This window comes from Hibiscus syriacus, unplaced genomic scaffold, assembly GCF_006381635.1.
Source record: "Hibiscus syriacus cultivar Baekdansim isolate YM2019G1 unplaced genomic scaffold, ASM638163v2 tig00111706_pilon, whole genome shotgun sequence".
Taxonomy (NCBI): domain Eukaryota; kingdom Viridiplantae; phylum Streptophyta; class Magnoliopsida; order Malvales; family Malvaceae; genus Hibiscus; species Hibiscus syriacus.
This window is the reverse complement of record NW_024063158.1, coordinates 14618-84147: the sequence shown is the minus strand read 5'-3', so window position 1 is coordinate 84147 and position 69530 is coordinate 14618. Positions and strand designations below refer to the sequence as shown.

Sequence of the window (69530 nt, the reverse complement as noted above, 5' to 3'; positions counted from 1 at the left end):
CAGTAGATCATCTGTGATAACGTTGATGCTCAGGCTTCCCCATAAATCTTCAACAAATTCTGTATCTTCAATATCCCATGACTGTTTCAGCGTGTCATCACTAATCTCCATACACAAAAGATTTGGAGAGAGGCGGAATGACCATGAGTCCCCAAACAAGGTCTTCTCCCTTTACTCTTGCCTTCCTCTTTTCCTTAAGCTTTTGTGCATCCTTGACTTTATCATGGTACGTTGGTTTGTATCCGAGACCAAAATAATTTCTTTTAGGAACTGGAGCCGGCCCTTCAGTGATCCTTGCAGTTTCTTTCCCAAGCCTTTCCCTACCTTTGCTCCTCTAGCTAATGTCTCCTTTAATTGCATCTTTGTATTTTTTGAAAGATGAGGAATGGGAATTCTTTTGCCTTCAGAGATAAAAGTAGCATTAACAAATTCCAAGGACTGGAAAGAGGGCTCTAGTGCAGTTTCATCTACCCCTACATATGGTGCATCTGTAGTGTAGAGGCAATGATGTCTTCTTCCGCTTTGATGGTCACCAGAGTCCCATCAACAATGAATCAGAGCTTTTGGTGAAGGGAGGAAGGAACTTCCCCAGCCATGTGAATCCAGGGTCTCCCTAGCAAGCAACTATAACTCGGATGAATATCCATGACACAAATCTACCTCAAATGTTGTAGGGCCAATTCTGAGGGATAATCATCTTCCCCATTATCTTGCGTTCTGTCCCATCAAATGCCCTTACAGCATTGCCACAAACCCTCATTGTGATACATCCACAGGAAGTCTATTTAGAGTGGAGAATGGCATAACATTCAAGGCCGATCCGTTGTCAATTAACACCCCTGAGACAATGACTCCTTTGCAATGAGCCGTATGTGTAAAGCCTTGCCCCTGCCTTTTCCTTCTTCAGGTATTTCATCATCATAAAAATAAATGAAATTATCTGCATTAATATGGTTTACCATCCTGTCCCACGTTCCACTGGTATATCCTTCCCTACAAAAGTTTCATTCAACACTTTGATCAGAGTATTTCGATGTACTTCCGAATGCAACAGTAGAGATACATTGAAATCCGTGCTGGGGTCTTATGAAGCTGTTCCACAATGTTATACTCGCTGTGTTTCAGAAACTTTAAAAATTCCTGAGCCTCCTCAATCTTAACAGGCTCGTTCAATTTATCATCAGGATCTTTAATACCACATCTCTTGCTTTATCAGCCTTTCCAGGAGCATAGCATCTTCCACTCCTGGTGAAAATCCAACTTCAGCAACCTCTTCCTCCTTACTCTCAGGAGTATTAATTTGGCTGTATAGTCCCAGGGAACACTCTTGTTACTCTTGTAGGCAAAAGGCGCAGGGGTTTTGATCACCACTCTAGATGTTATACTTCCACTGCTGGCCTCGTAATTTGGTTTTGATATGACCAAGACAGGCTTTTTTAAATTCTTTTCAGCTTCCCTTGAATTTTCTTCAGAAGCGCAAATATATCTTTCATTCTCACTCATTCTTTCTTCATAGAACTGCAACTCATGCTTGTTCATTAATTCTTGGACTATTTGCCTGAATTCTTGACAGTCCTGAATCTGATGACCATTTTCACCATGGTATTCACAAAAGTTCTCTGTCTTTTCCGTTGAGCATTCATTTCTAGGGCTCAACAACCCTCTCTCCTTTATTGAGCATATACCCTTTCAGTGGTGTTCTTATTTCTTCAATTCTCCTTTTATTTTCTGATTTTTCTCAATAGCGTTCACTCCCTGATTCTGATGATTTGGAAGCGGTTTACAGCAACACAGGGTGCTTCAGAATCATTAAAGGACACCACTTTTCTCTTGATCAGATCTTCAACCACTCTTTTGAAAGCGAGACATTTTCAATGTTATGCCCTCTGAGATTTGCATGATATTCGCATGTCTCATTTTCGTTGAACCATTTGGATAAGGTGGTTTAATTGGATCAATATTTTGGTGACACTACGTGAGCTTGGACTAATCAATGGAAGAGCTCACTGTAAGTCATTGGTATGGGAGTGAACGTCATCCTTTCATTGTTATACTCGTGCTTAGTCTCTCCTTGGGATGAAGAAGAATTTCCCATCTTCGGCTTACTCACAGAGAAATTTACATTATTCACCTCTCCTTCTTTCCTTTTCACATAGGGTTTCTTTACAGGAGTTTGGCTACCGACAATCTGCCCCTTCTTTAATGCTCTCTCGATCATCTCTCCGCACATCACGATATCAGAGAGCTCTTAGTTGCCACTCCTAACATATGATCAATATAAGGAGATTTTAACGTATCTATAAACATGGTTATAAACTCCCTCTCAATAAGTGGTGGGTGCACTTGAGCAGCAATATCCCTCCAGCGCTGAGCGTATTGTCGGAAGGTCTCATTATGCTTCATCTCCATATTTTGGAGAGTAACACGATCAGGCATCATGTCGGTAACGTGTTGATATTGTTCTTTAAACGCATTGGCCAAATCCTTCCAAGACCCTATTTTAGCTCGGGTTTATTGGTTATACCATCTGACAGCTGACCCCGTCAAGCTGGCCTGGAAAACAGTGAATTAATAGCCCATCATCCTTCACAAATCCTGTCATTCTTCGACAAAACATGGTCAAGTGAGCAACAGGAGAAGTTTTCCCATCATACTTTTCAAATTCCGGCATTTTGAACTTTGGTGGTAATTCTAAGTCTGGCACAAGACTCAATTCCTCTGCATTCATTCCGTCTTGAGAGCCCTACTTTCCCATTTCTTTAAAAAACCCTTTGCACCAGTCCTTTAAATGCTCTGGTACTTCCGTTTTAGGTTTCTCCATTTCCTCAGGATCTACATCAATATACTCATAAGGACTGTTTTGAGGGTTAGTCGTGGCCATTTGAACCTTTACCGCTGAAGACCCTGCAGGATGCTCAACTAGCTTTTCAGGTGAGATAACTAGTCTCGGGGTAGACTCCTGCCTAGAAACTTCAACAGGGGCAGTGCTTGGTTCTTTAACTATTTCAGTACGTAACCCAGACATCTTGTCATCATCTCATTCATCATATTAGCCTGGCTTTGCAGGATTTGATCTATAATTGACTTTTGTGACTGATCCATCTTTGCCTGCCATTCTTGTTGTATTCTTAGTAAATCTTCTTGCATTTCTTTCTTTAATTGATCAAGCTTGGCATCCATGGCTCTACTTCACGTGTGATAAGGATTGGAGTTTTTACTTGCCAGAATCGTCTGTCACATAACCCTTCGGAAATTAATTTTATTGTTCTTTTAAATTCGAATGCATATTATTGGTAGTGTGCTATAAATGATACATTCTATTGGTGATGCATTATAAATGATGAATTTACTTATGCATAATGAATGATGCAGTATGAAATGCAAATAAAAGGCGTTGACCCAAGCAGTAACCATTCGGAAATACTTTCATTGGATAAAAAGTTCACTCATTACAAAGGAGTTCTATTACATATAAGGCCTAGCCCTCAGACTCAGCTCTACAATTTCATTCATAATGGCGATGATCTCCCTTGTATATTCAGAAACCGGATTTGTGCGCAGTTGGATGATCTCCGCTCTATTGGCTAATTCGTTCATGTACCGAGCCACTTCACCCATTTGAGCAATAGCTTCCCCCATCATGCGCTCGCGTTCTTCTACCAAGGATCGATAATGCTCATATGTATTTTCCCATCCTTTATTGATGCGCTTGATTTCTTTTTCTAGACTGGTACTATGAATTCGACATTTCTGGAGTTCACCTTTCAATTCTCTGATTTCCTTCTGGAAGGATTTGTTTTCTTCGAGAGCAGCTCTTAGGTCCACTGAAGCGGGAGGAACTTGCACTTGCAGAAGGGATTGCTCAAGGTTCGATACATGACTTTTGAGCTCATCATTCATAGCTCGAGATTGGTTCATCTCATGTTCGAATCTCATCTGTAATTCTCCCATTTCTCCCGTGAGCTCATCTACTTGCTGACTTTTTGTAGAGAATCTCTGCATCCACGATCCAATCTCTGCCTGCTTTCTATCTAGGATTCGATTCCATCCCTGTCTCTCAGACCGCATCTCTTCTTTCTTTTGCTTTCTTTCTTCTTCGAGCTTTAAAATTCTTCGATCTTTGTCCTCAAAGTCCTCAATTATATTGTTCATCTCAGTTTTTAACCCGTGGACTTGATTCTTTTCTTCTTCTAATTCTTTCAGGCTGACTTCTTTTTCTTCTTGGAGTTTTTGAGCTCTACGAGCCTCAGCTTTATACTGCTTGATTAATTCCTTTTTATCGGCCTCTAGCTCGCATACTTTTGCTTTTCCAGCTTCTATCTTCTTGATCTGACACTTGTTCTCAATTTCCAGACTTTTGATTCGCCGTCTTGCAGCTGCTAATTCTCTGGATCCAAGTCTCTTTCTCACTTGCTGCACCCTTTGATAATCTTTTTTTAAGTCTTCTAAATCGGCTTCCACCTCCTCCTTCTGTTCTCTCATCATTATAAACTGTCTGGCATGAAATTCAGCCTCGATAGTCAACATGAAGTTTTCTCTCTCCATCTCTTCTATTTTCTTGGAATCTTTAGCCTTTTCCATTTCAAACTCAATTCTTTGGATTTCCAGATTCGAAGGGATATTTCTGATTTGTTCTTCTATCGACCTTGATCCCTCTCCAGATATTAAAGGTATTTTATCATTTACCCTCCTGATTCTCCAGGCTTCATAATCAGGCGTTAAAATAACATCCGCTCCAATTACTTTAGTCCTAAAAGTCATCCTCCAAGAATCAGCCACATCTTTGATTTTCTTTCTATAATTGCCTTCTTTATAATCAAATTCAGCACCCGTCAACCCATGAGTCACGGGAACAAACTGTCGGGCACCGTACTGTCTCAATATCAACAAAGGAGCGTATCCCACTCCTCCCCACAGTCCCAGTAATGTAATCCAGTCCAAATCTCCACACTTGAACAAGATTTGTGTATGCATCAGCCACGGTGTTCGCCATGCTATGTTTTGACTTTGTAGATTCCGGAAGAAATCAATCCATTGATCTTTCTGAGATACTTCAGGCCACTCCTTCGTAAGGTACTCAGCAACAGGAGATAATCTTTCAAAAACGGTTATAGTTGACTTTTTCTTCCTTCCAGAAATGGCTTCTGATCCACACAGTAAGCAATTGAGTACAACCCATAAACGACCTCCCCCAACCTTCTACATATATTCAAAGATCGGAAAGTTTCAGCAAGAATTGCATGGACTGGATTCACCTCTCTTCCTAACTTCTCAACCAAATCGACTACTGCTAGCTCGATCAATCCCAAACATTTTGGAAAGATTACCAAACCATATATACCCAAAGCAAATACATCTCTACGCACGTTTTCATCTACGTGTGCTTCAGCTATCTTTTGTAAGTGAGACCATGGCACTCCCTCACTTTCTCCCTTGCGTTGCAAGCGATCATTTACCCATTTGTCGCTTGTGCCCGAGATCTTTGCAAGCTTTGAGTTAAAAGAAGGCCCTTTTATCGATCGGGAGTAAACTTTGTCTACTTTAACGCTTGGCAAATTCAACAGAAATTGGTATTCCTCGAGGGTTGGAGTCATGTCCTCTCGGTTGAATGTGAAACAACTATAGGCCGGATTCCAAAACTGTATTATGCTTCGTATGAGAACCGGATCTACCTTCACGTATATCAGATGAAATATATCCCCATAAGTCTCCTGAAAAGCTTGCCTCTCAATAAGATTCCAACTTTCCCAAATTATTTTCAATCCCTGAAGCTCATTCTGTTTTAAAGAAGCTGGTGTATAATCAGACAGATCCGACACGTAGTTCCCTGATAGACTATCTCCCTGCTCTTTCTGCTTGGCTTCGGACCAGTTCCTTACATCTGCTGGATTTACTTCTTTGTTTAGGAAACTCCTTTCCATCGTGAAAATCTTTCCACTTTATCGATACTCACAGATCAATCGCCTTTTCTAATGATATGTCTATGCAGTATGAAAAAAAACAAACAAAACAAACAATACAGTTAGTCAAAACAATTGTATAAATTTAACATAAAAATATATGTAAAACGGGAAATAACTCTACTCCATTTATGTATTATCTACCCGAATAATATTCCTCAAAAAGGGTCCTACCCAAACATGCTTTCTACCCTCCTAAATTTATTTAATTAAATTCTAACTGTACCTAAATTCTATTTCACCTGCTTTAAAAGAATAAATTTATTCTACACACTCAAAAATAAATAAAAATAAAAAGGTTAGAGTAGGTTTCTCCATTGTGTACGCCTATTTTGGGTACCTATTGACGGACATAGGTTCAGTATGACTCTACCTAGTGTGACCGTTCTATGGTTCATTATATGCATGGTTTCGGCTCTAACAGGAAAAAGGGACTCGAATTGTCCTTGATGTTAGTGCCCCCTTGGGCTGCTAAACCCTCAATCCTCACCCATTACAGGTTTCAAACGGAACGAGTTCAATTCGAGGGGATTCACTGCCTTATACCCATACGAGGAATAAATTCCTACGAAGGTATAAGGTATGTATCCCATGGGTTATTTGCTAAAACTCATACGAAGAATAAATTCTTACGAGAGTAAAGCAATTACCCTAACTAATTTGGATCGAGGCTCATGTCTAGAGCTCATGTTATGCTAATGAAAGTAATGTGTGTGAGGAGAAACAAACAAACCTTTGACTCAAAAACAGGGAAAATAAAAAAATAACACTCAACGAGAACTAAGAAATATCTGTAAAAAAATGAAAACAATTAAAATGTTAGTATATATAAAAAATAAAGAGATAAAGTAATAAATAAAAATTCAATACATAGATCATAGTTTTACTAAAGATTCGAACTTATAATTTCCACCCTAACGACCATATATAAGCGACCGACAGCCTGACTCTCTAGTGGGTCCCCAGCAGAGTCGCCAAGCTGTCATAACCATTTTTTTTTGGGTAAAACAATTAAATATTATTTTAAAAAATAGATTATGACTTTAATTTGGCGAAATCTTGGTGATTATGGATTAATTAAAATTAAATTGAAAATGAGTCGCCATCGACCTTTGGGTTAGGTAGGTCGAATACCTAAAAACGTCTTTTAAAAAACAATTTTAAGAAAAATAGTTTTATAAGACAAAAATTTGATCTACGTTACCAAAGATTCATTTAAAACAGGTTCGGGAGTCGGTTACGTGTGGGGAAGGATAAACACCCCTACAACGCCCAAAAACTGGTACTGTGTCGCTTACACATCGTCGTAAATGGTGGGAATTACAAATTGAATATAAAACTAAAATATGATTCGTTTATTGAGATTTAATTAATTTACTTCGAATTATTTTATCAGAAAAAATTCTTTAATTGGAAAAGAAATCTCGAGATTAACAATCCTCCGTCGGGAAAGTTAACCCGTCTATTTCTTATCTTTTAAAGAATATTCTCTCATGATTTATTTTTTTAAAAACGTGTCTCGAATATAAAATGAAAATTTAAAATTTACATTCACATAAAATAAAGTGAGCGTCACTTAAGGTACCACATATTACATAAATTAATTAGTAAAATATACTCGACTTGTTACAAGTCCCTATGTCGTTAAAATGCCGTATCGGATCGTACCACTTCGACCAAGTGGTACTTTCCACGCCCATTCTACGCATACGTGTTCTTGAAAATATAATCGAATATTTCTTACCTAGATAAAAATATAATGAAAATAAATGTAATTGGAAATATAAAATAAAATATTTACATTAAATGAAACTAAAACATTATTTTCATAATACAAATATCCATGTAATAAATAAAATATTTTCATACATAAATAACTAGCATAATAAGTAAACATTACAAACCTAAATGAAATCATTAAAATGCAATATTTGCAAGAATAAAATAACATAAATTTGAAGGACAAAAATAGCAAAATTTAAACATAAAGGATTAAAATAATAAAATAGAAATTAAAGGGATTAAAATAGTAAAAATAGAAACTCAAGAGTCTAAATAATAATTACAAATAAAATAGAACCCATGTCACAAATGTTTAATAATATAGGCATTGGAAATAAAATAAAACTATAACTACCATTAAGGACTAAAATAAAATAACCATATACACAGAGGACTAAACAATAACTAAACCAAATATCCAGCAGTGACTAAAATAAAGAAATTACAAATGTCATGGCCAAATCAGGATATCAATGAAAATGAACAATACACTAAAATAGTGACTAAAATGGAATAACTAAAAATATCATTACCGTATTCAAGTAATCACATAAATATGTAAGATAAGTGACTAAAATAAAATTATTACAAATATGGTGACCCAATTCGAATAACGTAAAGATCATAATATACATGGAAACAATGATCAAATTGAAATATTTGAAAATATTGAAGTCGGAATCAAATATAGATGAAAATGATATAAAACATGAATAGTGACCAATATATAACAGTGAAAAGATAAAAGCTCAAACTCAAATAAAATGAAACTTCATTTAATGACTAAATAATATGGTTACAAGCATAAAGGACCAAAAGTGACATTAGACCCTAAAATTTAAAACACGGGGGAGAACTATCAGAAGATGAGGGACTGAAACCAACAATATCCCTTTTTCCTCAAATACGTGGCCCCAACCCTGTTCAGAACGACGTCGCTCGACGTTTGTAACATAACCCACTTAAAGGGTTATTTGAAAACCCTAACCCATTTCAACCCTCAGCCGATCTCCCTTTCTCCTCCAGAAAACAGAGAACCAAAGAGGCCCTCCACCTCTCTCCTTTATCCTCCGCCTCTCTCCGCCGTGGAGAAAAAACAGAAGTCACAAACGCCGTAAATCGGCGGTGAAAACCCTAGAGAACCCTAAACCCTTCAGTCTTCCCTCTCCTTCCAGAGACAGAGAGCCAAAATGGTTCTCGACCCTCCTCTTCGCCTTCCTTCTCTCTCCCTCAACCGAGGATTTAAACCCTAAACTCCCGGCCACCGTAGATCGGTGGCCATGGGGAGTAACCTCATCTCTCTCTCACCTAAAAAAACCTAAGTGAATCAAAACCCCAAAACCCACTGCACTCCAACCCTAACTAACCTAGAAGAGGAGAAGGCTTTACCTTCAGATATGGGGCTAGCTGAGATCGGAGAAGGTCACAACGAGATTCCCGGTGGTGGTTCGAGAAGGTAAAACTTTTCTTTCTTCTCTCTCTTTTTTTGTTTCGTATCTCTCTTTTTTCTCTATTCTCTGTTTTTTTTATCACCGACCGTCCTCCATTTTCTCTTCTTTTCTCTTTTATGTTTGCTTGCCTCTGGATTTCTGGTGAGATGATGATGATATCTAGGAAAATAGGAGATGGGTCTCACTGACTTTGTATGATTACATCCCGATTTTTCGGGATTTCTTGTGTACTTGCTTGATTTTATTTGATTTTTTCTTTGAATCACTGACTGATGGATTATTTTTCATCCACTGTTGATGATGAACTTGACTTGAGAGATGCTTGGTGGCTTGGGTTGGCTCGATAGCAACTCACGCGGCTCAGGAATGACCGGTGAAGATCAACGTGCGGCTGGTTTGGAAGAGGCGGCGTGGCTGCTCTCTTGGTTTAGGGTTTTAGAAACCCTAAAGTTTTAGGGTTTAGATTATCTACTGGATTGGGCTTCGGGATTGGGCCAGTGATTTGGGTTCCAGTGGGCTTCTGGTTTGGGTTGTTGGGCTCCGGGATTGGGCCTTTGTAATCTGAATTGGGCTTCTAAGCCTGCAAAAGTGTAATATGTAAAATTAATAATAATAATAATAATTAATAATAAAAAAATAAATATAAAAGACCCGGACAAAAACGGGTGTCTACAAAAAGCATATCCATGGTGTTGTCGTCGTGTTCGGCTCTTGGAGCCACCACCTGAGAACTCTGCACAGTTCTGCATGCATGGTTGCACACAAGGATGCCGAGAAATGGCCCCTCAGTTACAACCCATTTATCTTTTAGTCTTGGTACAGCTTCCTTATTTCCACCCGATTCAACATCATCTGATGGCCCTGGTAACTCGATTGGATTTTCGACTTCCCAATTAACCTCGGCATCCCACTTTGGTTCAACATCCCAAATTGGACCTGGATCGGACAATGTAGAAGATATATCCTCTTTGTCATTTATTGCAGCATTACCCCGAGAACATCTAGAAGGATCTTTTGCTGCCGTTAACCCACTCCATCCTTTATCTGTCCTGGATTTTGTTCTGGTCCTAGGCCAGTTTAGAGTGGTTGAATGTGGTAACTGGGGATGAATAACCTCCGGCTCAGCTGCCACATTGCTTCGCCCAGATGATGGCCATTTGATCTTGGGATCAAAGCCTCGCACGTAATCAGATGGTTCGGTGCCAACATGGGTGGTACCAAATGTGTCCATCTCACCCCCAGACATTCGACTAGGATTCATTATTGAATCTATACTAGATAAACTAGAAGCTCTGGGAATGCCATCCGTGTTTGACCTCCTCATAACATCTGTGTACAGGTCTGACATGTCAACTACTTCCCTATCAGCAGAGTTTTTACTGCCTCGATCCTCTTTTGCGGCTGGAAGGTACTCGACTTCGTAGTTGTACTTCGGCAACCACAGAAATTTTTGGAACCCGGCAACAAAATATCGCAGAGGACCAAATCGTTTCTGATATTTCTCAGAAAGTTCTAACACTGCAACAGATGAGAAAAAGAGACAAACTCAATATCTGTAAGGAACTGAGGTTGAATACTCAAATCATTCCAAAAGGATTAAAAAGATCATAACTGCATCTCACAGTCAAGTTGGCCACATGTTCAGGTATGTTAGTCAGGAAGCATCCAAGCATAATCAGTCCACTTCATATATATATATATATATATATATATTTCTAGGAAGAACATATGACTGATTGATATTGTTCTAACTAGGATAGATCATCTCTTAACTAATACATACCATCACTGGCAAAACCATAATAGGAGCACGTCATCCCAAAGTGAATAATACCGATCTGAACCCACTCAACGGCAAAAACATCTGTCGCAGTAAGGCCTCCCTGAAACCAACGAGAACCTCAATTGTAAGCAACAAAAAGCACAGTAGGAAGTTAATGCGTCTATAAAAAGAAAATCTAGTATTACCACCATTCTTCATATTATGGTGGTCATTACAAAAAGACCATGCTTCCACTAATTGAGAAGCAACAGCAAAAGATACTGACCATTATGAATAGCATATTTCAGTTCACCAGCTAAGTAATTTGAATTGTTAGGGATTGTTAGAAATAGTTCAGTTTAATTATAATGACACATAATCTAATACATATCAATAGATGGTATCCACTACAAACATCAACATACAAACGTACTTAGGCTTGGTAAACCTGCAACTAGGCTTGTTAATTTTGCTAAGCATGCATATTTCTAGTTCTCATTGCACTAAGCTTTCCTCTCGTGTCTGTTTATTGAAAATAATTAGTGTCATATACTACTTAAAAGTGAATTAGTGACTTAAATAACAAGCTGGTGGCAACCAAAGACCGGTAAGTCAATCTCTGTAGTTCAGGTGCAAAATTTAAGAGATAACTGGCTGTTGAATCCTGGGAAACCAGAAGCCCCCGTATCTCTTCTTGAGACCAGGATATTACTGGAGAGGGTGGAATCAGTTTTAAGGACAGTGTTCCTACTACACCAGCTCGTCCTTGAAATACAGACTCCAATAATCTTTGGAGCAACAGAATTAGGATCATCAAAGCATTGCTAACCTATTTATGACCCATGGATCAAAAGGTTTTGAAGAGAAGACAGGTATCAATCTATAAAGGGACAACAGAATAACCAAAGCACAGACTCATGTTGAACTTGCTAAGAAGCATTACCTTAACAATAGAAATTGCAGCGGAGACCGGATCTCTAACTCCAAGAACAGTCCAAACCAGTGAATTATCAGAACCTGCTGGTATGATTCCAATGGGTATAGAAATTCCTTCTTTTTGATTGTCTCTATGAAGAAGACCATTTAGAACCTAATAAATTTTCCAAGATGAGATAACTACTTAATGGAAAAAACAGAAATACCAGCAGACTTCATAATAGTACGCAAGCCAATTTAACTAAATTTGAAATGCCTAACCTCATTGATAATACCATCACCCCCAACACATATAATTCCTGAAAGTAGAATGATTTAGATTCATATTAATGAATAAGACGCTGAAAATTATAAAAAAACATAAGCTAGAGTAAATACTTGAGTATTCAAGTACTACTACCATCAGGGCATGTGCTGATATCAACAGTAGATGCCAGCTTTTTTGCATGGCCGGCGGATGCTGTTTTGACTACCTCCAATTTAAACCCTGCAAGCTGTCACAGTTTGCATATAAAATTTGAAACTCAATAGAAGGTTGAACTATAAATTGTGTGTCTTAACATCTGTATTAGAATAAGCTGACACCTTCCATAAGATAAGAATTTACAGATAGTTACAAATAGTCACATGCGAAGCTAAGTATGCAAAAGGGTCCATGATATCCGGCAGGGAACAAAAGATGTACCCACTGAATTTATTCATTTTTATGCAGACCTATTTACATCCATTTAAGGACACTTGTAAACTTGGACATCCTAAAATTTAGCAACCTATCAATGATAAATGCTACACCCTAAACCTGTGGTTAGGGTCCAATTCCCACTGAAATTAAAGCAACCCCCATTTCAGAACATGATATAAGGTTGATAATATAAGGGTTTTTTTATTTATTATTATTATTTTTTTACTTCTTAATAGTTTTGCCATGACCTGTACGGTTGTTACAAGGAATCCTAACCCATCTTCATTTCTAAAATTCATTTGACCCTGAAAACACTTTTCCCATACAAGTAAAGCGCAAAAAGTTAAATCAGTGTAGGTTCATTGCTTGAAGCAATTATGGGGAAGTGCTCGCATATTTCTTAAAGAATGATTTGAAGAACGAACCTACAAGATCTAGATGCAACGAAGGGATGTTCAGACTAACTTTGGATCACAAAGCAGGAAATAATAGCTAAAATCGCACAACCATCAGATACAGAGAAACAATCCATGCAGGTCACCTAAGAGAATTAGCATGTACTTATTCATTTGAGGGGAACATAAATTGCTAAGATACAATATACACCAACATACCTTGAATATTGGTTCAGCAATGCCATGGAAAACTTTAATAGAACGACCATGGCCTGACCTTGGATTCAATATAACAAGCATTTTTGGTGGATTCTTGCACCTAACCAAGAGTTCAGGAGGAGTATCCACAGGAAAAGTTTCAGAACCTTGCTCCTCTGAAGAAACTAAAGTCTGAGACAAACAATTGATAAAACACTGCTGATCTGCAAACCCAACAACCCATCGAACTGCCTCTTCTACACTAGAAGCCACGAAACGATTATCCTTTCGCCTTCTCTTTGATTTAATAAAACACGAAAGGCCATAAGAACCCTTTTTCAGAGGATAAGAATGCACAATGAAATGTCTAACACCAACATTGTAAGATACCTGCCAAGATAAAGAACCTAAATAGACTGATTGCAAACTCACAAAATCCAAAATAAATACTTATTCATTCCAACAATTTATTCAGGGATGAAATGGTTACCGATACGACGTCTTCAAGAGACAAGACACGAGAACCCCAAACCAATGCCTTGCTAGTGAGTGTAGCAGCAACAGCTTCTTGGTTGGCAACATCAGTGGCAGAATTCTGCTCTACTTCAGCAGCATTAGTATTAGCGGGAACGTTCTTTCTCTTATCTAAAATGAGCCTACCTGAGTGAACCACATAACCAAGCAAATCAGATTTTTCATCCCCTTCTCGGATATCGATCCGGTGCTCGTCACACTTCGATTTATCCGGCTGATCATTCGCGACGGGGGCTTTGTCACATCGAAAGGAAGCCTGCAGCTTCTTAGTACGTTTCTCTGGGAACACAATTGGGGAATAGTGAGTTGCTAACTGCGAGCAAAAGCTCAGCCGACTCAACGGCTGCGGTGGCAGCGATGACGATGACACTCTATTACCACTCCTTGATAGACTTCCACTTTTTGACATATCCGTTCATGCCCGTAATTGTCGTTGCCAAAATCCACAACTAACGAGAAACAAACACAGACATACAAAAAAAAAAAGATAGTTCCTTCTCTCTTTTCTTATAATCTCACACCAGCTGTAGAGAAAACCAGGAGATTATGACAATGCGAGCTCAAGAATGATCATAGGTCTCCTCACAATGCGAATCGAATCGTAAGATAATTATGTTAGATCAACCTACGAATTATTAATCGAAATGTGAATAATTTGCTGACTTGGAACGCTTTGAAAACAAATGGAAACCGAATTTAAACGTAAATCGAGACTCACCGGCGAAGGCCGTCGGAATGGTATTAGTTGGTTGAGATTACGGGATTTGTTGATCGGAGCTACGGTGAATCGGTAATCCATACACCACTAATCGTAAAATTGAAATTAAAATTAAATTATAAGTCCAAGTAATAATTCTTTTTTTGTAAAAAAAAGTCTACTTATTTCTTATTATTAAATGGAACAATTATAAGAATAATAAAATATTACTAATAAAGATAAATATGAATAAGTTTTTCTTTTAAGATAAAATGATTTTTCTGTATTTTAAAAAAACTATTAATATTATTGGATAAGAAAATAATAATATATCATATTTATGTATTATCTAATTATATTAAATTTATCGTGTTTATATCATAATTTGATTTTTTTGGGGTAACCTACAATGTTAGTCATCATTTTATATATTATTTATTTTTTGATCATTAAATTAATTTTCCCCTATAAAAACATTGTTAATGAACGTTATTTTCATCATCTACGATTCAAATTGGGATAAACTAAGTATTTAGTACATAAATTTTCCCCTATAAAATCATGCCTAACGTTTAGTTTTCATTTCATTTTAGTACATTGTCGTTACAAACATAACACGTTTAGTATTTAAACTATCATTTTGGAGTTTGGTCCGTTTTAATATCTAAACTTTCATTTTATTTTCAAAACTTAACTTTTGAATGAGGTTAATAGAACGAAACAAAAACTAAAATTTATAAGGGCGGATACTAAAATGAAACAAAATTTGAACTTTAGGTACGGTTTTGAAAAAATTGAAAGTTTAGGTACTAAAGAGAACCAAAACTGATAGTTTAAATACTAAACACGGAATTTACCCTTAAAATTGATATGACATTTCTTTATTTTAAAAAAATTACACATCATTTTCTTTGGAGTAAAATACACAAATGGTTCTTCAATTATAGAGTTATGCTTCATTGAGTCCTTCGACTATTAAAAGTTATAAAATGATCCCTTAACTATAGGATATTACTTTATTAAGTCTATTGACTATTAAAATTTACAAAATTTTTACTCAACTGTTTACATGTTCCGAACTTGTCATTTTCTATTAAAAAAATTTATGACATTTTAAGTTAAACGTTAACCTGCTGACTTTGCTATGGTAAATTCTGATCTCATAATCTCAAAAGGTTATCATATCTCAATAAGTAGGTTAACATTCAACTTAGACTGTCATTAATTTTCCAACGAAAAAAATGAGTTTGAAACATATGAATAATCAGGTAACCATTTGAAACTTCTAATAGTCGAGGGAATTAACAAAGCAACATCCTATAATCAATGGACTATTTTGTAATTTTTAACAATCAAGTGACTCAATAAAATAACATCCTATAATCAAGGGACCATTTGTGTAATTTACCCTTTTTTCCTTTTGTCATCAACAACATGTTATTTTTGTAATATTCTTATTTGATTAATATAACGATAACACATGTTAGTATCGTCATTATATTTTCAATGACCGATGAACAAAGTAGAAAAAAATAAAGTCAGTGATACTTTTAACAAAAAGGTAATTTAGTGACCATAAAAAACAATAGATTGATAGCGAATGATATAATTTACAAAAGAAATATATCTAAATTATGTAACTTTACTGACCATTATATACTTTTTGAAAGTTTAATGACCAAAATAATTATTTAAACATAGTTTTTTTATTAAATAATGACCTCTAATGTACTTCAATGAAAAACTTTTAACCATCTACCTAAGTATCAAATGTACATGACAACTAGTTAAAATTCTGGTCGATTTTTGATTCGATTTGGAGATGACTATCTAATTCAGTTGATAGAACACAAGGTTCTTATTTTAAGGTCGTGGGATCGAGTCCCACGGAAGGCATTTCATAATTCGGAGGTCTTCTACGAAAGCTGCTCTCAACCTGGTGTTGGGGGCAGCCTACTATTTTACCTCTCTCTTACCCCATTACATATGGGAACAAGGGACACCCATTTCGATTCGATTTGGTTTCTTTTAGTTTGAATTACTTTTCTGTTTGGCTAAAATTTAGGTTGGTTTATGTTCGATTCGGTTTTTTGAGTTTCAGGTCAAATTTAGATCATCATGTTCGAGTCTATTTCGACTCTCAGTGTTAGGTCTATATGATACCAAACAACAAAAACTAGCACAAGGCATTTCAAAACGAGGATAGCGGCCATCAAAGCAAATACTCACACAAAAAACACTATCCCTGGAAGTGAATATTCACCGCCGATGGCGGCGTGAACAAAGAGGGCTGGATGAAGGAGAGAGCCGAGGGCAGAAAAGGATGGAACATGAAATGCGAATACCTTTTGCTCCGACCATCCGCGCCACCGAATTCCGAGCCTAAACCGGAAAAGTTTAAACCGTTAATTTTTCTCATACTACAAAGGGAAAGGTTGGAGAAAAACTCGAGTTTAAATAATCGGATAATACAAGGAAAGAGTATTGCCTGTCTTGATCTTAAAGTTGTGAATGTTCGGTTGCCTCCTAGAAATGAATCTGACGGGATGATCTGCTGCTTGTCTGGGCCGGTCGGTTGCAGTTATTAGCTGCAAGAACATGCCAGAAAATGGTTAGGCATCGATAAACCGGATTCGTGGGGTGCTAATAAACAAGAAGGATAGCGAAGGCATACACAGAACAAAGAGAAACTATGGCCTTAAACGTCTGATACGAAAAGAATGTCGACATAAAAATGAGGAAGAAAGCATGGGGTTTGACTAGCAGCCTGTGAATCACACCTTCTCATCGAAGCGGAAGAGAGACTGATCGAGGTAGGGAGAAGGACTCGTTGCTTGACAAGTTAAAGGCAACGAGGATAGCGTCTTCTTTACAAACTGCAGAAGAGTCGTGAGGCAATTAGACATGCAAAACCGAAGATTGAAGACTTAAGACACCATGCCGGAAAACTATCAGAAGAGAATTCCAGAGAAGATACAAGAGAACCGTAAAATAGTAGACTAGCAACAACTTCCGGTTACGAAACTCACACCTGCGAGGCACTGGGGGCTTTATTCTTCATCCACTTTAGGTGTTCAAGTGCATGAATATTATTTGAGTGAAAAGATACGAAATTCATACGCATCGAATGTATTGATATTGCATGGAAATGATCACAGAAACATTCAAAGAGAAGGTAAAGCTCGGCCGCTGCATTCTGAATGAAGTAATAGATCATGTGATTGTTCAAGAATTCAACAAGACAAAACAGACAAAATAATGAGAGAAAAACCTGGGTTTGATCTGTTTCTTCACTCCATATTTCTCGGAATATGAACGAAAGCAAGCGTTGTTTGATACCACTCAAAAAAGAATTGTTTGGATTAGGCTGGTCACGGTTTATACCATTATCTACAAGGTCTCCACGATTGCCCGACAACTGATGCAGTTAACTTTCGTCGGATGTTTTGAAGTTTTAGCATCAATAGTCAGATTGTTAGTGAAAAATAGTTAGGCTCTCAGGTTTAACAACTAAAATGATAAACACTATGGGCAGGGTCCAGAGATACATGTTAATGAGAAAGCCATTTGTGTCCAAAACATTTTCGAGAGAGAAAGTAACTCGACATTGAAGAGCTCTACACACTAACAGGAGGTACATGAATTGAAAAACCCAATAAGTACGTCAGTTTACTAGTAAGGCAGTAATAGCATTTGCAATAGAATCAGTGAAGCCTAAGTACATGATAAAACTAGAATAGAGAACATAAAAGCAAAAGCATCATGCCTGAGAACTGGAATTTATAAAAAGCTCATCATCTTCACGACAATACGCACCAATGGCTCGAACATCGACAAGGCTCCCGGAATCCCTGATTTGAATAATGTATATCGTTTGATAACGAAGCGATACAACCGAGAGCAGATCATCGTACAAGAAGGCACCCGCATTGTGGATGAAATTGAAACAATCATTGTGAAACACCTTCTCACCTACTTTAAACCCGTCATGCAACCTGATTGTATTGCAAAACAAAATTAAGAACAAAACGAAACAGAATTTAGTATTCCATAACTAATGGTGCAGCGTTTGATCTTGATTTATACAAACCCAACGAGGTGAATGGTGATTCTTTCAAACGATGGGATCCCCAGAATAGCTCCGTCACGAGCACCATGAACTGGAGCAGTGGAAGTAGCGAAAATCCCGAATTGATCACTCTCCATGTAGAGAAAGAAGCCTTTGCATATAAGCTCGTTGAAGGAAGCAAGTGATCGAACGTATTAGATCATAAATTTGATCCATTATGGGAGCCTAAACCCAAACACAAACTAAATTGATGTCATTGCTTACATCATTTAAGTAAAGATGTCATTTCTTACATCATTTAAGTAATGATGTCATTGCTTACATCAATTTAGTTAGGTGTGAGTTAAGTATTTGTTGAATTTGTAATGATTTAAATTAGTTTATTTGTGTGGTGTAGGATTGTTCTTGAGTAGTATAAATACCCCTTCCCATTTTAGTTTTAAGCATCAAGAAAAATTAAGAGCTTCTAAGTGAGTGAAGAAGCAAAGTCTTATAAGAGTGAGTTGTAGTTTTTGTTTTTGAGTGAGAGTGCTCTTGTAATATTTGTTTGAGTTTCAATAAAAGTTGTTTGTGTGAGTGTTTTATTTCCAACAAAGCGGTATCAGAGCGAGTTGGAAAGATCGAAGGTCTCGACGAGAGGAATCCGCCGCCGCCAGAATTTTCTCAATATCAGTTCTGACGCACCGCCACGCACCGCCGGAAGACCGCTGCCAGAAAATCGAGTTGACTCACCGAGTTGAGCCGAGTTGGAGCCCTTGACCGAGTTGTCCAAGTCCCTCCCAAGGTTTTTTCGGCATTCTGGATTCATTCTTGCAATCGGATTTTACAAAATCTCATTATATTGAGAGATATGGCAAATGGTATGGCACCATTCCAAGTTCCGACACTCAACAACAACAACTAAGACAATTAGAGTATAAAAATGAAGGTACTTCTTGGATCACAAGATGTGTGGGATATCATAGAGAAATGCTATAACGAGCCTGTGGATGATGATACTTTTGCTACTCTTACACCAGATCAAAAGACAACTTTGAAGGATTCAAGAAAGAGAGACAAGAAGGCTCTTTACCTCATCTATAAAGCATTAGATGATGATGGTTTTGAAAAGATTTCAAGTGCAAGCTCTAGCAAGGAAGCGTGGGAGAAGCTGCAAACCTCTTACAAAGGATCCGAGCAAGTGAAGAAAGTTTGTCTCCAAACATTAAGAGGTGAATTCGAATCCTTAAACATAAAAGCATCTGAGTCTATTTCAGATTATTTCTCAAGAGTAGTAGATGTTTCTAATCAATTAAAAAGAAATGGTGAAAAGTTAGACAATGTGAGGATAATAGAGAAGATACTCCATTCGTTGGATCCCAAATTTGAGCACATCGTCGTGACGATGGAAGAAACTAAAGACTTGGAAGAAATGACGATCGAGCAACTCCAAGGATCATTGCAAGCATACGAAGAGAAGCATAAGAAGAAGCATGAGTTTACTGAGCAACTCCTCAAGCTGCAACTCAAAGATATGCATGAAAGCGAACGCAATGATAGAAACCAACGTGGCCAAGGCAGAGGTAGAGGCCATGGACGAGGTGGAAGTCAAGGTCATGGACGAGGCTGGAATTACAACAACAATAATTCCAACAACAACTATGAGAAAGGAGAAAGCTCAACACGAGGCCGTGGAAGAATCAATCCGAACTCAAGGCGTGAAAAATCTCAAGTTCGATGTTATAATTGTCAAAAGTTTGGGCATTATGCTTAAGAATGTAGAGCTTCCAACAACAAAATTGAGGAGAAGGCTAACTACGTGGAGGAAAAGATAGATGGCAAAGAAACTCTTCTTCTAGCACGAAAGGAAACTGATGGTGGCCAAGCAAATTCCCGGTATCTTGACAGTGGTACAAGCAATCACATGTGTGGAAGGAAAGACATGTTCGTGGAGCTAGACGAGTCAGTAAGCGGAAATGTTTCGTTTGGAGATGATTCCACAATAGCAGTGAAAGGGAGAGGTAACATTCTTATCCGTTTGAAATATGGGAGACATTAATTTATTTCAAATGTCTACTATGTGCCCAATATGAAAAGTAACATCTTAAGTTTAGGGCAACTGGTAGAGAAAGGTTATGATATTCATATGAATAATTATAATCTTTCTATAAAAGATGATAATAATAACTTCATTGCTAAAGTGATGATGTCAAAGAATAGAATGTTCTTGATCAACATACAAAATGATGTTGCAAAGTGCCTGAAAGCTTGCTATAAAGATGCATAATGGCTTTGGCATTTTCGATTTGGGCATCTCAATTTTGGAGGTCTAGAGCTGCTATCTAAGAAGGAGATTATGAAGGGACTACCTCGCATCAACCATCCTGACCAGCTTTGTGAAGGGTGTCTAGCTGGGAAACAATTCAGGAAAAGCTTTCCAAAGGAGTCAGAGACAAGAGCCAAGAAGCCACTCGAGCTCATCCATACCGATGTGTGTGGATCGATCAAGCCGAGCTCTCTCGGTAACAGTAACTATTTTCTTCTCTTCATTGATGATTTTTTAAGAAAAACCTGGGTATATTTCTTGAAACAGAAGTCAGAAGTTTTTGAAGTCTTTAAGAAGTTCAAAGCAGCAGTGGAGAGAGAAAGTGGTAGAAAGATCAAAGCCATGAGATCTGATCGAGGTGGAGAATTTACTTCCAGGGAGTTTCAAGAGTTCTGTGAAGCAAATGGAATTCGTCGACCAATGACAGTTCCTAGATCCCCCCCAGCAAAATGGTATGGCAGAAAAAAAGAACAGAACAATCCTCGACATGGCACGAAGCATGCTCAAAAGTAAGAAACTACCTAAGGAATTTTGGCCAGAGGCAGTAGCGTGTGCAGTCTACTTGACAAACCGATCTCCAACAAGAAGTGTATGGGGAAAGACACCGCAAGAAGCATGGAGTGGAAGAAAGCCTGGCATTTCCCATTTGAGAACCTTTGGAAGTATAGCCCATGTTCACGTACCAGACGAGAGAAGAACGAAGCTTGATGATAAAAGCGAGAGTTTTATCTTCATCGGCTATGATGCTAATTCGAAGGGTTACAAGTTGTACAATCCAGACAATAAGAAGTTTGTGATTAGTCGAGATGTGGTCTTCAACGAAGAAGGAGAATGGGATTTTAACTCTCATACAGATGACTTCAATTTCTTTCCTCAGTTTGAAGAAGATGAGCAGACAATGAAGGAGCAACTAGATGAATCTCAACAATAGCTTGCAACTCCACCCACTTCACCAACATCAGCCACTCAAGGAGACTCATCACCTTCATCATCGTCAAGTGGGAGTCAAAGTGAAAGAGTTGTGCAACGCACAAGAAGCCTTAGAGATATCTATGAGGTAACTGAACGACAAGATAATCTTACATTATTTTGTCTATTTGCCGATTGTGAACTAGTGAGCTTTCAAGAAGCGGTACAAGAAAAGAAATGGAGAGATGCGATGGACGAAGAAATCAAGGCCATTGAGAAGAATGACACATGGGAACTTACCTCACTTCCCAAGGGACATAAGGCGATAGGTGTCAAATGGGTGTACAAAACAAAGCAAAACGCCAAAGGAGAGATTGAAAGGCACAAGGCGAGGCTAGTTGCTAAAGGCTATAGTCAAAAGGCTGGAATTGACTATGATGAGGTATTTGCTCCTGTTGCTCGATTGGAGACTATCAGACTAATCATTTCTTTGGCAGCTCAAAACAAGTGGAAGATACAACAGATGGATGTAAAGTCTACCTTCCTAAATGGAGTTCTTGAAGAGGAAGTTTACATTCAGCAACCATCAGGCTATGAAGTCAAAGGGCACGAAGACAAGGTGTTGGTGTTGAAGAAGGCTCTTTACGGGCTAAAACAAGCACCAAGGGCATGGAATAGCCGAATCGATAAGTACTTCCAAGAGAATGGCTTCAAAAAATGTCCCTACGAGCATGCTCTATATATCAAGATCAAAGATGGAGATATTTTGATTGTGTGCCTCTACGTGGACGATTTGATCTTCACTGGAAGTAACCCAAGCATGTTTAATGAATTCAAGGATGTGATGATGAAAGAATTTGAGATGACAGACATCGGGCTCATGGCGTACTACCTTGGCATTGAAGTTAAGCAACAAAATGATGGAATTTTCATTTAACAGGAAAGCTATGCAAAGGAGATACTGAAGAAGTTCAAGATGGAGAACTGTAAGCCAATAAGCACACCGGCAGAATACGGGATCAAGATGACCAAACATGAAGAAGGCGAAAGTGTAGATCCAACATTCTTCAAAAGTTTGGTAGGAAGTCTACGCTATCTAACTTGCATGAGACCCGATATTCTTCACGTAGTTGGATTGGTTAGTCGCTATATGGAATCTCCAACAACCACCCATTTTAAAAACACAAAGAGAATTCTTCGCTATCTGAAAGGTACAATTGACTTTGGCTTGTTCTATTCAGTTTCTAACGATTACAAGCTTGTTGGATATAACGACAGTGATTGGGGTGGAGACATAGATAATCGAAGGAGCACTACTGGATTCGTATTTTTCATGGGAGATATTGCGTTCACATGGATGTCAAAGAAACAACCGATTGTCACATTGTCCACTTGTGAAGCGGAATATGTTGCTGCTACCTCATGCGTTTGTCATGCAATTTAGTTTAGAAATCTATTGAAGGAGATAGGTTTGATACAAGAAGAGCCTACCAAGGTTTGTGTCGACAACAAGTCAGCCATTGCCTTAGCGAAGAATCCAGTATTCCATGATCGAAGCAAGCACATCGACATTCGCTACCACTATATAAGGGAGTGTGTTGCAAGAAACGATGTGGAAGTTGAATACGTGAAGTCACAAGATCAAGTTGCCGATATTTTTACCAAGCCACTGAAAAGTGAAGACTTCATAAGATTAAGGAACCTACTAGGGGTCACGAGATCAAGTTTAAGGGGGGGTATTGGATCATAAACTTGATCCATTATGGGAGCCTAAACCTAAACCCAAACTAAATTGATGTCATTGCTTACATCATTTAAGTAAAGATGTCATTGCTTACATCATTTAAGTAATGATGTCATTGCTTACATCAATTTAGTTAGGTGAGAGTTAGGTATTTGTTGAATTTGTAATGGTTTAAATTAGTTTATTTGTGTGGTGTAGGATTGTTCTTGAGTAGTATAAATACCCCTTACCATTTTAGTTTTAAGCATCAAGAAAAATTAAGAGCTTCTAAGTGAGTGAAGAAGCAAAGTCTTATAAGAGTGAGTTGTAGTTCTTGTTTTTGAGTGAGAGTGCTCTTGTAATATTTGTTTGAGTTTCAATAAAAGTTGTTTGTGTGAGTGTTTTATTTCCAACAATGCAACCTGATTGTATTGCAAAACAAAATTAAGAACAAAACGAAACAGAATTTAGTATTCCATAACTAATGGCGCAGTGTTTGATCTTGATTTATACAAACCTCACGAGGTGAATGGTGATTCTTTCAAACGATGGGATCCCCAGAATAGCTCCGTCACGAGCACCATGAACTGGAGCAGTGGAAGTAGCGAAAATCCCGAATTGAACACTCTCCATGTAGAGAAAGAAGCCTTTGCATATAAGCTTGTTGAAGGAAGCAAGTGATCGAACGTAAAACTGCGTGAAGAAACTCTCGAACCTCTTAGCTTGGGGTGGGAGTTAATGGGCACCATCACAATCCTCTACATTGCACGAGTAAGAAAGCCACTTCGGTCTATAAACAATCAAATCCATACGGTTCTTACTGAAACTCACCAAGTACTGACCGTCATCGGTGAACTTAAAAAATGAATGATCCGGACATTCCACATCGTACATCGTGAAATGGGGAACTAGATTCTCGTAAAATAACCCGGCGCGATGAACCTGTTGTCATTGACACAAATCATCGAACATGTCCTGCGCAATAAAAATCAGAACATAGAATCAAAAGTAGGAATGACAGAACCACCCGAAACCGGTTAAGTTCGGGTCGGGGATCGAGGTAAAATTCAGGGATTTTTTCAGGTTCGGGACAAGGTATCTGTAACATCCTCAATACTGGGTTAGTGACTAAATTGTAAGGTTTCAAAATTTGGTGATTTAAATTAGAATAATTGAGTGGTTTAAAGACTTATATAAGAAATGTGGTGTAAGATCAAATTGAAAAGAATGAGGAATGAAAGGATAGTATGGTCATTTGTAAAGAAAAGAAAAATATAATAATAATATATGGTATATATAGATACACGTGGAAGGAAGGAAACAAAGTTTAGAGGTTTCCAGAGTTCTCTTCTATTTTTTTTTCTTCTTCTTCTTCACGTGTGAAGCCAAGCAAAGGTGAGTTTTCTCTTGAGCTGATTATGTGCTGAAATTTAAGTTTAGTTTTGATTATTAGATGCTAAGTAAGATTAAGGAAAGATTAATTTGCTTTAAAACAACAAGATGAAGAGTTTATGAGGATTTAAAGATTTGGAGTTTTTGAATGAAATATCGAAATAAAGTTTATATTGAGAATTGGAAGTTGAATTTGACTTGTCATCAAGTTAATTAAGGGATATAAAGTGTTAGAATAGGAATTTGAACATGTTGCAAAACTAGTATAATTTTTGCAATTACATAGGAATGACTAGATTTGAAGTTAAAGAAGTGATTATGGAATAAAAATAAGTTTAAGTATGTGTATTAAAGTTAGGAGTATTAAAGGAAGTGAAATAAGAAGGTTTGAGCTGAAATAAGGTGATTTTCGAGCTCAAAATGGGATTTCTGGGCTAGGGGAATCGGTACCCATTCAAGGGGAATCGATCCCCCCTCAAACGAATATGAATTTCCAGAATGCTAGAGGGGAATCGATACCCCCAGGGGGGAACCGATTCCCCCATAATGAAAAAAAAGAAGAAGAAAGAAGAGAGACTAAACTATTAATCCCTTGAATTGGTAGGCTATTAGAGGTTAATTTCAAGGCTTAGGCATCTGATAATCATCTTGAAAATTATGCTTATGTAGATATTGAACGTGACTTTGCTTCAAAGTAATCGAAGGGTTAGAATTGATTCAATTCAAACAAGGCTAAGGTGAGTGCATATGCATAATATGATTATGTTAGTATATTCAGTTCTAGACTTGCGATAAGTCTAGATTTAATATCTTGATACATGATTCATTCAATATTATTAAATATGATATGAATTCATACCATATGCATTATGGGATATACTATGCAGATTGTGGTAAGTCTATTTCCAGATTAGAGCTTATATATGAATGTATGTGTCATATGGGATTGAATGAGTTACGAGATATCTATATTAGGTATATGAAGTGTGTGTGATGTGTTTGTTATGGTTTATAGGTATGAATGAGCATATTTATTGACATGTTACAGTATATATATATTATATGAGTTGTGTAAATAGGTAGATAAATGTGTTAAATATGTGAAATAGTTAAAATGATCAATATGATTTCATAAGAATATGAAATAAGAAGTATGGAAAGGACATAAGAAAGAATACGAAGTATATATAGCATATGAATATGAAATCATATGAGGGCTGACATGAATTATATGAAAAATAAACTACATGATTACAAATATATGAAAATATGCTAGTTTGATGGGACCTAGGAACTAGTATACGTGATATATATACATTTATATAAGTTATTGGATGAAAAATGAACAAGAGATGAAGGATAATACTATAGGAGTATGATAAAAACATAAATGATGACATGTATGTATGTATGTATGTATGTATGTATGTATGTATGTATGTATGTATGTATGTATGTATGTATGTATGTATGTATGTATGTATGTATGTATGTATGTATGTATGTATGTATGTATGTATGTATGTATGTATGTATGTATGTATGTATGTATGTATGTATGTATGTATGTATGTATGTGTATGTATGTATGTATGTGTATGTATGTATGTATGTATGTATGTATGTATGTATGTATGTATGTATGTATGTATGTATGTATGTATGTGTATGTATGTATGTATGTATGTATGTATGTATGTATGTATGTATGTATGTATGTATGTATGTATGTATGTATGTATGTATGTATGTATGTATGTATGTATGTATGTATGTATGTATGTATGTATGTATGTATGTATGTATGTATGTATGTATGTATGTATGTATGTATGTATGTATGTATGTATGTATGTATGTATGTATGTATGTATGTATGTATGTATGTATGTATGTATGTATGTATGTATGTATGTATGTATGTATGTATGTATGTATGTATGTATGTATGTATGTATGTATGTATGTATGTATGTATGTATATAAGGGTTATATGAAAAGGTATAGGTAATAAGATGATCATATGAACATGTGATAAAGAGCTATAGAAAAAGAAAAATGTGATATGATATGTGAATATGCAATAAGTTAAAAGACAATGCCCATGATATGAGTTATGAGAACTGTAAGTATAGTTGGCATACCAAGAGTCAAAGAACTACCTATGTCTTTCGAGACATATGGATAGTATACCTATGTTCTAAGGAACATATGGATAGTTTACCTAGGTTCTTCGGTACCTATGGACAGTTACCGAGGATCTTTATGACCTCTGGATAGTTACCGAGGATCTTTATGACCTCTGGATAGTTACCGAAGATCTTTATGACCTCTGGATAGTTACCGAGGATCTTTATGACCTTTGGATAGTTACCGAAGATCTTTATGACCTCTGGATAGGTCCTTCGGAATATTCATTGAGCTGTGGTGACAGCATACGTGTGCACAACCTCATAATACTCGTATACCTTGGGTTCTCAATAGTGTATATGGGCTTAAATAAGACATAACGAGGATGTATATAATTGTATCTTAATATGGTATTATTACGATTTATATTGGCTCATATGTGGTATAATAAATGATGGTATGATAGTATAATTGTGTTTGGATAGTAGACGACATGTTTATATTTTAGTAATTCTTTATTATGTAATTATGCCTCACTAAGTCTATGACTTAGCGTGTAAATGTTTTTACACGTAGGTTTTGAAGAGCAGGAGAATCAAGAATAGGAATTTGTAGATCAACATATCTCTACTCAGCGATCAGATCAGAAGTAAAGTCACAATATGTATTTTGTTGTATGTAGTGTGTTGGCATGTAAGAAAAGTGTTAGTTACAAATGCTCTGATTAGTTTTGTCTTGTTTTGGTTAACTCGTGTACAGTGGCAATGTTATTTTAATAAAAGTTTTAAATTTCATCGGTTTTCGTTAAAAGATTAAAGTTTGAAAAGTCAATGTGACACCTCAGACTTGTATCCGGGTCGGATACGGGTTGAGGGTGTTACAGTATCCCCACCTGGCCCCAATTATATATATATATATAATGTTTTATATTTTTTATATTAATTATATATATAATATTTTTTTTTATTTTTTATATTAATTATATATATAATATTTTATATTTTTATATTAATTATATAATACAAACCCTAAATCCTAGCTTTTATAATTATTAAAGTGAAATTTGGTTGATTTATTGATAAATTTCTCAATGTAGGGACCTACCAAAGAAAGTGACAAAAGTGGCACGACGATTTTGGATGGCTTTATTTGACTTAATATTACGTATGCATCTTCGTTGTATGATTTGAATATCGGAACAAATTTGTATTTAGTTATGTATGTGTTTTATTTTGGAGTTTAGACAATTATTTAGAATTGAGTTTGAATTTGTGATTGTAGTTTGAATTGTAAATCATGTAGACTAATTTTTCAGTTTTTTGTGAACACTTTTTCTATTTTTTATGAAAACTTGCTCGATTTTTCTCAGAATCGGGTTGGGGTCGGGTTCTCGGGATCAGAGCAAAAAAAATCCTCGACGAGGAGCCCCGATAAAAAACCCGACGGGGATGGGAATTCATTTCGGGGACAAGGACGGGGACGGGGGGAGCAAAACCCGCCCCGTTGACATTCCTAATCAAAAGACTGAAAAAGGGTTAATACCAAAATAAGTGCTCAAACTATACCGCTTTTCCCAAATAGGTACCTAAATTAATTTCGTTCCATCCAGGTGCCTAATGTTACAAACGTTAGCCGTTTAGGTGTTCGGACCGTCAACAGAATTAATTTCCCCATTAAATGACATGTGTCACAATATGATAATTTTGAAATTTATTTTTTGAAAAAATATTAAAAATATCATAAATTGTCTCTATTAGTGGAAATCTAAGAATTCAAATATGAATTTAATTTACGATCCTATTATTCCAGATTCAATCGAATAATTCTAAGGAAAAATATATTAAAATAATTTTTATAAAACTAATATATATATATATATATATTTAAGGTTTTATAAATAAGGTATTTATTTATTTAAAAATATCATAAAAGGACATCTAGTTACTTTAAGACAGCCCATTTCTTTAAAATTGAAAAATAAATAAATTTGAATAAAATTAAAATTATATATATATTTGTTTTTATAAGTAAGGTATTTATTTATTAAAAAAATATTAGAATATGACATCTAGTTAATTTAAGACAATCCTTTCTTAATATTTAGAAATAAATAAATATCAACGATCCTTTAAAAAAATGTAATGTAAATAAATACATAAACATGTAGGAAACAAAAATAATAATATAATGACTAAAATGAAAGAATAGGAAAATTTAAAATTGAATTCATAAAATAAGAAAAGATCAAGCCATACAAAACAAATAATCACATTTACAAACCAACAAAACATAATCAAAATTAATACTTTATTAACCTTCACGTGCTAACCTTCTATTGATATATGTAGGTATTCATTATCAAGAATCTACCTAATAAAGTTGTTACCATAAATAAAAAATAGGTTTAACATATTTATAATGAAAAAGTGAAATAAAAAATAAAGTAATAATTAAATACTATATTTAAAATATTGAAACAAATATTTGTAAACATTGTTTAAAATTACATAATTTTAAATTAAAGTATTTTATTACAATTAAATCTAATATGAAATTGACATTTTTCTAATCCAATAATAGTAATAAAATATTATTCAATTTTCAACTTTAACTTTTTAAAAAAACAAAAGTAGTTTGAATTAACATAACTTTAATAGTGAACCCAGTTGATTTTATTACCAAAATATATATAATATAATTATTATCACCTAATATCTATAATCAATAAACAAATTATTTAATATAAGTATTAATAGTATAATTTAATCATTATTAATTATAAGAGATTAAAATAAAAATTAGTAAAATTATAGGGGATAAAAATTAAAATACTAAATTAAAAATATTGAACAATAAAGATCAATAATAAAATAAAATTATAATTAATCAGTGATTAAAATAAAAGAAATTAAAAATATAACCTCATATTCATATATAAATTAATAGCCCTAATTAAAAATACCATGAAATATAAATACTATCATTGTAATTTAACCATAATTATTAATCGAGATTAAAATATAATTTCTTAAAATTAAAAGGACTAAATCTAGTATTTACCCTAAATATTTAATAAATATGGCAAGGACTATAACAATATAAAATAAAATAAGAGGACAAAATTAAAAGACCTACAAAATCAATTTAGTGACCAAATTGCAAAAGAATATAAATTCGGAGATATCACGAGCGTGATTTTCCCAAGAGTGAAATTACACAAACATCCCTTCCCAAAGCGACGTCGTTTGGGAAGGGGAATAAAAGGCCCAAAACCGGCCTAAACTCAACCATCTCTCTCATTTTCTTTTTCCCCCTCTCTCTCTAAAAGAGAGAGATGAAAATTCTCTCTGAACTCTCTCTAAAATTCTCCCATAAGAGATAACCCGGCCACCGCTAACCGCCGATCTTTGGCACCGATGACCACCGTCGGCCACCACCCATGGTGGTCGGATTTTACAAAACTTACCCAACTCGAAGATCTCAAAGCCCTAAAATCGATTCCAACCTTAGTTTTTCCTAAAAAACCCTCAGAATCGTGCAGATTTAAAGAAAATACCTTCGGTATTTTGAGTTTTCCGACAATGTTTGGTATCCTAACGATGGTAAGTTTTCTTTTCTGTTTTGTTTCTCGGTTGGTTATTGGTTGTTGTTTTCCTCGTGGTTGTTTTCTTGTTGTCTTCTCCTTGTCTTTGCAAGTTTGGTGGCCTTTTATAGGCCATCATGAAACTGCCTTCGGTTCGATGGTCCCTCGGTGAGTCACCAAAGGGATGTAACATGAGCGACTGGTGTAGATTTTCTGGAAGCATCGATGTCGTGGCAACAAACGACTGGGGAACATAACGATGTAGTGGTTGGCGTAGAAGCGGCGGAGCAGTTGGAGGGACATGGCAGCACCGAAATCTCCCTAGGGTTGGTGAACCCTAGGGTTTCTGCTGTGCTTAATCTGGACCGTTGGATCATGTCAGATCCAACGGCTGATAAAACTGGCAGCTGAAGAAGATGCTAGAAACCCTAATTAGGTTTGGATCCTGCTGAGTGGTATGGGTCGGGTGTGGATCTAGGTACCCATTTGTAATTGGGTTCTGGTTTGGGCTTGTAATAATAATAATATTTAATAATAATAATAATAATAATAATAATAATAATTATAATAATAATAATAATTTTAAAAATAAATGAAAAAATTAGTGTCTACAGTAAGTGTTTGAATTTTGTCTCGAAAAATGTTTTAGTGTCTAAATAATTTTCGTTAAAATTAGGTGTCTAACATTTTAATCGGAGCACTTTTAGGTGCTTTGACCGTTTAACGACCGTTAAATTTGACCGTTAAGTAACACGTGTCGAGCCCTAATAATTTTGAGAATTTATTTTAAAATTTTTAAAAATAAAAATATTTTTTATTAAAAAAAAAACTCAAATCCTTATCGCAACAGCCCCCTCCTTTCCCCCTTTCCCCTTTCTCCCTTTCATGGTCGTCAGTCAACCAGTCGTGACCACAACCGTCGACTCCTGATCAAACCCCCGTTGACCTTTCGTTGTAAACTGTCACCGTTTGTCGTGGAGAAACGTTTGAAGTTTCGTCGGATTTTAAGCCACTATCGTTGTTTTTCTTTGATTTTGATCGATCCCAAAGTCCATATGCTATGTTGTCACCACCGTCCAATTCCGCTCAAAACCCATCCTCACCGTTGCTCCATCGGTGCTCCTCCGACGTTCTACCATGGTAACGGGTTGAAATGATATATTTTGGTTTTTTTATAATTTCATCAAAAGTTTGGGGTACTTTTGTAAATAAATTAAGTTTTTTTAATTTTTCTTTATTATTAAAAAATGATATTTTTTATTATTAAAAAATTAAAAAAATATAATAGTAGGCACCAAGAAATATAACTAAGAAAATGTTACGCACTTATTTTTAACTTAAAAATTCTTTAAGTATCATATTGTTTCTCGAGATAAAATTTAAACACTCATGTCTATATGAAACCTAAATATATTTAGATTATTGATGATTCGTGCACGTTATAATAATTTAAAGTTACGTCAATAATATATATTATTTGCACGTAATTTCATGCAAAACAAGACAAAATGATTATTCCTTAAAAATTGCTTTATTGTTAGTAATGAAAGCAAACACGAATTAGAGTATTATTATTGGCTTGAAAGATGCATTATTAAAATGATAATCCAGACAATTAAAGAATACGACGCAAGCCACGTGTCAAACAATGGAGTATCCTTCTGCTGTATCCAGATTTTTCGGGTAATATTTCAATTAATTTAATGAAATTTATTATTTTTAAAAATTCTTGATGTGGATTTAGATAAAATTCTTTTTCCCCTCCATTGTTATAATTATATATTTTTTGTTATTGGTAAATTATAAAAATAGTCACTAAATTTTACTTTCTCTCCTATTTGCTCATTGAATTTTAAAAATTTTAAATTTCCTCATTGAATTTAACACATTGAGTTTTTTTTCATTGAATTTTATGCTCTCTTATATTTTGGTCACTCCGCCGTTAAATAGTTAATGGTGTTAAAAATGACACGATTTTATAAAAAAACAAAAATTTCACCAAAATGATGTCGTTTTGCATCTATATTATTACCCATTTCCATGTCATTAACTATTTAACAGCCGCGTGAACCAAGCAACCTAAATGGTAAAGGAATTATTGTTATTCCTTGATGTTCCAGGTTCGAGCATCAGGAATGCTTGGTGTAGTGCGTTCAATTTCAAGTGATTGATAATTATATTTGAACATATATTGTTTTGTACTTACCCCATATTAATCAAGAAAAACTATTTGACATCATAATAACAAAAAAAAACTCAATGTATTAAGTTCAATAAGAAAATTAAAAAAATACAATAAGTAAAATAAGAGAGAAAGTAAAATATAGTTACCAAATTTATAATCTAAATAATTCGGGTATCCACGAGTCGGGTACTTATAAAACTCGAATACCATTATTTTCGGATCACGGATGCTCATTTCATATTTATGTTTTCCCAAAATTATATTATTTAAAAAATCACATTAAAAGTATAAAATTTAAAAATATATGATATATAATCCAAACATATTATTTAAAATTAATATACTTGATTTATAATTTTTTATGCAAAACACCTAATTTTGGTTTTATTATCCAACCTTCTTTTAGTGCAAATAATACCTAACCAGTGCTTTTTTTTTGTAATTAGATACCTAATTTTTATTTTTAAAATGCTATTTAGAACTTGAACTTTCAAAATTACACGTGATCACATTTAGAATATTTTTTTTGAGTATTTAACACATTATCCATTTAACTAAACGATGTTAAAATTACAAATATAAACCAACCATAATTGAGCACATGTAACTAAAAATGTTATATACCGAATTGCACCGAAAAAAGAAATGAGTACCTAATTGCACCGAAGAAAAAAAGCTAGGTACCTAATTGAAAAAGTTTATTTGAAAAAATAGAAATTTAAAGTAAAACTTTTATTGTTTTTCGAGACTAAAAATTTTAGAACTTTAATTGGTACAATTAGATGTACAACTTTTACTTTTTTTAATACAACTAAAAGAAAACAATTGCACCAAAGGAAAAAGGTGGGTACCTAATTGTACATAAAAAGTTGGGTAGCATATTGCATCATTAAAAGAAAAGTTTAGTACCTAATTGCACCCAAAAAAGTTAGATACCACATTACACATAAATGCCAAAGTCAGGTACCAGAAGTTATATTTACCCTTAAAATTTCAATATATTAGTATATTTTAAAGTTATATCCAGATTCCAGCCCTGTCTAATACGCCACATAGAACGGCTACCTTGAAAAAAACTAGTGTGTTCATTAAGTTGCTCAAACCCAGAAACTGTTTACATACAATTCATTGTCAGCCAAGATAACAGAGCAATACTTGTGATACAAAGCAACCAACACAGATCATTACTCCTAAAACGGAATTCGGTTTTTCGATTCTTACATTATATAATGTCGTCCCGGACTCTTTCTCATACCCGCTTCGGTGGTACGTACTGAACATGCACTTCTTCACACATATTCTGTACGAAGAAACACGGGGATTAATGGCAGAAACGCAAAAGTAATATCATGTCGTCATTGTATCATCTTTTTAACGGAGAAACGAGATAGTATACTCGATTCTTGTAGTTTTAGAGCTTCTGGATTTGACATTAGAAATTTTTCTTTGTTATAATATGTACAATGTTGTATTTACATAATCAGAGTTGAAATACGACCCCGACGGGATAGGACGCTACAAAGATGACATGAGAATGGTTGAAAAGGGAAACCAAATATTATCATGGAAGGCCTAGATATTTGAAAAGATCCACAGTGTTTCATACATGATCATTCAATTTTAATTTTGTGAGCTAATCCGCATAAAATTTCTGAGGAAATAAAAGGGATAAGTGAATTTCACTCGGGATGAGACACTGTACCTGCAACTCCTCTGGAAGTGCCTCTGAAACTGCAAGAGTGTAACAACCGGGGACAAATCTCCCTGAGAAGGATTTACAGAAATATAAAGAAACCAGAATATCTAAGGATCATATATAATACAGTAAGTAAACATATAGTTTGATAAGGCATCAGAAGTCGTAAAGGATATAAAGAAACGATATAAATATAATAATAATTGGATAATCTATCATCAAGATGCTAAAAGTCCGGTGCTTCATAAAATTCAGAAGCCATGTTGCTCTGACTCTTCGTTTTTGTTAGAAATATCTAGTCCAACAGCATGTCCAACAAATTTTCGGAGGTATGACAAGGATTCTCCAAATGCATGGAAAAACTTGGGAAATTATTTTGAACATATGCTCATGTTTGAATCTAATACCTGAATTCGAGTAACGTAGAAGCATTCATAAAAACATGCATTATTCCAGCAGTCAACCTATAGAATAAATCTTAAAATCCAAGGTTCAGCCATTAATAACAATAAACATATAGTTTGAGAAGCCATCAGAAACTGAGAAGGATATAAACACGACATGATAATAATTGGATGATCTACTATTTGATGGTGGAAAACTATCATCAAGATTTCGAAAGTCCGGTGCTTCATGAAGTTCAGAAGCCATGTTGCTCCGATTCTTCATTTTTGTTAGAAATATCTAGTCCAACAGCATGCCCGACAAATTTGCAGACAAGAATACAGAGGTATGACACGGATCCTCCAAATGCATGGGAAAACTTGGAAAATTAACCATGCTCGTGTTGGACATATGCTCATATTTGAAACTAATACCTGAATTCGAGTAATATAGAAGCATTAATAGAGGCATTCTTTTTTTTCCATCAATCAGCCAAGAGATTAGAGAATAAATCTTAAAATCCAGGGTTCACTGACCCATTAGTAAAAACAGCAAACTAACCTCACACAATAAAGCAAATCATACATATTCTAAATCATACAAACCTCCATTATCCATGCAAATAAGGCTCTTAAACTTTGAAAAACTTACCAATTCGTAGCCAACGAGCAGCCCAACTTCTAGACGGATCCATCACAGAAATTATCCTAGAACATTCAGTAATCAAAATTTAAAACAACGCACAAAGGGATATGAAAATGCAAAATTTGAATCTATTCGTACCATAACATTATAAATATTTTAACTTAAATGTAAGAAACTCGAACAATTCGACTCTACAAAAAGTTTCAAATAAACCTTAAGTTATGAAACATAACTCAGAACTTTTTTGAGGATCGAATGCTCACCCCTACTCAAAGGATAAGAAAATGCAAATCTAAAACAATAGGTTTAGGGATAAAGAGACCCATTGAAATTAGGAGTGGTGCAATCGACAACGCGTTCATTATCCTCGTCCATCTTAAAGAATGGGCAGTTCTCACATCCTGATTCTCTAAACTGTTATTATTCAAATACCCACAAAAAGAAGTAATTAGTACAACGCCTCGAACACGAAATGCTTTAAAGCGAGAAGAACCCTAAACCGGAAACGGAACAAGCAACCTGATCGTAGGTTTTGACGAGGCGGAAACGAAGGCAAGCCCTGAGCTCGTGGCCGAAACTCGTCGGAATCTGTGCCGGCGCGCTTCTCATCGCTAATTTCCCCCCACTTTCCTTGCGATTTCTGGGTTTCAGTCTTTGGGATTCAAAGTCAGACGAGGTATAACAATGGAGAATAGTTCTTAAACGAGGAATTAGAAACATGAAACCAGAAGGAAATTACACATTTGTCCCAACAAACTAGAGAATACATTTTAAACATTATATAATATATTTTGCAATCTTATAACAACAAATCCGCTGTAGCACAACGGTTAAATTTCCTTTGATAATGAAATTCCGGGCTCGAACCCCGGCAGCGGAATTCATTTTTGGTTGCGAGCTTCTTTTTTAATACTTTTTAGCAAAGAGTAAATATAACTTTTGGTCACTAACTTTGGGATTTATGTACAATGTGGTACTAAACTTTTTTCTTCGTGAAATTATATATCTAAGTTTTTGCAATGGTGAAATTAGGTACCTGAGATTTTTATTTGGTGCAATTAGTCAGTTAATTTTTTAATTATTTATGTTCAATTTTGAATGGTTTATACTTACAATTTCAACACAATTCCGTTAAGATATAATATTATTGATTTAATAATTAAACATTGAAATTATAATTTTAAAAATGATAAGTGTCTAATTGCACTGAAAATAGTATCTAATTGGGTACAATAAAAATAAGCAGTCGATTAGTCCTTAAAAAGCTAAAATTTAAATACCTAATTTAAGTAGCTCAAATATTCATGTCGTTAAATAATACGAATACACAAATTAAATATGTATTGTAATATTCGATTGCATATCGAGTAATCGATCTGCTTACACACAATTTTTTTTGTTTTTTTGTTTGTTTGTTTGAGAATGGGTGAAAAATAATTTTTAAAAGTTCTTGGGCTAAAAGTATAATTTAACAAGTTTTAATGTGTCACGTCAATAATACAACAGAGGTTAACATCCGAGTGACCAAAATGTTATAACCCAAAAACATAAGTGACCAAAACTATTTTTTTTCAAAATCGAACGACTCAAAAATAGAATAGACCATCCATGTAATTTACCTAAGAAAAAAAGTAAAAACTTAGATAATTACAAGGTAATAACATTTTAAAATCTTTCTTAACCATTAATAACTCACACATATTTAATTACTCGAATTCAATATATTTACAAAGAATAAAAATCCTTTTTACCATTAAGATCGTCAAAAAGTAAAATCTCTTAAACATTGAATATTTTCCAATTTCAAATTTTAAATATTAAAACTTCTATAAACGATAATTTTTTAATATCTCGCGAACCTCATGTTTTAAGAAACGTGAGATACTAAATAATTATATTAAATTATATAATCTAAAAAATATACAGTACTTTACATCCTATAAAATGCGAGATACGTTCTCTTACTGAATAGGACGCGAAGTAGTCCAGTGTCCAGTTTGGAAGCATGTTTCTAACAAATCTACAATGGGAGTTACCGTTAAAAAATAATTATTAGGTTTTTTTTTAGAGAAAATACCCTCATTGACCAAAAATGCCTTATAATATACGATTTTAATCAATTTTTTTTTGAATTTGCCAAAATGACAAACTAAATCGCAATGCGATCGATAATTCGCAAAGCGATCTCCGGTATCGCAAATCAGTTTCCAGATTCGCAACGCGAACTTCGACTATCGCATTGCGATTTACATATTCGCATTGTGATAGTCTAAGTTCGCGTTGCGATTTATTCTAAATTCGTTGCGATTTATTTCAAATTCGTTGCGATTTATTCCAATTTCGTTGCGATAGTATTGCATTTGTTTCTTAAGAATTTTCTCTAAAAAGATAGTATTCGCGCGGACGTGTCGAAGACACGTATTACCACGACCACGACCACGACCACGACCCGACCCGACCCGAGACGGGACGGGCGGCGGCGCGCGAGAGTCCCCTTGTTCTCTATTACTCAACAAGGAAGTAGGAAAGCCAAGCCTTAAATACCATTCCCAATAGTGTTTCCAATACTATGTGGGATTGAGCATTACCAACACTTGTTTACAATACAATGTGATTTACATATTCACATTGCGATTGTCCAAGTTCGTGTTGCGATAGTCGAAGTTCGCGTTGCGAATCTGGAAACTGATTTGCGATACCGGAGATCGCGTTGCGAATTATCGATCGCATTGCGATTTAGTTGGTCAATTTTGCAAATCCAAAAAAATTTGGTTAAAATCGTATATTATAAGGTATTTTTGGTCAAAGTTATTTTTTCTTTTTTTTAATATAATATTGCCTAAAAAAATCACCTACCACAAAAATAAGTCAAAGTCAATGCAAGAGATGGTCAGAAAGCGAAGAAGACTTACAAATTTACACCCATTGCCATTGGGTAAAAAAGTGTGGGAAGAACTCACAAGGCGGAGATGGGCCAAGTTCAAAGCGATGTATCGGCGGCTGATGCCATTAACGGCCAAGCTCGACCCGACTCTCCCTCTTCCATGGATTCTATTCTTGCAGGTTTCTTAGTTTATGCCTTTACGTTGTTAATATTAGTTGCCGTCAATCTCATGTGCCATCTGTTTGTGAAAATGTCCGAAAGAAGATCTTAGCTTTACTTTAAATTCTGTTCGTTTTTTGCCTTACTCCATTTAAAAAATGGAAGTTCTTTTTCACTTCTTTTTTGGCTGGAGCTGTTGATGATTCCATTACTTTTGCTTTTTTTGCAGAAGCTGCGGCATATGGTAACGATGAGAATCAGGTTGTTCCACTATTTTAATTCCATTACTTGCTCCCTTTTTTGTAGTTGGGGCACTTAACAAGTTGTGAAATGAATTGGGTTTTTGTTTCTTTCTTCTTTTGTGCCAGTCCCTTGAAGCGCAGGCGCAGAAGGCATTAAACTGCCCTTGTGTTGCTGAGCTGCGGGATGGCGCTTGCGGTGCTCAGTTCACCGAGGCTTTCCTTTGTTTTCTCAAAAGCACAGCTGAGGAAAAAGGTAATTAATCTAGACGCTCCTAGTAGGTGATTTCTGCTTAGCTGGTTATGTCATTTCAACCTTTACAAAACAAAAGATTTAGAAAGCAAAGATTTAGCTTCAGTTTCATCTATATTGTGATTTAAGTTGAAGCTCTGAAGTCTAGATATTGTAAATGTCTTGTTTAGAAAGCAAAGATTTAATTTGTTAACCAGATTGTTAAGATTCAACCATTTTCTTACTTTGAATCTTAATCATTTGATCAACAGATTTTCCATCTTCCATACCAATCAAAGCCTTAGCTTTTCATCTATACTTTGATTTGTTGTTTCATTTCATTTAGACTTATTTCAGAAATAGGTACCTAAAGCATAGTCTTTTTTTATCTAAGCACTAAGTATTTTTTTGGTCAAAGTAAATAGCTAAAGTAATCAATTTTTTCATGTAGTACCTAAAGTATTTTTTTTGACTAAAGTAGGTACCTGAAATATACCAGCTTTTTCATCTAGGTACCTAAAAATTGACACTTGTCATTGATTAAAAAAAATTTAGTTACCTAGATGAAAAAGGTGAATACTTTAGTCACCGGACTTTGATCAAAATATAGTTTAGACGGTATACTTTAAATTCTTATTTTTAAATTAAACATTTTACATTGTTTCTATGTTACTCTGAAGTCGAGTGTGAGTGTGGGATACGTGAAAGTGTCCCTAGTGGGGACACTTATTTTTGGACATGCGTCAAATACGGGTATATGGCATATCTATTGTGAGGAGAATAAAGAATATGAACAATGCAACATTGGTCCATTTTTATGTTGTTTCCCGCTATTCTAAAAGGCTGGTATAGGGCTTCAAAAACTGCTTGAATATTTGAAACATTAATTTCTTTCTATTCATGTTGTTTCCCTCGATAACTCATATCTTGATTTTTTTTCTCGGTCATTTGATCATTGCTTAACCCGACCCGCAACATACAAATCTTAGTTTTCCCCGTCAAGCACCAACATTTTGAAACTTTCCTCTGTAACAGGGTTCAGACTGCGTGCATCCGTTTGTTGCCTTGCAAACCTGTATCAAAGGTAACCCCGATGCATTTCCTAAAACCGTCACGGATGATAAAGAAGTCGTGAAAGAAGAGGAACCTGTCCAAGAATATAGAATTTGTCCTCCTTTATGGTTCAGGAAATCTCAGAGCCCAAAACCAAAACTCTAGGACAAAGTTTCATTGTTTCTTCTTCTTTTGCCATACATTCTCATTGCATATGCTGTTTTGATCGCTTAATTTAGTATTTTATTTCTTTGCCTGTTAAAAGATTGGTGTCATCTGGTAATAAAGAGTTAAAGATGACAAAATCTGGGTGCTCACTTAGATCATTTGAACATGGTTGTATTCGAGTAAAAAAAAAAAACTTTTGTTGCACATATACTATTTTGTGAATCGGAATGGACAAAAAATAGGCGAACGATAGATTGTGAGCTAAAAAATCAGGGATCAAACCTGCGACCGGGGATAAGCCAACATTATCTTGTATCAACCACATGTTAGGTGACCAAAATAGAAAAAAAAGTAACGTTTGTGATCAAATTTGTAAAAGAAATAGTTTGGTGACCAAAGTAGAGAAAGAATAATAGTTGGGTGAGTAATTATTTTACTTTACCCAATTTTTTAATTTAAATGCAATATATGTAAAAGATTTAAAATTTGATACTTAATTCTTTTATCCAATTAAATATTTAAAAAAAAATTGTTCAAATTAGTACCTAAATTTAATTCTTTTAGTCCAGATTGATCTTATTATAGATGAATTGTTTGAACCATAAACCCGAATTCAAGTACCAATTTGAATAAAGAAAATAAAGCTAAGTATTTAACTGGACAAAAAACTTAGGTATAAAATTGAAGTTTAAGGCCAAGTTCAAGCACTTAAATGAAGAAAAAAAGAAACTTAACAGCAGAATTGAATCTTGACTTTAAGTATACGTACCAAAATGTATATTTACCGTTGATGAAATGTAGTACTAAAATTTTTGAAGGACGAAACTGCAAAATAGTGAGTTAAATTAACTAACTAACTGCCACGAGCGGAAGGGAGAATGAAGATGCTCTGAAGAAGAGCGAAATTTCTTCTTCATCTATCAATCTTTTGAACTTCAATGTTGTTTTTTGAAAGAAAATTCGTTAAAATCACCTGAAATACCCAATTCGAGTCTTCAAATTGACGTCGGAATCAAAGAGGAAACCAAAAAAATGGAGGGAGTTTGGGAAAATTTCATGCGGAACAATCAAGATACCTTAAAATCCCTTTTTCTGCGCAAGAAATTATCATCCATTGACGAAGATTCCCCAGCAAACACTCCTACGCCCATCCCTCAGCTCTCTTCTCTCGCGAATTCCGTCGTTTTTCGCTGTTGCAAGTATTCTCCCTCTCCTATTCTCTCTGTTCACGTATATGTATGTACATTTCACTGCACATTGTTCGTTTATGTTGAAATCCCATCTTGGAATCGGTACTCGGATCAAAATGTCGATTAAATACCGATTAAAATGTTATTGATGCAAGTGTAAAATGTATGCATTTTGTTCTTCAATGATAATTAGTACATTTTAACTTAATGTGCTTTTTGTTTACTCATTGTTGTAGGATTCTTAAAATTCCCAGTGAAGAATTACAACACCGTTTCAATATAGAGCTTCCGGAAAGTGTTAAACAGCTTTTCACATATGCTAGGAACTTTTTAGAGTTTTGTTCATACCAAGCATTGCATAAAGTGAGTAGGAATCCAGATTATTTGAGTGACGCGGAGTTCCATCGGTTAACCTATGATATGATGCTAGCATGGGAGGCACCCTGTGTTGAGTGCGAACGTCGAGCCAAAGTAAGAGATGCATTGGAGTTGTTTGCTACACATGATCTTCATCTGTTGATTAAAAATTGTGTAAGAGGTTTTTTCGAGGGCTGGGGTTCACAATGGTCTCTGAACTTCTCTTGTGTTGTAAGAAACTTTACCCAACAACGACGAAGTTGAGGATGACGAAGATGGGTCATTGTTTTATTCAAGTCCCATGAGTATGGCAGTTCAGGTTTGTTCTTCTATTTTTTCTAGTTTCATATATTTCATTTGCATAAGGAGGTTGTACGATTGTATGCTTGTACTGTCTGCTCTATGATAATGACATTCTTCCTTGGCTTGGTAATTATTGAGCCTTTAGTTTCCTGGGACTTGCTTGAAGTGATCACCTATATTTAGTGAGCCAGAGTTTGAAAGTCAAGGGGTGAATAATGCTACTTATTCATAAATTGCATTTGATGCCATAGTTTTATTTCTGTATTTTTCAATTTTTTTCTCTATTTTTTCTGTTTTATATATTTGTTATATTAAATATTATTATGATTCCTTTGATATGCTAAAGATTTGGAAAAAAAAAGTAGAAAGAAGGAATGTTAAAGATAAGAACTTATAAGTAAAGAAACCAAAAAGTAGGAGATCAAAACTGAAGGCAAGCATTTAAGCATAAGAGAAAGAACAAAATACTTATAAAAGATGAAAATAATTAAGAGAAGAGGAACAAACTAATTAAATTCAGTAGAAATTTCAAAACGAATAGGAATAACATAGAGTTTGGGATATTTAAAGGGTACAGAATTTATAGGGAAGGGGTGGGCAGGGAGTAATAATATTAGTAAAGGCTTATTAATTTTGTTGGCTTATGCCAGGGGAGGGGGAGAATATAGTCGAAATTCATTCTTTACTTTTCTCTCAGGTTGATGACAAGAAAACTGTTGGGCGAGAGGCTTTTGAACGAATAGCTCCTGCCTGTGCTGTTGTTGCAGATATAATAACGGTTCACAATCTTTTTGATGCATTGACAAGCTCTGCAGGCCCCCGACTTCACTTTATTATATACGACAAATACCTCCGAAGCCTTGACAAGTATGGATGCATTATTGTTTTCTATCATTTTTATGAACTCTAATGGCTTATGTGATTTAACATATGTGCCAAGTCACTTGAATTAAACAAAAGGGGGAATGTCTAGGTTGAGACTTGCAGATACTTGTCTTTTTATACTTTTCTTAACTTTACATCTTTCACTATTTGTTTTAAATATTTTAAACTTCTAAATAAATGGATCATTAAAGCTAAGGTGATCGGTAGTGCAAACTTTCATGAATCGAGGTGTAAAAAACATTTAATTAGTTAATCTCGGTTGTAATCAATTCTAACTAAGAATTTTTGGGTTTGACTTCTTAACATCTGTGATCAGATTGGATAAAATAGCAAACATATCTACCTGTTTTTTCTTTATAGTTTGATTTTTTGGGCTACTTTGATGTCTGAGTTTAAACTGTTGAGATAATTATTTATCATGGATCTTTACCCATCCTTAGGGTTATTAAGGCCGCAAAAAACACATTGGGACCCTCACTTACCAATCTTCCACTCTCTGATGTGGAGATAATTATAGATATTGAAGGTGGTGTTCCAACTCAACCCGTTCTGCAACATATTGGAATCTCGGCATGGCCAGGTATGTCAATGTTCTGAAATTGATCATTATGGAAGTAAACCTTTAAAAGTTCACCCCCCTTAAAGTATTATAAGTTCGCCTCCCGTAGCATAAAATCTTTCATCCGTCCCTGATTAAGACTTAACTAATTTCCCTTTACAAGGTTGTGCATGTACTAGATTTAGGTTGGCCATATTATATATGTATTCATAGAATATATTTTTATCTTCATATGAATGTATCAAATGGTACTGATTTTTATCAATTGATGTCTTTCACGTCTAATATATATAGTAGTACTGATGTTTGTGTCAATGACAACTTGTTATTGTTCAAACTTCTAAACCATTACATGTCTCCTTAATATGAAATCCATGTGTGGTAAAGGACTTATCCATTGAAATTGGTCACGCAATAGAAATAATTTTTAGACCAATAAATCTTGTCAGGTTAACTGATGCCATTGATTCATACACTTCAATCGAGAGGCTCTAAGATGTTTTAACTGCATTATCTTTCGGTTGTTTATGTGTTGAGTTTCTATTAATGCAGGACGGCTCACTCTAACCAGCTTTGCTCTGTACTTTGAGGCTTTGGGTGTTGGTGTATATGAAAAAGCCGTGAGGTATGATCTGGCAACAGACTTGGAGCAGGTCATAAAACCTGAGTTAACTGGGCCACTAGGTGCTCGTATCTTTGATAAAGCTGTTATGTACAAATCAACAACCGTGTAAGTTTTCTATCAGCATAATAACGTGGAACTATATAGTTTAATGTCTTCTTTAAATTAAATTATAGTTTCTGATATTTCTTTGGAACTTGTAAATCTATTTGCAGCACAGAGCCCGTTTATTTTGAGTTTCCCGAATTTAAAGGCAATTTTCGTCGGAACTTTTGGTTGGATATATCTCTGGAGATCCTGCATGCACACAGGTTTGCTAGAAAACACAACTTGAAAGAGACTCAGAAGTCGGAAGTAGTAGCAAGGGCTATATTAGGTATATTTCGTTATCGTGCACTGAGAGAAGCTTTTCAGTTCTTCTCATCCCAGTATAAAACCTTACTTGGTTTTAATCTAGCTGAGAGCCTTCCTGGAGGTGATATGATTTTGGAAACCCTTGCTAGTCATTTGGCACTTTTAAATGTTGATAATTCCCCACGCGCTGTGAAACACCCACCTGTTTCATCTCCTTTTTCACTTCTGGCGCTTAGTCAACTTGGATTCATCCCACAGAAGAATGCAATTCTGGAAGGAGAAGCATTAATGGTTGGAGATTTCTGTATTGGAGAAACACATCCCTTAGAGTTAGCAGTGAAGAAATCAATATCTGACACAGGTAGGGCTGAAGCTGCACGGGCAACTGTGAACCAAGTGAAGGTAGAAGGAATTGAAACAAATTTAGCTGTAATGAAGGTTGGTTATTTCGATCTCCCATCTATTAGATTTGGTTTCAGGCCATAAAAACTGTCATATGATTTCCTATTTTGATCAAGTTCTTAATTCATTTGTCAGACAGAAGTTGTCATCAGAAATATTTATTTCATTTTTATGTCTATGTTAATTTAGGGAAAATTTTGTTTTGTCATGTTCCTAGAAAACAGCTTGAGTGTTCATTTGAATAAGTGAACCGTTTGTTGTACTACGCCAACTGATCCTCAGAATCATTTTGAACATTTGAGTAGGTTGTTGAAAGATCTCTCTTTTTTCTAATTTGTAGGAACTGCTGTTTCCTTTCATTCAATTAGCTACTTGCCTTGTGCTTCTGTCTTCATGGAAAGAACCTTTTAAGTCGACCGTCTTTCTGATGTTTACCAGTTTGGCAATTATAAGGTAAAAGTTGTCTTTGACTGGTCTTTAATATACTTTTCTTCCAGATACATCAAGAACAATACATGATCTCCTTCCGTATGTCCTGAAAGTTGAAATTATGTATGGTATATGAATTGTGAACTGAACTTGGAAATATTTATATTAGTGGATCAATTAGCTGATCATTTCCTGAATTTTTTGCACGCAACAACATTTGATGTTTTATTTTTACATTGAGGGTGGTTACATGTTCTTGCCAAGCATGTTGTTAAAATGCATCCAAATGGCCCATTTGTGTGTATTCAGTTGTGTATTGGTGTTTTTATTCTATATTCCACTTTTTATTATAGCATATAGCAACCCAAATGATAATAATGAATCCATTAATTCTGATGTGCAGGGGGTGGTTTGCATATACGTTGGCATTGGTTTTTGTATGCTTTGCAGTTGTCATGCTATGGAATCGGTGTCTTAACAGTGAGAAGGCCTTAGTAGCCTTCACAATAATAGCTCCACGAAACTGAAATGCAGTCGAGCAGCTGTTGACGTTACATGAAGTTCTCTCCCAATATGAAGCACTAATCCAAACCGCGAATGTTTTTATCCTCAAAATCAGGGCTATTTTCTTTGCTGTCTTACCACAGGTGCATGTCCCAGCTATACTTGAATCAGATAAAAGAAAAATGAAATTTGCTAAATATAAAGCGTCGAAACACGATGCTCCCCACCCCATTGAACAGGAAAGAGTGAACAGAAAACAAGTTTCTTGTTTTACTAGCATCATCTTCTGCCGCTAATCGAGTCATTTATTGGCCTTTTTTTTTACTATGGGGTGAATGTTAATACTTTGGTGTGTATGAACCGAGCATATACTTATATCGAAGTCGAGTTAAATCATCCAGGTCTTCTTTCTTGAGTTGCATTCTGCTTGAAAATTGTGGAATGCCAGTATGTAGTTCACTGGTCCTAGAAACAAACTGAATGAAGTTGCATTCAAAATGATTAAGCGATGAATGATTCAAATGCTGAATGATTCAAATGCTGAATGATTCAGAGACTCTGTATGAATTAGCTCTGAATGTGACATGCTGTTTGATAATGACTCTGAATCATTCAGAATGTACTTCTGTGCTGAATCATTCAGCACTGTTTTGCTAAATCGGTCAGCACTGAATCATTCAGAGGTGCGAAACAAATGCGCTGAATGTTGAACGGTTCAACATTCGGTGCTGAATAGTTCCATTAAGAGGCAGTTAAGTTTTAATTGCGGAATTCGGCTAGCTTCTAACTATACTTTCTGTTTGCCAGGCCACTGACAGGGTTGCTATCTCATTGGTTTTCTTGGCTGTAGTGTTAGCTTTTGTGCCCTTCAGATTCTTGATATTGTTTGTATTCCTTGAAGCTTTTACAAGGGAACTACCGTATAGGCGAGAGAGCACAAACCGATGGCTACGGAGGCTTAGAGAATGGTGGTTTAGGATACCGGCAGCACCGGTTCAGCTCGTTAGAGCCGATGATAAGAAAAAGAAAATGTAAAAATGCTGTGAAACATCCCTCGGATTGCAATATTTTCCAGGTCTCTCCCTCTCTCTCTGTCTCATTTCTGTTTAATGGTTCTCCATCAATAGCCCGCATAATGCATACGGCATCGCGCGGCGGGTCTCCGCAGCAAATCGACCCCTGCCCTAATACCCCCTCTTTACTTTTCTAGCGTTGAACCTAAGACAAAAACATGCATATGGTACAAATTTAGCTTAAGCTAGAGGTTCATGGTTCTGGCAAATCTTCGATGGAGCTGCAAGTGTTAACATCCATATACATATACATATACATATACATATACATATACATATACATATACATATACATATACATATACATATACATATACATATACATATACATATACATATACATATACATATACATATACATATACATATACATATACATATACATATACATATACATATACATATACATATACATATACATATACATATACATATACATATACATATACATATACATATATCATGAGTTTTGAGGGTTTTTCTAAATACAATTTTTTTATATTATTTAAATAATATATATCTTATTTTATTCATAAATTGAAATATTTTGAACTTTTTAAACATATTTAATTCTACTGTCTTATATAACATACCAGCAACAATGTTAACGGGACTAAAATCAATTAACGAATAATGAGTACTTTTAAGTTTTAACCCATAAACGAACTAAAAATGTTATCAAATTGGTCTATTTATTTAATTTTTAAAAAATGCAATTAAAGAAATACGTGTTATTAATTTTACTTGTAGAGTCTAAAAGTTTTTTTTTTCAACGGCTATATGCACATTTTATTTATTGATGCAATTGTTTGAATTTAAAATCTTAAAAGAGAAGTACGAACCGAATGATCCCTGTGATAAATGAATTGGTGTTATTCATCGAGAACCCGGATTCAAACATCATAGATATCAGGCGTGTGAGCGTTCTATATCAAAAGGTTGAGAGTTATCTTTGAACAGTCTTGTATTTACTCCAAATTAATAAAAAAAATCTCAAAAGAGAATAATACTCTTTTTAATCACCGAGAAATAAAAAAGAAAGAATGGTTGTCTCTTTTTTCCATATATATGGGGTAAGTGGGAGGTAAGATAGTAGGCTACCCCCAACACCAGGTTGAGAGCAGCTTCCGTAAGAGACCTTCCCTTACCCTATTACATATGGGAACAAGGGACAACTAATCACCACCGAGAGTGGAGTCTAAAAGTTCTATTAAAAGTAAGGGTAAATTACTAGTATAGTATTTAAATTATTAGTTTTAGTATATTTTAGTATATAAACTTTTAATTTTTTCAAAATCATATCTAACGTTAATTTTTGTTTCGTTTTAATACCTAAACTTTTAATTTTTTTTCAAAATCATACCTAACGTTTAGATTTGTTAATTCTTCTCCCTTAAAAACTTAACAAGTGATTTTCATGTGACACTTTTTTAAGGATAAATTACATCATTCATCACTCAACTATCTTCTCACTCCTATTTTGGTCATTAAAGTTTAATTTTTTTAAATTTAATTACTTAACTTTCAAGTTATTCCTAATTTAATCACTCTAACTTTTAATTTTTCATCTTTAATTATATATTAATAAAATAATAAAAATGTCATGTCAAAAAAATTAATAAAATAGAATGATTAAAATATGAGCAATATGAAAGTTGAGTAGTTAAATGAATTTTTTGAAATTTTAGTACTAAAATAGGAGTGAGAGGATAGTTGAGTAATAAGTGATATAATTTACCCATAACAAATGCATTGTTGTTAAGTTTTTAATGGTGATGTACTAATGGTTCCAAAAAAAATAATAACGAAGTACTAAAATGAAACAAAAACTAAAAATTAGATATAGTTTTAAAAAAATAAAAATTTAAATATTAAAACGTACCAAAATTGATAATTTATGTACTAAACACGTAATTTATAATAATAGTAACTGATATAATTGCAATGGTTTTTATTCTTATTTCAAACACAAATTGTAATTGGTTTTGATTTTGATTTTGTTAATTAAATTTTAATTTAAAATTTCATCTAAAAACCCATTTTTCAAATCCATCTCTAAAATATTTATCTTGTTGTTTTAATGCCATATAAGCTTTACTTTAGCTTATATAACATCCAAACTTTCATTACCAAACCAAAAATCAAAGAAATAACCAAAGTTCAGATTCTCACCTTAAGATGCAACCCACGTTGAATAAGAAGAGAGCAATATGATTTTCCCAACTCATCTTTCTTTCTTTTTTTTCTTCATATATATCCCATCCAAAACCATTTAAAAATATATTTCCCTAAAATTTACCATTTTACCCTTGTTATAATTCCATATTTATTATAATACCCAACACACCAAATTCCTCCATAAATCACTAGACTTATCACTTTATTCTAAATCACCAACTGAATTTATAAGTTCTTACAATTTAGTCACTTACCCGATAATTGGGATGTTACATTACTTTCAAAATTTTCAATTTTGCTTACTCTGTCGTTAAACTTCTCATCGACAACGATCGTCCACCGTTGCCCTTATTGTCGAACTCATCTCCGACCAGTTGTGGCTCACACCGCCACCTTCAACAGCACCGGCGTCGCCTCTCAATCGAAGCCATGCCCTTCACTATTGATGAAAGCTCGTCGTTCATTGTAAAATCATAGGAAATTGTTTGATGACTCATTGTGGATCTCAATCGCCGTTGGACAGTGATCGTTACCACTAGTATTGATATGTGCGTCAGGCCATTGCGATCAAAACCATGGTGGTCGATCATCCCCACCGTTTGTCGTAGAGAAACATTTGAAGGTTCTTGGGGAAACCAAAGCTTCCCATTGGTTTTCATAGATTTTCAGACACCTCGGTATTTCGTTCGTCTCACTGTTGCCACCATTGAAGTCATCTCCTCTTTCCGATCAAAACCCAGTCAATTTGACCTTTTACCGTCGCTGCCTCCGCCAGCCGCCTGTTCGTCTAACCCCGACATAGTGACAAAAAAACTTAATCTATAAAGTTGAGTGAGCAAATTGAAAATTTTGAATGTACGATGAGTAAAATAGGAATTACATAAAAGTTTAATTATCAAATTTGTAATTTACTCTTATTTTTTTGTAGGATATAAAACTACGTCATTTTTGTAAAGATTGTCATGTCATAACATCTTTAATTATTTAACGGTTGAGTGACCAAAACTGTAGAAATTTAAAAGTTGAGAGAGCAAATTGAAAACTTTAAAAGTATAATGAATAAAATAAGAATCATATAAAAGTTTAATTGTCAAATTTGTAAGTTACCCTAAATTTATTATTGTAGAGAAAAAGTGCAAGAAAATTTCAAATCTATTTTGCAAAAACACAAGAAAAAAGAAGAATTCATATTCCTCAGCGAAAGAGAGCAATAGATTTGGATCAGTAGATAGCGAACGTTAAAGAAGGCCAGCATATTTGGGAAGACGAGCTTCAACTTATTTGCGAATACGTATTTCCTTGTTCTCTCTCTCTCTCTGGATTTTTTAGGGGAAAATTAGGGTTTGTGTGTTTTCTTTTGGTGATTCAGAAATTAGGAGAAATTAAAATAAAAAAATGAATGTTTGATATGCTGCAATTAAGAGGATTTTTAAATGAATCAAGAATCACAAGAAAATGCCAAACTCATGTTTGTTCTTTAAATTCATGGCATCTACGCATTTTTCTTCAAATTTAAAATTTATATTGCTCAATTTCTTTAGTATCATCTGTTCGCATTGCTTCTAAAGAATTTTCGCATAACTGATTTATTATTATAATTTTTTGTTATTGTTTTCTTTTATGAAAACAAAGCTTTTAGGACCTGAATAACTGACATTTCCGGGGAATCTGGGATTTTAATTGATTGAAGATTTGTTTGAGTTGACATCATTTAGTTTTTATGTCATTCATTGTAGTAATGTGATTTGATCATTGCTATAATCCCATACTTTCAACTTGCAACTTTAATTTGCTATGGAAGTTTATTATTTGTATGATTCTGGAATGCTGCTTTAATAAACAAAACATTACAGGTAAAAGAAATACTCATTGAGGAGTCGAATGTGCAACCTGTCAACGGTCCAGTAGCCGTCTCCGCTGATATCCATGGCCAGTTTCATGATCTGATGAAACTTTTTCAGACAGGAGGTTATGTGCCGGATACAAGTTACATTTTTATGATATATTTTATATCCCAGTTCATGCGGTGGAAATTATTGTCTGATGTATTATTGATTTCGACTAATGGGTGCTAAACTTTTATATTCCTTTGGACAGGGAGATTTTGTTGATCGAGGTTATAATAGTCTTGAAGTTTTCACTATTCTTCTGCTTCTTAAGGCAAGGTATGCCCTCAATAGTGGATACATACTTAGGCATTTCTATAATCTTTCTTGGTGTTTATCTACTGGTTTTCAATAATGTAGTTGCTGCATTATTTCTCTGATTCTGATTTGTTCTCATGCTCTTTGTATTCACTGGCTAAATTCTAAGACCTCCAATATATGATGTAACCCCTGGTTGAGGTGTATCTAATTATTGTGAATGCTAATTCCTATTTGCTTTGAAACTACTAACATTTTCCTACTTGTGGCCAAAAGGTCCTTGTGGAGCTACAATGGTGATTTGGCAGCAAGATAGTAGGATATATTGTATATATTATCCTATTTATATTTAGAAGATCCAAAATACAGTTTTCAATATTTATGAATTGATTCTGCTGTTGTTTTTTCTATGAATTTGGTAAGGAAATTGTTTTTCAGGTTCTATTTTTGTTGGTTAGGTTATCCAATGTTGTTTCTCATTTGAATTAAAGGTGACATTTTTTAATGTTTTCTGAATCATAGGTATCCAGCTAATATCACTCTCTTGCGGGGGAATCATGAGAGCAGACAGCCAACTCAGGTGTGTTTTCGGATTATACTGCAAAGGAACATGATTCTAAAGACCTTATAGAATGTATGCAAGTGCTTCTGTGTGATTACAAGTGTGTCACATCGGTATTTCTTTTCCTTTTTATCTTTTGTTCTTTGAGGTCTCTTTTCTTTAATCCCCCTTTTTATATAAATAAGGATTGGATGCCTTTCTAAAGACACATTAATGAAAATCTAAGGTTGGACTTGAGAGTAGCATAGTGAATCCAAGGATCACAGTTTTTGGAGATTTACGTGCAAATACCATATTACTTTGTTTTTTAGCACTGTTGAGTGGCACTCTAAAGCTATAAAATTTGGAAAGCATTCCAAACATGAGGGACTGACTTCTTTACTATGTGTTCTTAACTTTTCTAGGTTTATGGTTTCTACGATGAGTGCCAAAGGAAGTATGGAAATGCTAATGCATGGCGATATTGTACTGATGTTTTTGATTATCTTACACTTTCTGCAATTATAAATGGGACAGTAAGCATTCTCTCTGTAAATCATCTATAGCTAAGCAGTAAGCACCTTGCACATCTTTAATTGGTCTACTATTTTCTATTTTGCAGGTGCTATGTGTACATGGTGGCCTTTCTCCTGATATACGATCAGTTGATCAGGTATATTTTTTTAGTTTTTGGATGACGTGTTTTATTTGAGGTAGTACTAGAAGTTCACTCAAATTTTAATGTCGTTTATTTTTCTTATGTTCGCTTGTGCTTGGCATGTGTTGTATTTTTTAGAGCATTTTCCTGTAGCGGAGACGTTTCATTTGATCGCAACTTGTGTTTGTTGAAGTTTAGGATGGTTTTCTTGTAGCAAATCATGAACAGTTATGTAGTAAACTGGTCTTATACTTATTTTAGGAATCAAATATAAACATAGCATGTATGGTGCCTCATTTCCTCATTTTTTTTCTTTGAGGGGAAGGCAAAATTGTAGTCAATAGAAGATGAGTAATTTCTTAAGAAACAATAAGAAGGTTATAGTCTTTGGGATATTTTTGGGTTGTTTTTAACTTTGGCTTCATATGTTGATCAGGCAAACTTTCTGGCATTTGACTTTTATACGTTATTGTAAAAACTAAGTTTGGTCGTGTGTTGTATTTTATCTGGCTTCTTTCTGCTGAAGAAGTAACTGATTCTTTGCTCGATAACCATCCATTTCACTTTGGTTGTGTTTTATACAAGTACTAATTTCTCTTTATGTATTCACTTTTAGACTGGGGATAGGGGAAGGGTTGCAGTTGCCGCCGGAACTCAAAACCCTTATCTGCTAGATGTCACTTCTTAAGGATAATTACTTGAATCAACAGAGTTAAGCTCCGGGTTATGCTTTCTCTTTGTTGTATTCTATGGTGATCGATGCATTTTTCTTTTCTCTGCTTTCATGATAGATGAGGGTAATTGAGCGGAACTCTGGAATTCCTCATAAAGGCCCATTCTGTGATCTCATGTGGAGTGATCCTGAAGATATTGAAACATGGGCAGTCAGTCCACGCAGTGCAGGATGGCTATTTGGGTCCAGGGTCACATCGGAGGTAACCAATCTCATCTCGGTCTATACTTGTGCTGAAATAATAATTTTAATCTATTTAATCTGTTGCAGTTCAACCACATAAACAACCTCGATCTTGTTTGTCGAGCTCACCAACTCGTGCATGAAGGTCTTAAGTATATGTTTGAAGATAAAGGCCTAGTAACTGTGAGACATTAAACTTTCCCGATTACATCTTTTTAGCTTAATGGTAGTAAGAAGATAAGGAGTTTCTTGACTATTGAAATTTGCAGGTGTGGTCTGCACCAAAATTTTGTTACCGTTGTGGGAAAGTTGCTTCTATATTGAGTTTCAGCAAGAATATGGTGAGAATCTGTTTCTTTTTTACTCCGTCTATATATCGGATTAGTTTAACCGGAAACTGGAGGGCTGTTTGGTCCCGTGTATTAACCTATTGAGACGTTGAACCAGCATAGAACAGGTTTGACTAGTAAAAATACATGGATTTCATGATGCATCCCATTTTTCGCACCTGTTTAAGGAGAGAAAAGTAGAGTTCTTCACTGAAACGGAAGAGAATAATCAGATGAGAGGGCCAAGGACTGCAGTCTCGTTTTCTTGTAATGAAAGGAAGATACATACTGCAGTAGCTGTAGTATTATCCAAGCATTTGATTACTAAAAGAAGGTACCGGTGGAGGAAAGCGTCGAATACATGAAACGATATGCAGAGAGGGACCTGCCCTGGAAATTGCCCGGAACCTCCGAGCCCTGTATGTTGCAATGTGACTGCTTTAACCTTCGACTCCGCCCGTTGGCATCATCTTCGTCTTCATTTTCATTTTCTGTATATTGCTTCATATGATCCCGAGTTCTGAAAATTGGTCACTGCTGCCTTTCTATGTTTTTTTTCTTTTCATTTATTTACTTTGAATGAGATATTCGGGGTTAAAAGTGTCTTTTGTGTCGTTGTCAAAAGTGCAATTTAGTAAATAACTTAGTACTAATTTAATTCTGCGTTACAAGAATTATATAAAATTAGTACTCCAATTATAATATTAAAATAAACTTTATTTTTTTTGGATAAAGTAATGGTCACTGAACTTTTCTAAAGTTTTCGTTTAGGTCTCTTAACTTTTAAAACTTGCAATACAGTCTTTCAACATTTAATCCGTTTGCAATATGGTCTTCCAGTATTTAGTCTGTTTGCAATATGGACCCCGATCGTTTTACGCCGTTACACTATCAATAGTACGTTTGCAATATGGTCATTGAACTTTTCAGGCGCTTGCATTTAGGTCCCTAACTTTAAAAACTTGCAACACAGTCTTAAATTTTATTTTAAACCCTAAATTCCTTTTCGATCTTAAATTTCTTTTTTCGCTTCTCTCTTCTCATTTTCAACGTAACTTTTCAGTTGGGGATGCATGAGAGATTCTAATCTAACTTTGAATTATGTGGAGGTGTTAACTTGAATAACAATTCATTGACAGAAGACCCGACCAAGGGACTATCGGGACCATCAACGATTTAAGGTGTAATATTAGATACATGTCATCTTAGATGAAGCATAGATGTTTGATGAAATGCTTGTGAAAAAAAATTGGGTTAGAAATGTAAAGTTGACAAATATTACTAAGATGAACTATGTATCATTGTTGAAAGTCACCAACAAAGCTGAAATTTTTGTATAAATGACATATAATAATTTCTTCGTTTAATCCTTGTGCTTAAAGATTTTCCAACAGATGATCAAATATAATGAAATCTCAAACAACTCATTCACCTCTCAGTCTCTTTCGCAACTCGAAAGGCATCATGATATTTGATGCCTTTCGAGTTGCGTGCATGCATAATCGTCTTCTAAAGTTATAATTCAATACAATTCAACTGTAAAATTTCCAAAACATGTAAAAAATTAATTCGTTCACGATATATCAGTCCCATAATCAACATGAACTTATTAAAAATGAATACGAGCTCACAGGACGCCGAAAATCATAGGTCAGATCAATACAATTCCCAGTAAACTAGTACCAACAGTCTCTCAGATTGAGCATGTCGATATCACTATGTCGATACTCATAACCAATTCCCTAATTTAAAGAAAAACCAAACAAGAATATCAAAAAAAATAGCTTGGGACCCTATTTCACTTTTATTCTGATGGGTTGGATATCTTTCATAAGGAGTACTAAAAGTTTTGATTAAGAAGAAAGAAAGAAAATTAGATGGTTTTGGTTCAAAACTAACACTAAATATCCAGATCATTGACAAGCAGTTCCATAAACATAAAAATTTCAACAAAACACACACAATGCGAGCTGAAAATGGGAAAGTGTGAAAGAGTAAAAACTTACTTCCAGATAGCCCAAAAGAAAAAATATATATCTTTTTGCAAGTGAGGGGAGGGACAAAGAAATAAACGCAATCGATGTTGTGTTCCAGCAATTCTTCCTCCATTTTTCTTTGTAAATAAAAAGCTGAAAGACAGAGCACTGCTTGGGTTTTCAAATTTACATGGCGGAAAATTGAAGAACAAAAACCAAACGATAGGTGAATGTGTTGTTGGGATTTTATTATATTTGATCATCTGTTGGAAAATCTTTAAGCACAAGGATTAAACGAAGAAATTATTATATGTCATTTATACAAAATAATTCCAGCTTTGTTTGTGACTTTCAACAATGATACTTAGTCTATCTTAGTAGTATTTGTCAACTCTGCATTTCTAACCCCATTTTTTCTCACAAGCCTTTCATCGAACATCTATGTTTCACTTGAGATGACATGTATCTAACATTACACCTTGAATCGCTGAGATGACCTGAGATGGTTTTGGTTCAAAACTAACACTGAATATCCAGATCATTGACATGCAGTTCCAGAAACATAAAAATTTCAACAAAACACACACAATGCGAGCTGAAAATGGGAAAGTGCGAAAGAGTAAAAACTTACTTCCGGATAGCCCAAAAGAAAAAATAAATATCTTTTTGCAAGTGAGAGGAGGGACTAAGAAATAAACGCAATCGGTGTTGTGTTCCAGCAATTCTTCCTCCATTTTTCTTTGTAAATAAAAAGCTGAAAGACAGAGCACTGCTTGGGTTTACAAATTTACATGGCGGAAAATTGAAGAACAAAAACCAAACGATAGGTGAATGTGCTGTTGGGATTTCATTATATTTGATCATCTGTTGGAAAATCTTTAAGCACAAGGATTAAACGAAGAAATTATTATATGCCATTTATACAAAATAATTTCAGCTTTGTTTGTGACTTTCAACAATGATACTTAGTTCATCTTAGTAGTATTTGTCAACTCTGCATTTCTAACCCCATTTTTTCTCACAAGAATTTCATCGAACATCTATGCTTCACCTGAGATGACCTGTATCTAGCATTACACCTTGAATCGTTGATGGTCTCGATAGTCCTTTGGTCGGGTCTTCTCTCAATGAACCCTTATTCAAGTCAACACCTCCACATAATTCAAAGTTAGATTAGAATTTCCCATGCATCCCTGATTGAAAAGTTACGTTAGAAATGAGAAGAGAGAAACGAAAAGGAAAAATCAAGATCGAAAAGGAATTTGAGGTTTAGAATGAAATTTAGGATTGTGTTACAAGTTTTAAAAGTTGAGGGACCTAAATGCAAGCGCCTGAAAAGCTCAGTGACCATATTACAAACGTACTAACGATAGTGTAACGTCGTCAAACGGCGGGGACCATATTGTAAATAGACTAAATGTCGGGGAACATATTGCAAATAGACTAATGTTAGGGGACTGTATTGTAAGTTTTAAAAGTTGGGGACCTAAATGAAAACTTTAGAAAAGTTCAATGACCATTACTAAACTTTACCCTATTTTTTATTAGCCCTTTTAAGTTTCGTGAAATTCAAACTTTAATTATAATTCTAAAATGAAGTCAAAATTAGTTTGTTAATATAGAACGAGTGATTCATTGGAAAGATCCTTCATTATTTTATTTGAATTAAATATTTAATAAATAAAATATCGATGATTAATTAATTTAAATTAAAAATAAAATAGATGTTAAAATTTTCTTAAGAGAAAATAAATAATATTATTATTTAATAGGATAATATGACAAATATTATAATATTTTTAATATATTTTTTAAAGAAAATAGAACATATCGCAAAAATTAAGGAATTAGATAATTCCAATGCAAAATTCTGGAGACCATATATGAATTCCAATTTCATAGGTGGATCTACGCATCTCCGACAGCTATTATTTTCTACTTCTCATCGCATCCTAGACGCCCATCCAAAGATCTCGCCGTCGCGTCGCTTCCTGTCAATGGCCACCATGAGGTCTCTGTCTCAGCCTCGATCCCCGCCATTGGCCGAGAAAATCAAGCACGAGATGGAGTTGTTCGGGGACGTGAGAGTTGACAATTACTACTGGCTTCGCGATGACTCCCGCAAGGACCCTAAAGTTCTCTCTTATCTTCAACAAGAAAACGCCTATTGCGAGGCCATGATGTCCGGTATGTTTTATATATATTGATTTACTCAAATTTCTGTTGGTTTCTCAGAATTTTTAGAACCTACTTTGCCACTTTTTGAGTTGCATTTGTTATTCGGTTGTTAGATTACTCTTCCATTTTGTTCAGCGTTATTGAACGTAAAAATACTGCTGTTGAAACCACAAAACAAAAAGAAACAAAAGTTGAAGACGAAATTTATGCATAGATTTTGAGGTCGAATCAATGATATACGTATCCACTTCCTCGACATCCTGTTTGTTTCTCGGAAATGTTAAAAAAGATACTTTGCTACTGTTTTGATCTGAAACTATATTTGGTTGTATTCACTTCTGTGGTTAAATTACTCCTTTTATTTTTGCTTAACATTTTATTGTACATAAAAATAGTGGTTTTGGAACCAAAAAAGTTGAAGAGATGAAATTCATGCTGAGATTTAGAGGTGGAGTCGTATATATCCACTTCCTCGACTCTCTATTTCTTTCTCGGAATCGTAGACTATATATCTATCTATCCGATTCCTCAAATTTCTGTTTGTTTCTTGAAAATGTTGAAAAGCAACTCTGCTACTGTTTTGTTCTGATTTTTTTTAAGTTGCTTTCACTTCTTCTGTTATTACTGTTCCATGTTCGTAGTATTTTATTAAATGTAAGAATACTGCTGTAGGAACCAAAAAAACTGAAGATAAAATTTATGCTGAGATTAGAAGTCGAATCAAAGAGGACGATATATCTGCCCCTTTACGAAAAGGACCTTATTATTATTATTCAAGGACATTGGAAGGAAAGGAATATGTTCAATATTGCAGACGTCCCGTTCCTATCCCTGATGCTCCGCCATCTGTTCACGATACCATGCCTACAGGTCCCGACGCTCCACCAGAGCATGTAATTTTGGATGAGAATGTTAAGGCTCAAGAACATGGTTTTTACAGCATTGGTGCTTTTAAGGTCAGTTATGACCAGTGACCAGCATTATGTTGTTAACTTGGTTGAATGAGTTTGCTTTCCTTTTCTTATGGTTCAATTTGTTTATGTGTGGTCTCTATGCACTTTGTTGTTCAGGTCAGTCCAAATCATAAGATGGTTGCATATGCCGAAGACACTAAAGGAGATGAAATTTATACCGTATATGTGATTGATGCAGAGACTCGAGCTCCGATAGGGAAGCCGTTAGTGGGTGTAACATCGTATGTTCGATGGGCTGGTAATGATGCTTTAGTTTACATTACAATGGATGAGATCCTTCGGCCAGACAAGGTATGAGCTCTAGTTTCCAACTATTCAGTTCCTATTGAATACGTACTCCATTTTTTTTGTTTCACATGCTTCTTAATGTTATAACGCTAGCTTTCTATTTGTTACCTTGTTTTCCCTCCATTTTGTTTTCTTCCAGTAGTTACTAATATCAATACCATTTTCATCTCTTTTGTAGTGATTGTAGGGAGAACAATGACACCTATTTATTATGACCATATAAAAGCCAGTGATTATTTTTATTTTGTGATACGCGTCTAATTTAGAGCTCCTAGGAACTCTTTTATGTATTCTTTGATGTCAATAAACTGTTTTTAAATTACTTCCTTTCCATTGATCACTAATCAGAAACCTAAAGGTTGGCTATCTGATTTATTTTATGTAGTTATTATAGACGAATGGCTCAAGTGTTTTGATTTTCAAATGGATGTTCTCATCCCTACATGATTCAGAGAAAAATTCCAGATTGTTAGAAGTGTCACTGTATCAAGTACCTTAATACAGGATTGCACATTTTTTCCTTCGCATAAACCTTTATTTTTATTTTCTGGGTATTCATGTATAAATATAGTATTCATGAGATCTTTCCAGTTTCCCTCTTGTTATTTGTTCTCAGATAGAATCATGTGCCTTTTTCAATTCCAGGTAGAGTTATATTCTTGTTACCTTTAGCTTCTTGTTATACTTTGTTAGCAGGCAAAGGGTAAATTTAGTTTAACCTAATTATAAATCCTCTTCTTTTGTCATCTTCTGAAGTAGAACTAATTTAACCTCCGTTTGCTTTTATTTCTAATGATAGGCATGGTTACATAAGTTGGGGTCGGACCAATGCAATGACTTTTGCCTTTACCATGAGAAGGACGATATGTTTTCCCTTGATCTTCAAGCTTCTGAGAGTGAGAAATTTTTGTTTATTTCATCTGAAAGCAAAATGACAAGGTTTGTCTTCTATCTTGAGGTTTGCAAGCTGGAAGAAGTCCTTAAGGTTTTGACACCTCGTATAAATGGAATTGATACCTCTGTTAGTCATCGTGGAAACCACTTCTTTATCCAGAAGAGAAGTGATGAATTTTTCAATTCAGAACTACTAGCTTGTCCAGTGGATAATACATCTGCAACAACAGTTCTTATTCCTCACAGGGCAAGGTCGTAAGGAATTCTAAAGTTTTCCATCTTCAATGACCCTGCACTAATTCCTTGTTTTCATTTTTCATCTGTGTTCCTCATAAACATGAATTTGGTTTTTCTTTGGACATGTTGCCTTCTTTTTCAGTTCTAAGTATACCGAGTATTTAGATGTGTATATCATTATTTTTAATTCTCATAGTCAATCGCAATACATTTTGCTTATTATTTATTTTTCTGTTTTGGGTTATTATCAGTTCTATGATGGCTGCTTTGCAAGAAATTATGAGTTAATCATTTAATGATTCAAATGACGTATGTGCAAGGAGCTAGTGCATTAACCATTGATATTATCAGTCCACAACCGTGGTTATTTAAATCATAGCCTATGTAAGAACAGGTTAAAGTTTAGCTGGAAATTTTCTGTTTGGTTGGGTGTCGGATTGTATTATGTTTTTTTTTTTGCATTTTGCATTTTGCAATCGTGAATGATGCTACTTCTGCAAAGTGGAAATGTTGATTTCTTACTCCCATGTGGACGGATGTTATGTTTCATTGGTGATCATTTAGTTTACCGATCGTTTTCAAATTTTTATTTCATTTGTATGCATCTTTTTTGCTGATGGAGGTGGAAGTTTGTAATTGCCTTGTCATATGTTAGCTTTGGTTCTTTCCTGTCTGAAATTGTCTTCCTTGCAGTGTCTTATCTCTTACCATGTTATTTTTTCTTCTCCAGTATAAAGATTCAGGATATTCAACTTTTTAGTGATCATCTAGTTGTCTATGAGCGTGAACAAGGTTTGCCCAAAATTACCGCTTACCGTCTTCCAGCAGTTGAAGAGCCACTCATATGCCTTCAAGGGGGTCAGGCAGTTCAATTTATTGATCCTGTATATTCAGTTGATCCTTCGGAATCACAATTTTCCTCCACCATTTTGCGGTTTTCTTATAGCTCATTGAGGACACCTCCATCTGTGTATGAGTATGACATGAATACTGGGGAGTCTGTTTTGAAGAAGATTGAAACTGTAAGTAATACTGATCGTTAAAACCATGATAGGAAATGAGTTGATAAAGCCTAGTGCAAAATAAGAATCTAACATAGCCTAGTGCAAAATAAGAATCTAACATAGTAAAACTAGTGTTATGTGCAATATCTTACTTGGCAAGATATAATTTGATTACTAGGAAATTACAGGTGTGGTTGCCTTTACCTAGTTTTCTCCTTGTGTGCTTTGTTGTCAGTGATTTGCTTTTCCCACCTTCATGTTGGAATGTTTTTTCTTTATTAGATTCACTTTTTTCACGTGCTGGAGTACTTATATGGGATGTATTTCATTCGAGTAACATACTTTGTGATACTATTACATTTATTTTGTGTTTTTATTCCGGTTAACAAAAAAAGGATTGGAAGTTTTTTCTCTTTAAAAAGAAAGAGGAATGAAATGGAGCTTTCTATTATCAAAAGTGAAAAAACATTCTGTTGCACTTTGTGTTGTTCTCTCATAATTTGGGTCTCATATGTACCACACTGCATTTAATGCTCGTGGTTTTCTCAAATGACTTAAATGTCAAATTGGACCTTCCAAGATCAGTAGTAGTGTTCATGATTTTTCAATATAATAAAAGTTTCACTTTATTGTTGCCAAAATTTCGGAATAGTAGTACTTGCAATATGTGACTTCATGTTTCTGACATTTTTTTCTCGGGTCCTCGAATGTAATAAAAGTTTTCTGCTTTTTCTGACAATATCCTTCCTTTTTTTCCTGAAGATTTCACTTAAGAAAAATTTAGTTCTTGGGACTTGATCTGTTCGTAAATTGTTATTGATCAGTTTTGAATAACATAGTCTTCTTCCAGAAACCATTGTTCTTTTTTTACTGCTCAGGAATAAAAATAGGAAGTTTAAGAAAGTGTATTACATTTTACTTTTGGGTCCTGCGTGCGCAGATCATACTCGATTAATTTTGTACGTTGTCTCTTATTCAGGTTCTGGGAGGTTTTGATGCATCAAATTATGTCACTGAAAGGAAATGGGCTACGGCTTCAGATGGCACTCAAATTCCCATATCAATCGTGTACCAAAAGAATCTTGTCAAGCTTGATGGATCTGATCCAATGTTGCTTTATGGTTATGGTTCCTACGAGGTAACCGGTAACAATGCATTCGATCGGATAAATTCTTGTGAGATGTGCTAATTTCATGTCGTTTGGCAAACTGTTGCAGCTATGGCTAACAATAACACACATCTATGATTTATCCGCCGCATCAATTTGGTCTATCGTTTTAGTTGAACGTTCATGGAGTGTCTGTTTGTAATTACTAATTTCAGTTATGTAATATACTGTTTCTTGTCTGTAAGCAGGTATCGGTAGATCCTAACTTTAACAAAGCAAGGCTGTCTTTATTAGATCGTGGGTTTGTCTTCGCAATCGCTCATATTCGCGGAGGTGGTGAAATGGGGAGGCAGTGGTACGAGAACGGGAAGTTCTTAAAGAAGAAAAATACATTCACAGATTTTATCGCTTGTGCCGAGTTCTTAATTGAACAGAAGTATTGTTCAAAGGAAAACTTGTGCATTGAGGGAAGAAGTGCAGGTGGATTGCTTATGGGTACCGTTCTTAACATGAGGCCGGATTTGTGGAAGGCCGCTGTCGCTGGAGTGCCTTTCGTAGATGTCTTGACTACAATGCTTGATCCTACCATACCTCTTACAACATCAGAGTGGGAGGTATTATCTTTCTCCTTACAGATTTCGGTTTTCGTTCTTTTGAGTGTGACATTTTGTTTTCAGTTTGCGTAAGATCCACCATGTTATCCTTCGCTCCGTTTTCGTTATAACAGGAATGGGGTGACCCTCGGAAGGAAGAGTTTTACTACTACATGAAGTCGTATTCACCTGTAGATAATGTACGACACTAATACTGCTGTCTCCAGGCATTTGTGGCCAGTATTCGAAGTATAGCCAACTGTTTCTCACTCGGTTATGTTTAGGCTCTAATATATCTATGTTCTGCAGGTGAAGGCTCAAAATTATCCTCATATTCTCGTTACGGCCGGCTTACATGGTAAGTAAAACGATCACACGTGATTTTGATTATTCTCCTCGTCGTCGCCTATTACTCGTAGCCTGCGATCAGAAATATCTGGTATATATCCTCCATAGGCTGCTACTAATATTTCACCTATGTTGCGGCAGATCCGCGGGTTATGTACTCAGAACCTGCAAAGTTTGTGGCTAAACTAAGGGACATGAAAAAGGACGATAACATGCTGTTGTTCAAGTGTGAACTTGGTGCCGGCCATTTTTCGAAGTCCGGGAGGTAGTTTCTCTTTCCCAGCTCTTCTGTTAAAACCTCGAAGTCACATGAAACCGAACCATGAATCGTTCGATATTATCCGATACGAGAATGCTTAAATGCGAAACTGATTAATAAAAACTACAAATATATCGTTGGATGCAGATTCGAGAGGCTCCGAGAAACTGCCATGACATACTCTTTTCTACTGAAAGCACTGAACATGATTCCCACCTGCGGGTCTGCTAAAATCTGACAAGGCCGATGTGTGTCGGAGTTAATGCCGATTACATAGCCTAGTTTCTGCACTTCAGTTCTATAAGTTATGGTTTAGTCGCTGCACTTTAATTTATAAGTTATGCTATGGTTTTTGTCCCTGTATTATACTCGAGGATTTAGTCCCTATAACTTTTTTTTTTTGAAAATAGTCCCTATAACTTAAAACCCATGGGCTGAACCTGTATTACATTCAACTTGGGAATATACGATATGTTTGGATTAAATGCAGTAAAGAAAAGAAAGGAGGATCACTTTCCTTACTTTCCTTTCATTTCCACTCTCTCAATTCAATCTATATTGGGATGAATCGATGGAGCGGGTGGGGACAATTGTCTCCCTAAAAATTTCAAGTTCTTATATATTTAGATATTTTCTTTGTATTTTCAATTGAAAATATATTTTTGTTCTCTCTAAAATTTTACAAGTTTGTTTTCCCTCATAATTTTATTAATTTGTCATCCTAATATAAAACTACGTGTGTCCCTATACCCAAATATAGGGTTAGACCTTATACTTCAATTTAACTTGATTTGATCTACTTACTATTAGTAAGTTTATGGCTCTACTTCATTTCAATTTGACCTTGCCACGATTTGGAAGATAATAAGGGTTTAATGTAATATGATTGGTCATTTGAGATTCTATTATCTTAGCTAGCGTGTTAATGTTCAACTCAGATTGTCGTTCGTTTTTTAATGAAAAAGGATGATTATGGAACTTATGAATAGTTAGTAACCATTCTATAACTTTTAATAATCAAGGGATTCGACAAAACATCACTCTATAGTTGAGGGACTATTTTATAACTTTTAGTAGTCTTATGACTTAATAAATTAATGTACTATAGTCAGGGAATTATTTGTATACTTTGTTGGTAATACAAAGAATTTCACATTGGGTATGAACCGTCTGGTGTGGTCTGATTTTGTTCGTATGTGTTTTTTTAGACAAGATTTTCCCGATAGAATATTAGTTATTAGAGATTATTTTACCGTTTATAGCCGTTACAAAAAAATTAATATAGTTTATGATCATTAGAGTATGTTTATGACAATTAATTATTTTGTAATTGTTATTGGATCTTGTACTATTTTACTCCTATGTTGAGCCTATAAATTGATGTTTATTTTTCCGTTTCATACGACACTTCAATAGAAATATCCCTAAGCAAATGTTTGCTTTAAAACACTCTTTCGTACTTTTTCTTAAGTGTTATTTTGAGTTGAGGGAAGAGTAATACCATCAAGCTCGCTCCATGTTTTGAGTGTATGGAATTTGGGGAGTCATGTTAATCTTGGGGGATTCGTCCATTGTAGCGATTTCACATATTGGGACGAATTTGCTTCCAAGGCAATGGTTAATACCACGATACGATTATCGTTTTGATTGATTATTTTATTTATATTTTCCAGTCAATGCTAATATCTTTCTAATTTCCAACATACTTTCCCCTTAATTTTATTTATTAACTATGGTTTATGTACATAAGATAATAAAATTATAGATATCAGAATCTGAATCTAAAATTTATCTAATATCACATTTTAAATATAATTGTATAAATCATTTCAACTATATTTACAAAACTAATAAAAAATGCAGGCAACATAGGTGTCACTCGAGTCCCACCCCACGACAACGGCTATTGATGACCCAATATGGCTTAAAGATCAGAGAAACTATGCATTCCCAGTCTGCCTAACTTAATGGGACCATTAAATTTTATATATTACCTATGAGACTTTAGTTTAATGAGGAAATTTTAAAAAAATTCGGTTTAGATGTCAACAATATTTAGAACATATGGTTAATATTTTCCGGTTGATATATTTTTTTTCTTTTAGGTTGTGGGTTCAATACCCATCAGAAGTAAAATAGTATAACTAGGAGATTATTTTGTAACTTTTAATAGTTAAGAAGAATATTTTATAACATTTAATAATCAAGGGACTCAATAAAATATTATTCTATAGTCGGTACTATTTGTGTTTTTTATCCATTTTTATTTTGGATTCTTATTCGAGTGAATGGCCTACATTTAATATTTATAATTAATAATTTAAATCTATTCTTGGTATTTATGTTTATAATGATTGATTTAAAAATTTAGGAAATAAAACTTTGTTTTGCTTTGAGTTTATACATCATGAGATGAACAGTAGTAATAATAAATCATTACAAATTAAATTATGTTTACCCCACCTCCACATGGTGATGAGATAAGAAGCATATGGGGCACCCACCCACCTTCTTCGTATACGGTGATTAATATTTTTTTATTAATATAGAGTAAGCACAAAATAATATCTAATTAAATATAATTCTTTTTTTTAAGTTGTCCTTTAATTTCAAAGATTCGTCTTGATTAATTTGGATTGACTCGGATCGTACATTTAGTTTTGGTGGGCGAGTCTTCTAGCGGAGATTTTTTATATATAGAAGGACTCGAACAGGAGACCTTACTTAAGCGATATCAAGTTGCTTACTACCTGAACCAACCCCAGTTGGTAACATAACTTTCAACCATTTGACAATGAACGCTCACACCCCTAGTATTCATGGTGCTCGAACTTGGGACTTCAAGGAATAATAACAATTTTTTTACTATGAGATTATTTAATTCATGCAATGATTAATATTTTTTTAAGCAAATGTGATTATAAAGTAGTATATGTTTTAAATACTCTTAATCATTTGACAATGAAATCTTAATCACCCTGCTGCAGCTGCTGATGCTTGAACCTATGATATTTAGAAACAACAACGATTCTTTTAATGGTGATTAATAATTTTAAAATAACACGAAAAACAATTAATATATAGCATAAGATTTGATAATAAAAAAAATAATGATGAAAACATAAACACACTATAGAGATAATCATATTTAATGAAATCAAGTTAAGCATCTTTAGTAATGAACAAATCAATGTTAGGACCCACTTTGTCATGAGCTTCATAATATTTCCAAAATCTTAATGGCTTATACAGTTGAAATGATGTTTTGGATTAGGTGTGCCCAATTAGGTTTTGTTTAGTCTAATTGTGATTTGTGGTGAGATTTGTATTTTTTTTAATTCTCGTTATTTTGAATAAAAAAATTTCTATAATATTTTAGGTAAATGACACCATTCTTTATTGTAGTATACTCTCTCTCCTATTTTCTTCACTAAACTTTCAATTTTTCTATTTTGCTTACTAAACTTTACAAATTGAATCATTTTGCTCACTCCCCCGTTTTCTCTCTAACGACTGATGATATGGTATTTTTATTATTATTATTTAATATAAAATAATTAAAAAAATAAAAACAGAAGGTGACCAGATGCCACTGTCGGCCACTGTCGATTGATGTAAATGGTGGTCGTTTGGTCCCAAAATGGGATAGGTCACTTCGCCTCGACTTCGTGAGTTCGAATCAGACCTCCATTTTGTCGGAAGTTGCTCCGAAGTCTACGAGTTTGAGATTGAAAGTGATAAAACCAAAATGTTTCAGTCCAAATTCACGGGTTTTGAGACATTTTTCGGTGAAACAACCACCGGATTCGGACTCGGGGTTGAGATTAACAATCCCATCCCATTTTGAGACCAAACGACCACCATCTACGGTAGTCGACGGTGGCCGAAATGAAAATGACTTGGTAGCCGATGGAGAAGAGAAGGAAAAAAGGTAAATTACACCATGAGTCATTAAACCTTACTCTCTCATATTTCACTCGCCAAAATCACGTCGTTTTAGAGTATATTTGAGTTTTTCAAAACGGCGTCGTTTTGATTCCTATGCCACGTCATGACGCCGTTAAAAAGTTAACGGCATAGTGAGCTTGTAAAGTTCAGTTAGCAAAATAGAAAAATTGAAAGTTGGATGAAGAAAATAGGAGAGAGAGTATAGTACAATGATGAACGGTGTAATTTACCCTAATATTTTTAACTCTAGTAAGATTTTACTATTTTCTTTCTATTTAAAATTATTGTCGATAATTTTAACTTTTCTGTTGATTTAGATTTCTCCTTAAAAAAGTCAATTGTTGATTTGAATAGAATATAAAAATATAAATAGTTTTCTTAATAAATTCACTGAATTATCGATACTTAATTGCACCGGTTTAGAAATGACCATCCAGCTCAGTTAGTAGAGCACAAGGTTTTTAACCTTGAGGTCGTGGGATCGAGTCTCACGGAGGGCATTTCATAATTCGGAGGTCTCTTACGGAAGCTGCTATCAACCTGGTGTTGGGGGCAGTCTACTATCTTCCTCCCCCTTACCCCATACATATGGAAAAAAGGGACAGCCATTTTTTTTAATTGCACCGGTTTAAATTAAATTTTTTATTTACTGAATTATAAATCTATCATGACACAAATCTATATCTCTCAGGAAAAGTAAATGAATTTTGTGGGTAATTAGAAAAAAAAGTATTTTTGGGGTTTAAATTTTAATTTCAAATAAATAAGATTTAGAATTAAAAAAATAGACTGAAAAATATTTGATTTTTTACCAAAAAAATTATTTTTTTAACATTCTTATTATAAGTAATAGTAAAAAAATCTAATAAAATAAAATAAAATAGTCAATGGATTTCACTTTCAAAATTGAATAACAATGTTCACATATTTTGGATTTATTTCATCCCCTTTGCAATTGAGTTGGACAGGACATTTTGAGTACTATTATCAGCACCCAATTATTTGATTGTGCCAACTGCCCAACACCCAATTCTACCACTGATCACGGTAAATCAAGTCTTGCATATATATATATATTTGATTAATTCGAGGTGAATATTAGGTAATATATGTTCGAAAGATTTTTAGTTATTTAATAATGAATGTGAAAATACTCCTACAAATATAGATAAAAAAGCTAGCAACTTAATATTACATAAGGACCATACAAGGAAATATTAAAACCTAACCAAGAAACTCGAACAAAAATAGATACAAACAGATTTGATCGCATCAGCAAACAATCATAAAATGAGATCAAGATATTGAAAGACCACTGATAAACTGCAAATCGAACTCAAGCGACGTGCAAAGCTATCCACAAATGCATAACGGGTATCCAAATTCTGTCTGAGGGTCCTAAGCATGGAAGCTCTAAAATATAATAGAGAAGCGCCTTCTTGATTAGTAGTGAGGAAGTCAAATCAACCCTTAGAAAAAAAAGATAAGTGAAAACAACAACTAAACGATCGAAAAATATGTCATACATGCAAACTTATTGGAAAAAAAAAGAAAATAAGAATGTGATATAAGAAAATAAAAGGACAATAAAATTACTAAAGGTCGACAACCAACATTGTTGGAATTGTTTAGGCTCTATGAACAATCGAAAAAATTACCAAGAGGATGTGAATTGGTTTTTTGAAATATTAGGAATTGAGGAGAAAAGATAGGAAATATTTTCATAATGATATATAGTGGTTCGACTTCTAAACTTAGTCTACATCTACCATCTTAGCTTTACACTAAAGATTTTACAATAAATTCACTAATTTGTTCTTTCTTTTTCTAGACTAAATAGTAACATGTACAAATTCCATAGTTTTTCAATGGCTAAACTAGAACTACTCCTCTTTTACAAAAGGATAAAAAAATAAACAAGAAAACCTCTAAAAGACAGGTGTTTACATATTAAACTCACAAAAACACTACGTACAAGAGAAAAAGAAAGAATGAAGAGTAAAAGAGCTTTTCTCTTGATATAGATTGCTTGGGTAGGTGTTGTAACCTTCTTCAAGTGTCCTTAACTTATTTTTATATGTTGGAATGAGTTTGTAGCAATTTCTAATCTTTGGGGATGTTTTGGA

General features: G+C 34.6%; 5 protein-coding genes and 2 pseudogenes across 5 annotated transcripts; 4 read left to right on the top strand and 3 right to left on the bottom strand.

The window, feature by feature from the left end:
- Positions 1-9866: 9866 nt before the first annotated feature.
- On the bottom strand, positions 9867-14329 carry LOC120167887 (sphingoid long-chain bases kinase 1-like; the record flags this gene model as incomplete). Its single annotated transcript, XM_039176773.1, has 7 exons — positions 13657-14329; positions 13188-13556; positions 12292-12385; positions 12153-12190; positions 11899-12045; positions 10977-11076; positions 9867-10711 (listed from the first exon to the last, which is right to left on the bottom strand). Coding segments are annotated over exons 1-7 (2046 nt in total), but the record flags the coding sequence as incomplete, so codon positions are not given.
- A 2256-nt stretch (positions 14330-16585) lies between these two features.
- Positions 16586-24511, bottom strand: LOC120167886 (annotated as a pseudogene).
- A 9247-nt stretch (positions 24512-33758) lies between these two features.
- LOC120167884 (transcription elongation factor SPT4 homolog 2-like) lies at positions 33759-36084 on the bottom strand. Its single transcript, XM_039176772.1, has 5 exons — positions 35938-36084; positions 35741-35832; positions 35425-35480; positions 34396-34457; positions 33759-33993 (listed from the first exon to the last, which is right to left on the bottom strand). Exons 1-5 carry the CDS (start codon positions 36025-36027, stop codon positions 33943-33945), a joined length of 351 nt encoding a protein of 116 aa, XP_039032703.1. The 5' UTR covers positions 36028-36084; the 3' UTR covers positions 33759-33942.
- A 2269-nt stretch (positions 36085-38353) lies between these two features.
- On the top strand, positions 38354-40270 carry LOC120167882 (mitochondrial intermembrane space import and assembly protein 40 homolog). Its single transcript, XM_039176771.1, has 4 exons — positions 38354-38481; positions 38691-38722; positions 38830-38953; positions 39966-40270. The coding sequence occupies exons 1-4, from the start codon at positions 38388-38390 to the stop codon at positions 40148-40150; spliced, it is 435 nt and encodes a 144-aa protein (XP_039032702.1). The 5' UTR covers positions 38354-38387; the 3' UTR covers positions 40151-40270.
- Positions 40271-41163: 893 nt separating this feature from the next.
- On the top strand, positions 41164-46808 carry LOC120167885 (annotated as a pseudogene).
- A 3372-nt stretch (positions 46809-50180) lies between these two features.
- Positions 50181-54255, top strand: LOC120167881 (phytochrome-associated serine/threonine-protein phosphatase-like). The gene is made up of 10 exons (XM_039176770.1): positions 50181-50300; positions 50863-51009; positions 51107-51174; positions 51676-51733; positions 52120-52230; positions 52317-52367; positions 53144-53287; positions 53356-53451; positions 53538-53609; positions 53716-54255. The coding sequence occupies exons 2-10, from the start codon at positions 50956-50958 to the stop codon at positions 53755-53757; spliced, it is 696 nt and encodes a 231-aa protein (XP_039032701.1). The 5' UTR covers positions 50181-50300; positions 50863-50955; the 3' UTR covers positions 53758-54255.
- A 3166-nt stretch (positions 54256-57421) lies between these two features.
- On the top strand, positions 57422-63994 carry LOC120167888 (protease 2-like). Its single transcript, XM_039176774.1, has 11 exons — positions 57422-57760; positions 58424-58707; positions 58822-59016; positions 59813-60159; positions 60875-61166; positions 62128-62286; positions 62505-62870; positions 62984-63049; positions 63159-63207; positions 63339-63462; positions 63604-63994. Exons 1-11 carry the CDS (start codon positions 57457-57459, stop codon positions 63692-63694), a joined length of 2277 nt encoding a protein of 758 aa, XP_039032705.1. The 5' UTR covers positions 57422-57456; the 3' UTR covers positions 63695-63994.
- The last annotated feature ends 5536 nt before the right edge of the window (positions 63995-69530 follow it).

Excerpts from the sequence above, each read along its gene's own strand:
- LOC120167884 (XM_039176772.1), bottom strand. The coding sequence starts at position 36,027 with ATGAGAAGCGCGCCGGCACAGATTCCGACGAGTTTCGGCCACGAGCTC. Across the intron at positions 35,833-35,937 it reads TCGTCAAAACCTACGATCAG|TTTAGAGAATCAGGATGTGA; the intron begins GTTGCTTGTTCC and ends GAATAATAACAG. Across the intron at positions 35,481-35,740 it reads ACCACTCCTAATTTCAATGG|GATAATTTCTGTGATGGATC; the intron begins GTCTCTTTATCC and ends TGAATGTTCTAG.
- LOC120167882 (XM_039176771.1), top strand. The coding sequence starts at position 38,388 with ATGGGCCAAGTTCAAAGCGATGTATCGGCGGCTGATGCCATTAACGGC. Across the intron at positions 38,482-38,690 it reads CATGGATTCTATTCTTGCAG|AAGCTGCGGCATATGGTAAC; the intron begins GTTTCTTAGTTT and ends CTTTTTTTGCAG. Across the intron at positions 38,954-39,965 it reads CAAAAGCACAGCTGAGGAAA|AGGGTTCAGACTGCGTGCAT; the intron begins AAGGTAATTAAT and ends TTCCTCTGTAAC.
- LOC120167881 (XM_039176770.1), top strand. The coding sequence starts at position 50,956 with ATGAAACTTTTTCAGACAGGAGGTTATGTGCCGGATACAAGTTACATT. Across the intron at positions 51,175-51,675 it reads CTTCTGCTTCTTAAGGCAAG|GTATCCAGCTAATATCACTC; the intron begins GTATGCCCTCAA and ends TCTGAATCATAG. Across the intron at positions 51,734-52,119 it reads AGAGCAGACAGCCAACTCAG|GTTTATGGTTTCTACGATGA; the intron begins GTGTGTTTTCGG and ends TAACTTTTCTAG.
- LOC120167888 (XM_039176774.1), top strand. The coding sequence starts at position 57,457 with ATGAATTCCAATTTCATAGGTGGATCTACGCATCTCCGACAGCTATTA. Across the intron at positions 62,287-62,504 it reads ATGGTTATGGTTCCTACGAG|GTATCGGTAGATCCTAACTT; the intron begins GTAACCGGTAAC and ends GTCTGTAAGCAG. Across the intron at positions 63,463-63,603 it reads CATTTTTCGAAGTCCGGGAG|ATTCGAGAGGCTCCGAGAAA; the intron begins GTAGTTTCTCTT and ends CGTTGGATGCAG.